A 60,948-nucleotide genomic window follows, 5' to 3' on the forward strand; every position below is an offset into this window, starting at 1 on the left:
CAAATCACCCATAACATAATTGATCATAATTTGGGTAACTACTAATCTTGATTCCTAGAGACAATGCTTTTTTCCTCATCCATATAAGGCACAGCTGCTAGCCTAGTCTTCTAGAATAGAGTTGCCCGAGAACTTATTTATCTAGCGTAGGGCTTTCACTTAATCTGTTGGAAAGCTACCCGACTAATTGGGTCCACCTATCCGTAGGATGGTGTCGTCAGGGCATTCCATCCTCCCACTTTCCACCCTACTCACGCATTAATTTATTTTCTAATTAATCCTACCACACTGTTTGACATAAATAAACATGTTCCTTAATTAGGGCCCTTTTACAAGGTTTGTTAAAATAGCCTCTTTCCACAGTATAATAATGCTAAACACAAGATATATATATATATAAATTTTATACAAGAATCATTTCCATACAAGCCAAACCGGCTCTCTTATTCTTTTCCTTTATACTGCCGATGATCTAGAATTCGGCCTTCCAACCTCTACATGCTGGGAAAAACCCTATGGGACCATACACCTCGTCCGTCGGTAGCTGGGCGAGGACTTAAGCCAGCCTATCACCCCCTTAAGCTCTGTCGCTTGATCCTACCAATTGTAAGGTTCTCCCCTTTCAAAATGGGGGAAACACTTAAGATAGTCTACTAAGTCTAAACTTAGAGAAAATTTCCTACTCGTAGATACCTTAACCATGTAGAGATTCAAGGATACGATTAGGTAAGATCTAGTCCTATCCCGCGCACAGGGGGAGCGTGGTCTTCTAAAAATCAAATCACCCATAGGGTAATTGATCATAATTTAGGCAACTACTAATCTTGATTCCTAGAGACAACGCCTTTTTCCTCATCCATGTAAGGCACAGCAGCCGCTTGCCTAGTCTTCTAGAATAGAGTTGCTCGAGAACTTATTTATCTAGCGTAGGGCTTTCACTTAATCTGTTAGAAAGCTACCCGACTAATCGGGTCCACCCGTCCGTAGGATGGTGCCGTCGGGGAATTCCATCCTCCCACTTTCCACCCTACTCATGTATCGATTTGTTTTCTAATTAATCCTACCACACTATTTGACATAAATAAACATGTCCCTTAATTAGGACCCTTTCACATCTTCTTTCTTAATTTATTGATACTAATACTAAAGAATAATTTAAAACTCTTTTTAAATGATAACCAAGCTAACCTGGCCATCGTTCCCTTGTGGAGCTTTCAACGGGAGGGTTGCAGCCGCATTAGGAGAATTTTCTCTAATCTCATTGTTGCGTGCTTCTCTCGAGGTGACATTTTGGCATTTTCGAGATGGGGCCACTTGATCACCGCCTCGTAGTGCTCGATGCTCCGATCACAATGCTTCAGATATGGATTCCAAAATCGTTTGCTCACTCTATGAGCAAAAAACCGCAACGTGTGAACCTCCTCTAAGCTCAAAAACCTCTTATTAAAGTCTATGGAAATGGGGGGGGGATTGTGAGATGTCTCAAAGGGCAAAAACGTTTTACTTCAAGGGGGTGAGGGATGTAAGTCTCTTCACACAGGACTTAAGCCTGCCCAATGAAAGCTCCTCCTACGGCATTTAATTTTTTCGCATAGCCTGGGTGTCCTACCAACAGCCGGACTATCATGAGCTTTATGGAGGATTAGTTTCTTTAAAGCATGATCCTTAAGGATACATAGCCTGTGATTGAAGTAGAGGTTTCCTTCATGAGTGGAGTATCCCTTGATTAGATTCTTCTCCTTTCTCTGAATTTCATCCTTCTTCTACTAACTTCACCATCCTCTAATAATCTAGATCATGAGATGAGACTTCTTTCACCTTGACCAGTATGGGATTATTTGGCATCGAAATTGTACTTAAGAAAGATTTGCGAGCTAAGTGCATTTGCTATCATATTATCTTTCCCAGGGCGGAATTTGATATCGAAGTCATATTCTTGTAGGATTTCAATCCATCTCATTTGTCGCATGTTGGGTGAAGATCCACTTCAGACTTTTTGGTCAGTTACAAGCTGGAATTTGCCCCCCCCCCCAAGAGATAATGTCTCCATAATTTGAGGCAATGAATAACTGCTAAGAGCTCCAAATCATGGGTGGCATAATTTGCTTCATATTTCCTCAGCTTGCAGAAGTATAAGCGACTGGTCTTCCTTCTTGGTCTAAGACACCACCAAGTGCTAGACTAACTGGCATCAGTAAAACCACTTCAAATTCCTTGGTGAAATCAAGAACTTTCAAGACTGGGACAGAAGTAATAATGGCCTTGAGCCGATCAAAACTGTTTTAATGGATTTGCAGCCACACTATTTTGCAATCCTTCTTAAGAAGATTCGTCAAGGGTGCAGCTACCAAGGCATAATCTTTGATGAAAATCCTATACCATCCCATGATTCCCAAAAACCCACGAACTTCACGAACTGATTTAGGAGGTGGCCACTCTAGTATATCTTTGACCTTGGCCGGATATACTGAGATACCATCTTCGGAGACTATGAATCCAAGATACTCAATTTAATGAGTAAAGTAGGTACATTTGCTCCTCTTAGCATAGAGTTTATGTATGTGCAGCAATTGCAGAACCCTATGCACATGCTCCTCATGCTCTTCCATTGACTTGGAGTAGACTAAGATGTCATCAAAAAAGACAAGCACAAATTCATCCAAGTAAGGACAGAATATATCTTACATTAGGCAGTTGAAGGTTGCACGAGCATTGGTTAACTCGAATGACATTACAGTAAACTCATAGTGGCCATAACGGGTATTGAAGGTTATCTTGGGTATATCTGCTTCCTTGACTCTGATCTGATAGTAACCAGACCTCAAATCTAACTTTGACAAAACTTTGGTCCCATGAGGCTTGTCAAGAAGCTCGTCAATGATGCGAGGGATAGGATACTTATTCTTGACAATGACTTGATTTAGCCCTCGATAGTCTATGCAGAGACGAAGACTGTCGTCCTTCTTCTTTTGGAAAAGAATAGGTGCTCCCCAAGGAGAGCTACTAGGGCATATAAATCCTTGCTCAATGAGTTGGGAAAGTTACGCCTTAAGTTCAATGGCTTCAGGGAGGGACATTTTGTAGGGTGTTTTGAGATGGGTTGAGCTTCAAGGATCACCCCGATTTCATGATCGACTTCTCGAGGAGGCGGTATCGCTCAGGAAAGATGTTAGAGAATTCATGGAGCCAAGAGGGTTCTGTCTCCTTACTAGGTTCAATGACTTTGTTAAGCTTGTCTAGGAAAACTTATTATCCCTTACGTGCTTCCTTGAGAAGATGTTTTTCCTTGACTACCCTAGATTTAGGTTTACCTGTTTTTCCCTGAACGGATACTACTTGGCCCCATGCTCATTTTCAAAGGTTATACTCCCTTGGTTAGAGTGAATAATAGCTTTGTTTTTTGCAATTAGCCAATCCATCCCAAGGATTCCATCATAAATTCCTAATGGCAAGTCTCTAAAGTGGCCATGAGTTTGCTCAAAATCAAGGTTTCCTACAGAGAGTGGCGAGATACTACTTCTTTTCCACTAGCTAACTCTACAATCATTATTCTAGCTGTTTTTTGACCCAAGTTTAATTTTTGCAACACCTAGGAGAGAAAGAAATGAATGGGCACTGCCACAATCAATCAAAAACTAGAATGGCTTACCACCGATGAGTGGCTGGGGTTTGGATTACACCAAATTGTTGATTTGGACCTTGATGTTCTACCATCACATGGACAGTGGCGCGCTCTTCTTCAGCCATTTCCAAGGTCGGTTCTTCACTTATAGAGCAAGGCGGTTCTACAAACTGCTCCTCCGTGGCCTTTGCCATGTCCACCGCCTCTTGTACCTTGGTGGATAGGGGTTCCTCGGCCTTGATTTGCTCTGCCACCTTGGGGAAACGATGTTGCTAACTTGGGACAGTTGGCCCTAAAGTGTCCCGACGCATTGCATTCAAAACATAGAGAGCCTTCTCTGGAAGAAACAGCATACGAGCGGGGACAAAAGAGTTGCTTTTCCGCCCTCGGTTGTAGTAGGGAAAATTCTATTGGGGTTTCTTATAGGGCTACTCTTTAAAGTTTTCCTTAGGGTAAGATCTCTTTTGAGGCTTATCTTTGTCGATTCGCAGTTCTTTCTTCACAAGAGGTTTTGCTCATATGAGAGCATCATGTAATGTACTTGGCGTCATTGCCTCAAGGCGGGAATCTAAGCATTCATTTAAACCTTGGCAGCAAAAACGAGCCACTTACTGGGAAGTAGTCATAGCTGGGGCATACTTCCAGAGAGTAATAAATTTGGAATAGTAGTCTTCGAGAGTTAAGCTGCACTGCTTGAGACTAAAAAACTCATTCATCTTTATGGATTCATGGGATGGAGGAAGATATATTTCCTTCACGGCTTGCTTGATATCTTCCCATGTTTGAGAATGCTCGATGATTCCCTTATCTCACGGCACCATTGTTTCCACTAGAGTTTTGCATCTTCAATGAGGCGAAACCGTACAAGCAAAGACTGGTTTACTCCTCCAGTACCGGCAATTGAGAAATAATCGTCCATTGCTTCAATCCAAATTTCGTCATCCTTCTCAATCTTTGAACCTTCCCCCCCTTTTAAAGGAGGGAGGTTGCATTTGCTTGAGCAAGAGCTTCTTCTCCTGGATATATCGGTGTATAGTGCATTGGGAAGTGGAGGCTGATCGTCCTGGCCAAGCATTGTAAGATTAGATTTTTAAGATTACAAGATTCATACTTTGCACAACGCTTAAGCTTTTTAAAAAGTAAAACATTGAAATCATTTTATTTCTCAAATATTTACAAGGACAAGTTTTATTATAAAGACTATTATAAATAGTCTTATTTGTCATGAAGGGAAATCCTTAGCTCAACTATGACATAAGGCTAGAGCGATCCACTAGGTGAAATATGGGAGTTCCGTTGTAGTTTTTAAGACTTAAAAAATTGATGGTTAGACTCTGGATTAGAGGTCCCAGCACGGCTACTCTGTCCGGCTGGTAAGACCTGCATCACTCAGACATACACCTAGCGGTCTTGTGGTATGCGAATCCCATCTATAGTCACAGAGGTGTCGAGCCTGGAAGTACCCACGACCAAAAATAAACAGACCATCTTCAACTTTTCAATACAACGAATCTGCTTTAGATCGGGTGGTAAGGTTCCCAACTCGATCCGCTCGGATGAAGAAACATCCCGGCCCATGACTCTAGAAATCTCTATCCCATCCTCTTTCGATACGAGAGAAATGGGGGAGGGACATCTTCTCTAGTATCTGCACCATGGTGTCACGGAACTCAAAATTTGAGGAGTGACAAGTAGTCTGGAAGATGCACTGGAAAACTAGAAGTCTCAAGTAGGCATCTCCCTCTTCCTACAATCATTCAAACATCAATTCAATTTGTTCTTAGTAAGGCATTTTTATTAATTAGCATTATGTTAGGTAAAAGATACATTACAAAACAGTCCTTAAATGGCAAGTCCTAGGAGTTAAAATCGGCTTTGATACCAATTGTAAGGTTCCCCCTTTCCAAAATGGGGGAAACACTTAAGATAGTCTACTAAGACTTAACTTGGAGAAAATTTTCTACTCATCCATACCTTGACCATGTAGAGATTCAAGGATACGATTTGTTAGGTAAGACCTAGTCCTATCCTGCAGGGGGAGCATGGTCTTCTAAAAATCAAATCACCCATAGGGTAATTGATCATAATTTAGGCAACTACTAATCTTGATTCCTAGAGACAACGCTTTTTTCCTCATCCATGCAAGGCACAGCCCCACTGGCTTAGTCTTCTAGAATAGAGTTGCCCGAGAACTTATTTATCTAGCGTAGGGCTTTCACTTAATCTATTGGAAAGCTACCCGAGACTAATCAGGTCCACTCGTTCGTAGGATGGTGCCGCCTCGAGGCATTCTATCCTCCCACTTTCCACCCTACACACGCCATCAATTTGTTTTCTAATTAATCCTACCACACTGTTGACATAAATAAACATGTTTCTTAATTGGGGTCCTTTCACAAGGCTAGTTAAAACAACCTCTTTTCATAATATAATAATGCTAAAGATATATAGACAAGATATATATATATAAAGTTTATACAAGAATCAATTCCATACAAGCCAAACCGGCTCTCTTATTCTTTTTCTTTATATTGCCGATGATCTAGAATTCAACTTTCTAGCCTCTACATGTTAGGCAAAACCCTATGGGACCATACACCTCGTCATCGGTAGCTAGCAAGGACTCAAGCCGGCCTATCGCCTCCTCAAGCTCTGTCGCTCGATCCTACCAATTGTAAGGTTCTCCCCTTTCAAAACGGGGGAAACACTTAAGATAGTCTACTAAGTCTTAACTTGGAGAAAATTTCCTGTCCTATCTTGCGTGCAGGGGGAGCGTGGTCTTTTATAAATCAAATCACCCACCATAGGGTAATTGATCATAATTTGGGCAATTACTAATCTTGATTCCTAGAGACAATGCTTTTTTCCTCATCTATGTAAGGCACAGCCCACTGGCCTAGTCTTCTAGAATAGAGTTACCCAAGAACTTATTTATCTAGTGCGTAGGGCTTTCACTTAATCTATTGGAAAGCTACCTGACTAATCGGGTCCACCCGTCCGTAGGATGGTGCCGTCGGGGCATTCCATCCTCCCACTTTCCACTTTACTCACGCATCAATTTGTTTTCTAATTAATCCTACCTCTTTGTCTGACATAATAAACATGTTCCTTAATTAAGGCCCTTTCACAAGGTTTGTTAAAAAAGCCTCTTTCCACAGTATAATAATGCTAAAGACAAGATATATATATATATATTTTATATAAGAATCAATTCCATACAAGCCAAACCAGCTCTCTTATTCTTTTCCTTTATACTGTCGATGATCTAGAATTCGGCCTTCCAGCCTCTACATGGCTACATGCTGTGCAAAACCCTACGGGACCATACACCTCGTCGTCTCCTAACCTGGCCACCATTCCCTTGTGGAGCTTTCAACGGGAGGGTTGGAGCCGCATTAGGAGAATTTTCTATAATCTTATTGTTGTTGCGTGCTTCTCCCGAGGTGACATTTTGGCATTTTTGAGATGGGGCCATCTTGATCACCGCCTCGTAGTGCTCGATGCTCCGATCACAATACTTTAGTCGGATCTCTATTCCAAGATCGTTTGCTCACTCTATGAGCAAAAAACTGCAACATCGTGTGAACCTCCTCTAAGCTCAAAAACTTCTTATTAAAGTCTATGCAAATGGGAGGGATTGTGAGATGTCCTAAAGGGCAAATACGTTTTGCTTCAAGGGGGTGAGGGCTGTAAGTCTCTTCACACATGGGGGGGGAGAAGAGTTAAGGACACTCTCTCCTCCACAAGGGTGGGGTGACTGAAAATGGTCTTATCTGAGAGATGGGTAATTAGGGGGTGTTGAGAGGAAGGCAGTGAGGGCTGTGAGGCACGTCTGCAGGTACCAGTATGCAGGCGCAAAGCAGCGGTACAGACTGGCGGTGCAGCCTTATGCAAGGTGCAGCCTAGGGGTGTACTCTACGCATTCAGGTAGTACTGGCCATAGAGTACCCGGGGGTTTATATAGGTGCAAGGTACGGTTGCGGGTACTGAGCAATGTACAATGAAGGGATAGTGTACCGTGTACCGGTCATTGGTTTGCATGAGCCTAGAGAAAGGTACGGTGGTGTGGTACGCATGTACCCTTTTGGTCAGAGGCAGCATGGATGTCCACATGGCGGTGGGCGGGATCCCCAAATTTGGGACGCCGGCTCGATTTGCATTTCGGAGTGCCGGGGGGCGTTTTTTCAGCAAAAATGTATGGGATGTTCCCCTGGTCATTGGGGTGCACACCATATATCAATCGGACACTCGGTCATGCATTCATTAAGGTTTAAATGTCATCATTTTTTTAAACTAAAAATAACTAAAATTCGCGTATAAGCTTGATCCAGTGTCTGTTTTGGATGTTGTAATATCCTATATTAGGGTAAAATCGTGTGCAGATTCCAAATTTGGACTCGAAATTTGAAGATTCTAAGTGAAAATTTCTCATTTAATAAAATCACTAATTTTTACACCATAAAAACTCATAAACTCATCTATTATAGGGATATTTTTTTAATTAATGAAGATGGGCATGTTATAATGAAGTAGTAACTTTGCCAAAGTTTTTGCCCTCTAGGATTTCAAGAAGATAAGATGAATGAGTTCTTGGAAATTTCCAAGGAAGAGAAGACTATAGAATAGTACCACTAAGCTTTTACCAATCTTCTCTAATTTACTCCTACTTGGATAAAATAACACTTCTTAAGCAATTTGATAAGAAACTTTTGGATCACTTGGTCAAGAATGCAAAGCCTTCTTCGATCTTTAAAGTTCTGACCATGGTGAAAATTTTTGCCAAGGCATTTCTAGTGGGAAAACCACTCAGAGGAATATGAACCCTTGTACTTTAGAAAAGAGGTTGAGCTACTCCAAACTTGAAAGATGAGGACATTTTGATTCTTCAAGAGGAGAAGAATGTAATATCCCTTCCTAAAGATTCCTCAAATGTGTAAGCATATGTGAAAATAATCATGTTTTTCGTTAAAAAGTTGTACAGAGAGAACATAAGTCTAGAGAGAGAAAGTTTGGGCTGGTTAAAATATTTGCTAGGAAAACTTATCCTCGGTTTAAGATACTTATATGTATGCCCAGTTTCAAATTTGGACTCTATTTGGCCCATATTTTCAAAAGTTTCAGACTTGAGGACAAACCATAAATGGAACTGAAATTGGACCAAACATGGAAAATAAGCATCCGAACATGGATTGAGGTTATGTAACTTCTCAAAATTCATCTTCTGGACAATTTGAATGTTTTTTCCATATATCCAAAACCCCCACCTCTTCAACCTAGGATGTATTCACATTATGTAAGTTAGTGGGCCAATGAAGTATCAAAAGCCAGCCATGCCACAAGCCTTATATATGTTGGTAAAGATAAGAATTGGGCACCCACTTAAGTTGGGCGGTCAAGCAAAACCCATTTGTATATATACAACTTTTGATAATGTGAATAGGGGAATCCAATCATTTCTTAAGTACAAAGCTTTCTTCTTCTCTTGAGATCTTACCTTCTTACTTTCTTGATTGTAGAATGCATTCTTATGTGTGTGGATGGAGTGTGTTGAGTGTGACTGGAGAAGAAGGTGGTTCAAGCTTTCTAGCTTAACCTTTGCCTTTTAGAAGGATTACTACTCAGTTGATTAGAGAGTAGAGTAAGGGCTCCAACAAGAGGGAATGACACACCTTTTGGCCTCTTTAACCTCTCTAATAGGGACTTCCATGATCCAAGACAAGTGGTCTAAACACTATCACTATGGTTCCTTGCTAGAAAAGAAAGAAGATTCTTGACATGAACAAATGACGCTGCTACTGGGGGGATCAAACTAGTCTTCGATGAGATAAGGAAGTACAGCTATTTTTCCTACTCTATCTTGCCCTTGGATGTAGATCCTTAGTAATAGAGTAGGCGTTGCTTCTAACCTCAACCTCTTATTTTATGTTGCTTAATTTGTTCAATTCTTTGTCTCATGGGAGTGGTGGAATGAAGAGCAAGCTCTCTGGGTGTGATTGAGGTGGGATATTCTACACTCCACTTGTATAATTTCATCATGACTACGAGAATTAGCCTAGATTAATTAGGACATTAGTGTACATAAACATTTTTTATATTTTTTGCTGAGATAAGCTTAATCAAGATATTAATCCTTGTAGTTATTTTTTTATTAAATTGGGTTAAAAATCATGACATTCGAGAGTTACTAAGTAATCCTATCATGTCAAAAAACCCAAAATTTTTTAAAAAAAACTTGAGAATAAAAAATCTACAAAAAATATGTTTTTTGTTATCTAAAAATTTTCGATTGTTGACCATGATCCAAATCGTCCCAATCCATATCATTAACTTTGCATCCAAATCATTAACTAGAGCTTGAAAAATGATTAAGAGACTATCTTCATAAATGGTCTTCATTTTACCAAACACTTGAGCAAAAGAAGGGGGGCTATCAAGGTACCAATTAAATATTCTCTTATAAGAGGGTATAAAGTTAGAGTGAAGACCCTTGTATTACCTAAAAAGTATACAAAATCAATTTCCCTACTGTTAATCTAATTCTAGGGTTAACAAGATCTACCACCATTATCTTACATCAAGGAGTCACGATAGATACACGAAAGGGTCATACATTCAAGATATGAAGTAATAGTGTCCAAAGCTACAACTTGGATGGGCGCCCGTAATGGTATGACAGAGTATTTATGGTGATTTTCGCTTCAAGAGCATGTGGTAGCAAGTTAGGATGAAGTCCTAAGTGATGTAATTCATGGATATATTATGAGAGTATTCATTGTAATAGCGCCTCTTATGAGCCTAAAGTGCTCGGTCGACCATAGTTTAAGTGAGTGTGAACACTTATGGCCATGTATATAAGTGAATATCTCTCATAATACAATAGACTCTCCCATTGTGCAATTGAGTCTTACTCTTGCTTATACTCTTGCTAATCTCTCTCCCTAATGCATGCTAGTGAGTGTGTGTGAGTGAAGTGAGGTGAGAGAAGGGATGAGTACCCGTAGTAGTGCAACGTGGCAGGAGACCTCAAGGGTTATAAGCTTGGCCACTGGAAAGATCCTCAACGACAGTTGCGGTTCACCAGGTAATCTCTTGTTGGATGTGTTTCAAGGAGGGTTAGGGTGAGCCATAACATTTTTTGCGCCACTGCCCGAGAGCCATCCCTTGGCTTTTTCTATCGTTTTTTCTCTAATCTACGCATTACCCACCATTGCCCATTATCTTGATTAATGGTTTCCCATGAAAAAGATGTGGATTTGATGATGATTTGTGTGAGTTTGGTGTAGAATAGCTCTCTTTTTTGTTTTTGTAAAGAATTATTTTTTCTTAATTTTTAGCTTAATTTGTTGTTTTTGTTGTTGTTATTGTGGTTTTTCATATTCTTAGGGCTTGCACATAGTTTTTATTAGGCTTAGTTTGAACCCATTGCATCAAACAATGTAATAGAATGCAATTTTTAGTGAATGTTAGCTCTCTTTAGGGTTAAAGTGAATGTTAGCTCTCTTTAGGGTTAAACATAAAATTAAAATCATTAATTTTAGCTTAATTGTGTGTTTTTTATTTGAATTGTTTGCATTAGAGTGTTAGAAAGCATTTGGAGTAGCTTAATCCTTTAAAAATTTTCTTAAAATCATCAAAAAATCCTTGAATTCAACTAATTTCTCTTAATGGACTGGTTTTTGTCATTAAGAGTGATTAATCTTGTTTAAGAGGCCTAAAAATTAGAAAATGTGTTAATTGGGGTCTAAATTGATCATGTAAGTAGTCGAAATTAGTGTTTTTGGATGTTTTGAAAACATCTAGATGCATTAAAATACCTAATTACATCAATTTCTTCATCAATTGGAAGAATTTGACTCTCTTTGCTTAATTTTGCGGAGAAAGAGGAGACCACAATTAAGAGTCTAATTAATCTCCTATTTTAGATTAATTTACATATTTGTTGATGCACATAGATTAGCATTAGTGTAAAAGAGGGAAAGATTAGTGAAAGGATTAATCTTTGATTAATTTTTAATCTCTTTTTTTGCATAACTCATTAAGGCTAATGAGTATTCAATGAGTAAATGCCCATGAGTTGTCAAATTGCCCATTTAGAGGGGTCATTTATAAAGGGTGTAAGGGGTGTCATAAGAGGTTAACTTTTTTTATTCCCACTTACCTTTTTGGAAAAATGCCAATATCTCCTTAAATTTAAATTCAAAAAATATACCCCCCAAACAAGGAAATTTGTACTTTCCACTAGACTCTCTAAAAAAATTTGAAAAATTTCAAAAAAAACAAAAATTTCAAAATTTCAAAATTTCAAAATTTCAAAATTTCAAAAAAAATACATGAGACAAGCCTTTCAGGGCCAAGAGTTTCATGGTTCCAAGCCATTTCACGAAATTACCCTTCTCACACGGAATTCCATTTCACAAAATTACCCTTCTACGGAATTATACTTCACAGAATTCTATTTCACGGAATTAACCCATTTTACGAAAAGCATTTCACGCGGCCAAGAGTTTCACAGCCAAACCTTTCACGGATTAAGGGTATCATGCCTTAAGACCTCACGCCATTTAAAAAAAAACAAACACCCTTGTTTGGAGGCTCGTATCTCCTAAACCGTATATCCGATGAAGGTGCTCTAGGGCTCATCGGAAAGTTGACAACATCGAGCTCTTCAACTTTGTTCTTGGTCGTCCGAAGCCTTTCACAGATTAAGGGTCTCACGTCTTAAGACCTCACACCATTTTTAAAAAAACACACCCTTGTTTAGAGGCTCAAACCATATATCCAATGAAGGCGCTCTAGGGCTTATTGGAAAGCCGACATTGAGCTCTTCGAAATTGGCCTTGAGCGTCCGAGTGCAGAATCTATCACTTTGGCCTCCGATCAACAGCCTCAAAATTCGACCCGAAAATCGAGACAAAAAACCATCTGAAAAACACAAAAAATCGTATTTAGAAAAACAACACAAAAACGACGACGAACCATATTCGGGCTACTTTTTTAGGGTCTAAACGATAAAATCACGAACGACTCAAGGAAACAAAGTTATAGTACTTCAAAAAGACTATAACTCTCTCATACAGAGTTTTTCAAAATTCCTTTTGGAACGCCCTCAAAAACGTGCTGCAAAACATGGAAAATTTCTCGAAATTGTGATAGAAAATAGGTTTTAGGACCTCCTCTTTTATCTGGAAAGTTACTAGCATGCACTTTTTCTGAAAAAAATATCTCTAAGAGGTCGTTCATGTTCGTATAGCACCTAAGCTGATTAGGGCGAATGGACACTCATGAGAAAATATAAAAAGTAAATAAAAAGTGTGCTTGCTCGTTAAGGAGCATTTAGGCAATCAGACATGGCAAACGTTAGAGGGATTGCCAAGGATCACATAAGGAATGAACCCAATGGCTGACATCTTTGAGCCATTGAGAACTATGTTCCAAATGCACCTCCCAATACCATTGGCCATGCCTATAACAAGCGTGTCATCGGGTTTTACACCCACTGTCACTTCGATCCCACCGAGCTTTGGTTCCTTACCTAACATTCCCACCAATCCTATAGATACCAACCCTTTTAAACCCCTGGAAGCCCACACCTTAGACATACTGACTAGTCTAGGAAGGGGGGTAGCCTAAGGACTCAATGAGTCTCTCCCAAACAAGAGCACTCACATAAGGCCTCAGTGACTCATACAGAAATACGATTGTACAGATTTTCAAAATCACAGGCAAATACGACTGAACAATAGATCGTGTTCAATTCATACAAATGTTTGAACAGCGATGTGAAGCCTTTGGAAATCCCAATTGTCCCACCAAGGTATATGCGTTGAACCTATGCTTAGAGGAAAAAGCTAGTTGATGGTTCATCACATTAATGCCTGTGATCAAGACCAACTTCAGAACCTTGAAATCGGCCTTTATACATGGCTTTTCCAGACAAGGTGATTGGTGGATTGTAGTAAAAGAACTCTATTCAATTGAGCGTAAACCAAATGAATCCATTAGAGACTTTATCCTATAGATAAAACTCTTGGACTCATGATGTGAGTCATGGGAAAAATTAAATGGATAGGCTTAAAGAATAACAGCTTACACAACTTGATGACTAATTGGAGTGGCATTCGTGTCCTAAACACTTGCATTGACCTAAATCCATGCTTAGACCACTCCCATTAGGTCCCAATTGGTGAGAATTAGCACTAATTAGGTCTCATTTGTCTAAATTTTTCTCTTTTTAGTGGCTTAATTAGAGACTTAATTAGAAGGTTTAATTGGTAATGATCACATCATTAGATTAGCCTTGACATTGCTACTCTAGATTAGTTGAAAACCACTCATTTGGAGTTAACCTCTAACTTTAGCCTCTTTCCACCTACAACCATTCACACTTAACATGCAATCGTTCACTCCTAAGCATATGACTGTATACTCCTAAGCATAGACATACGCTTCAAAAAAAAAACTTGCCACGGCCGTTCACTCCTAAGCATAGACCATACACTCCTAAGCGTAGACCGTTCACTCCTAAGCGTAGACCATACACTCCTAAGCATACAAATGTACACTTCCAAAAAAACTTACCACGGTCGTTCACTCCTAAAGCCACGACCGTTCACTCTTAAGCATACGACTGTACACTCCTAAGTGTACGGATGTATGCTTGTTGTTCATACTTAACCTACCGATCGTTCACTCCTAAAGCAACGGCCATTCACTCTTAAGCATACGGCTGTCCATTCCTAAGCGTATGGATGTACACTTCAAAAAAAAAGTTTTTTTAATAAAAATAAAAATTGCCACAGCCATTTACACCTAACTCATGGCCATTCACTCTTAAGCATACGGACATACACTTAGGAGTGAAAAACCCCCCCCAAAAAAATCAAATCTTTAGAGGTGCTTAAGGTCTACCTCCCTGACTCACTAGGGTGGTTTTTACATGCACGAAACACCTAAAAGGCCTTATTTCACCTTAATGGGGACGAGGTGTTTATACGCAAGGTAAAAGAGAGCCAAATCTTATATTTTTGATTTGCACGCGCACTGTTGAAGCTTTTCTAAGCTTCAACGCACACCATGGACACCTTTCAGTCATGGTTGCATGCCATGCATGCCCCCATTTCATTGGGCGGTACCCCGTCCATTATACATTCCCATATGGTCGACATGCCAAAAGCACATTTGGCCGTGAGGGCAAAATGATTTATGTAGAGCCCTTATCTAATGGTGCACCTCCATATATGCACCATGGATCTATTCCAATCCCCACCTGCGTACTACCTCCCTTAATCCCCAAATTGACATTGTGCACCTAGCACAAGCTATAGGAAGGGGAGTGGCACACCAATTTCACCCACTGACATCACATACACAACCAATGTGGGTGAAAATCTTCAAACTCATGCTGAAATTCTACAACGTTGGAGACCCCGTATCCCACCTTGAGGTCTTTAACCAAATCTCCCAGGCATTTGAAATTTTTGATGATACAACAAAGGTCCATGTCTTTGGACTAAGCCTTGAAGGTAAGGTGGTGCAATGGTTCTAATCCTTGGACCCTCGGCACAAAGGCATTTTCAAAGCAGTGAAAGAGGCCTTCACTCTTGGATTTGCACCATACGGGCCCAAATGGAGCCCCGTTATCCAATTGTTTCAACTGGAACAAAAACCAAAGGAAACCTTACACGACTACATTGCACACCTTAAGTACCTCGATTCACATTGCAAAGAAAGGAAAAAATTGAGTAACAAGCAATTAATGGACCGTTTCCTCTTGGGCTTGCAAAATTATAAGCTTCGCGATCATCTGTTAGTGTGAAGGACCCCTTAACCTTTGTTCAAGCCTGTAATAAATGGGCACTCTTTCTTGATGATAATATGCGAGAAAGCCATTCTACGCAATTGGCTACCGAGCTAATGACTTTGCAAAGCTCGTTTATAACATGACCATCATCTCTCCCCGGCACCATGAATTAATGGCTACACTGCCCCCAACCCCCCACTCGCAAATAGCGCCACCACGACCTTCTACAATGCCCATCTTTCCATTGCAACCATTTCCATTGCCTCTCATAGCAAACCCCATTGATCATGGAAAGACCAAAACCTGGTCCATTGCCAAGCCAATGGAGCCCATGTGCTCCGACACCCCTGAGGCACCTATTACACATCATCTTCCTTTGCTTGTGCCTCACATGGACCCTAAACCAATGGCACATACCATAGGTACGCCCATAGGGAAACCACCTCTTTAGTGCTTCCTCTACCAACAAGGACTCCATAGAGTGGCTGAATGCCCTTAGAAGAAAAGCCTACCACAATGTCATGGCTATGGGATCGACCATTACTTCAAAGATCTCCATTTGCAATTAATTTTTTCACTCCACGGTCAAAGGCATGCCATCCCTCAACATGTTAAGCGTTCAACATGGGAGGATATCCACTGTCCCATTGAATGTCATCAGACGGTTTGCAGGCCAAACTCAAGAAGTCCAAAGAACCAAAGCAATCCAACCCTTAGCTACCAAATGTGCCACATCCAAAAAGAAACAACGCTCTAAGCACATTGCCAAAGGTGAAGATCAGGTTACTATCCAAAGTGGCTCAACAAAGACCGCATCCACCTCCTCCGGAAGTGATGATCATGCCAAAATGCCACTCCCTGAAGCAGCCACGCGAAATTAAGCCAAACTACAAAAGCGCCTCGCCACATATCCCAATCCCATCATCGAGAAGCAACATCTTCAACAAGCCCAAGCATTGGTATAGGACTGCCAGGCTCAACTCAAAGAACCACCCTTACACGTGTCCTATGCACTAACACTTGAGGAAATACAATTCCCTACAGAATTACTTACTCGATGTCTGGGAAAAGAGCTTGAACTTCCACACTAGGTAAGGTAAGAGCCCAAGCTTATGCGCAAGGCTAAGTAAGATCCGTTCACCAACACGATGTTAACAAATGAAGATCTTGCCCCACCTGTGCCTCCTAACCCTCCATTGCCTATTCCACATGTGGCCAAGACCAAATCCCACGTTCACATCGAACAATTTGATATACGGATAGTGACACAAAGTCCAACAAAGACTCACAAGGTGCCCACACAAAATTTGCTGAGGTATTTTACCCTCCTATGGCACCCAATTCTCAACCTCAACACCAGTCAAATAATGACCACATTGAACTTCCATATACCATTGCTAGTCGAACATATGAACCAGGCCCTAAAAGTGAGGAAGCTCCTCAATCAATGCGACCTTGCCAGCCTATCAGCCTTTCTGTCCTCCCAAATCCAAATGCCCATTGGAATCTTGTATAAGGCAATCCAGATTTATAGAATGATCTCAAGGATTGGATGGAACCAAAACTACAAGCTCCCAGAGCGAAGATGGATAAATCAGATTCCTCAGATGAATCTAAGCCACATTGTCATGAATTACTTCATGAGAAAAACCCACAACCCAAAGGCGCACCAACAATTCAAGTAAATGCACTTGGCTACTACTTTGAAAGTGATACACAAACACAACCCTACCCATTTCCTATGAAGGACTTGCGATCGCAGTAGCAGCCATCCTAGATGGGGGTGCTAGCGTAAGCATCATCACAAGGACATGCTGGGAAAACTAGGGACAACCACCCCTAGATCACACCAAATTGAGGATAAGGCTTGCAGACGGGACATGTGCAACACCCTTGGGACTATTGAAGGACCTCAAGATTAAATTCATTGATATGAGCTTCAAACACACATTTGTAGTCATGGACTTTCGTCTCACGATGGCAATGACATCTTGGGAAGGCCCTTCATGGGACTGACACAACTGGTCTTGATGACTGAAATCAAACGCTCAAAGTGAACTTATGTACATGGAAGACACATCCCATGATGAGAGGTCCCTTTGCTGCTGAAGATTATGTGACCAACAGCTAGGACTAATGATCTCTTTGTTTGTGAAGCTTGTCACATACATACGGGAGAAATACACATTCGCTTTTGTCATTCAATGATGACAAAGCTAACCACGACTAGATGAAAATCCTAGCTGCACTTGATACACTCCCAAATCGCAAACTAGAAATGTAGTTTGTGGTCCCTACCTCCTAGTACCTTCATGAACCCTACAAGGCCTTTGCTTTGCTTAACACCCTGAGTGTAAGCACAGCTCCCCAGCATCAAACCGTAACCCTTTGGGTATGGTTAGATTTCCCCTTTGGCAGAAATATGCACATAAAGCGTGCCTTGCTATCTCTAATAGCAAACTAGAAATGTAGTTTGTGGTCCCTACCTCCTAGTACCTTCATGAACCCTACAAGGCCTTTGCTTTGCTTAACACCCTGAGTGTAAGCACAGCTCCCCAGCATCAAACCGTAACCCTTTGGGTATGGTTAGATTTCCCCTTTGGCAGAAATATGCACATAAAGCGTGCCTTGCTATCTCTAATAGCTAGCCACAATTTTTTACCATGGGAATCATGGGTCTCCCTAGGCAAACCATCCCTTCACAGTGCTCATGCCAAAATTTAGCTGCCTAGTGGAAAACAAATACGTAGCCTTGGGTCTTTTACACAAACAATACATATTGTCTCTAACCCATTGGCTTGTAAGTTTTATGAGGTTCCCACATGTGAGACCAAAGAACCAGTCATCCTTGGAAGGAGTTGGGTCAAAAACACCCAATCAACTCAACAAACAACATAGTTACCCTTGTGTTTCCCAAGGGAAAGGTGATCCTCTGGGAAGGGGAGTCCATCGTCTCCGATCTGATGCAAGCACCAACTGCTTCCACAAAGGGTACTCTTTTACCCCCACAAACTAGTAAGTCTTCCACCGTCCCCGAACTGCAACAACAACCTAACCCACCAAGAATCTCGATTGGATTCTTGAGTGAGGATGGTCTACAAAGGTGGCAAGCCCACATATATCCTATGGTCCACACCAATCTCATATTCTTGGAAGTGTGGAAAACTCTTGGAAACCCCACACTTACGCCTGAAAACAATTACATTCAAATTTCACATAAAATGCATCTAAAGAGTGTTGGGCATTTCATTCCTCAAATATCTATTGGAAATAACCAATTAGAGAGAGTGAAAATTTCATGTCATAGATGTAGGAGCACTCCAAGGCCGGATTATAATAGGGAAAGAATGGCTTGATGCCACTCACTCTGCCAAATCAATTGGTGAGACGAAACAGCCACCATGGAAGTCAATGGCAAAAAAGCCACCGTCCTCTGGTGTCCAAAAGAGGAAATCATGCACATAGCCTCACCCTCGACTGCCCTAAACCTTCAAGTCCCATCCTCTCATCACCGGCAATCTCCCCTATTATCACACCCCATGCCTCACCAAAGCTAGTCGAAACATTTCAACATTTCCAATCAACAAGCCTTGTCACATTGACAGTCACCCTTAACTTTATATCCTCGACCATCCACACCACAAGCACCCCGATCTCTTACCACTAGCATGTCTATCAATGGTGGCTGCCCAAGAATATCCTTAAAGCTCAAGGATTCTACAATGGTAGTAGCTGAATACTAGTGAGGATTCTACAATGGTAGCTGAATACTAGTGAGGATAGTCATGTCTTCCCTGCAATAAACTTCAACCTTATCTTTGTATTCTACAGGCTGGAAAAAAGTTCAGTGTAACCACTTTTCACAGTCCAAAATTCAAGCAATAAGACAGTACCTAGCATGCTCTTGTTTTGGCTCGTGTTTCAGCAGTACTGGGTATATCATGGTTAGGCTTGGAAAATCTCTTTTCTCCACGATCACAAGAACCCCATCCATCAGAGTACATGCCAGATCTGTTGATCACATGCATTAAGAACCTTCCCACAAGTTCTTGCAACACTTACATGGTCAAATACAAGAATTTATGGTTATAAATCAACACTTACTGCATATTTGCTCAGACAACAAACTCTGCTCTCTGTACATTATTGCTTTGATCAAACTGTATTGTTTTGTCCTTTATTTCAAATGATATATTGAAGAAAAATGCAATTTTCCTCCACCCTATACAGCATTGAAAACCTTCAACGTTGGCTTGTCCCTGGTCACCTGCTAAGAGCACAAGGCTGCTATACCACAGCATCTCCCCGAGGAGCTATGACACAAGGCCCAATGGTTGAAAGTTAGGCAACCCCAAGCACAACAAAGCCAACAATGATGGATGCCTACCAACGTGCTCAAAGCTCAAGGCTTCCATGAAGGAAACACACGCATATGGCTCCCAAAGCCACAATCAAAAGCTTGTCCTCAGCGACAACCTACTCATAGCTCAAATCCATGTCGACAAAAAACCAAGAAGCCTTGTCAACCATGGGCCCTCGTCACTCAGCAACGTTGGGTGCCAAAACATCTCTTAGACGCCCAACGCTTCAATGAGGGCAACTCCATCATTTGGGTCCCACAGAAAAACCCTTAAAAGTTGGCTCAATCCACAAAAGTTGAGCAAGTACCTATCCACTCCATGCAATTGGTTTGGCGGCCAACGAGGTAGCAAGTCTCCTCTTCATCAACAACCACATCCCACGGACTTGCCCACACACAAAGTATGGGCACTCACAAGGTCAATCTGCCTAGTCCTTCCCATGAAAAGAGCCTTGTCCATGACACTCCACCCTGCCCCTCCACTTCATCACAAAACCCAGAAGCAGTGCCACAAATGCGAGAGCTTATACAACCACTCAAAGACAACCTCAAGGCTTTGGGGTGCTGACCAATAAACCACCTTCATGTCCTCACTTGGGAGGACCCAAAAGAAGAATAAGAAAAAGAAGAAGAAGAAGAGAAGAAAAAAGAAGTCTCTAGGTGATTAGACATGTCTAGGTGATTAGGACCACGGGTCCTTTTGCCCTCGCCCATGCACGCCACCTAAAATTCTCACTGGGCTCTATCATTTATGCACCCACCGCACAAAGCTTGATCATCAACGGCCATCTAGGTACATCTCTAAACAGGGGGACCATGGAGGGCACAAGCCTGGTCAATGGTACAACCCATCAGTTGGATCTTCTTAATCACCCCCGCTTCACCCAAATAACTATGCTTCATGCCTTATATCAATCCTACCCACAACTTCTTCTTATGCTACCATTGGCTTTGGATGCCAAATAATCCAAAATAGCTTCTACTTCTATACCCAAAAGCTGCTACCCCTATGGATCCTCTCCGTCAACTACCTTCTCTCATTAACACAGGATCCTAGTCCTATGAGCTACGACGACAAAAGAAGACAAACCACTAAATCAAAAGAGAGAACACTAACCACCAAAAGGTCAACATCTAAGGAAGCCAAGATACCCATTAAGGTATCTTGCTCATGATGCTAATTCCCCCCTCGTCGCCACTTGCTTACTAACACCATTGTTTTACTAACCCCTCATCAACACCACCTACCACTTGGATACTGGTCATTAAGTATTCTATGCTAGTCGACTCATTCAAGTACCCTGACTCCCAAAAAAAAAAAGAGAGGATAAAACAATAAAAACAAAATAAAGAGTACTACTGGGCATATACAAGAAAACAATATTCATAAGAGCCCATAACGACTATCCAGTTACTTAATCGCCAGTACTTCTTTCCATCCTACTAACTTCCCCATCCCCTCACATTTCTGGAGAGACAAGAGGACCGATCAAGTGCGACACTTCCCAGCATGCCTCCACAACTTCTTACCGATCGCAAGGACATGATCAAGTTTAGGAAGGGGAGTATGTTAACCACATATGGTTAACACATTTCTATAACAACTATGTCCATAGACTTATGTAATGGGTGCTTGTACTATATTGTAAATCCTGTCATTTGATGAGGGAAGCACCCTAAAGATGCTCCCAAGTCGTCAGCTTCAAAGGACAGACAAGAGGATCTCGGTTAGTTGGCCAAACCATAAAGAAAAGCCTTGTAACTATGTTTTGGACGCCTCAGGTCACTTACTCCTGGGTGGCCTAGTGGGAAAAGGCTTGAAACTATAAAAGCCAATTTCTCTTGTTTGTAACTCATTCTCCCATTTATGCAATAGAAGTGGAGATGTACCTTGGGTAGACAAACCAACTTAAGTTGGGGATTAATTCTCAAATAGATTTCTGTACTTGTTCTTGGAGTATAGAGAGGATATTTAAGTGTTGGTGGGGTGAGTGGGGTGTTTTCTCGTAACTAGATGGTAGCACTTGGTGTGAGGGTTGATTAATATCATCAATCACTCTTGTGATTATGCCTCTTAATGCTAAAAGGCCTCTGGAAGTGTTTTTGGTACTTCAGCATATGAGATGGAGGTAGAGTCCTCGAGATTTGTTCAATGTGATCTTTCTGATGATTTTTAGTTAGAATTGACCAAGATGAACCTGCATAAATTTTACCATATTTCGCTCCCTGTCCTAAGGGTAAATTTCAATACATTTTTTAAGTAATATCACTTAAATCTAACCACACCAAGCATGTAATAGTGTTGAGTATCATGTTTCCTCAAGAGTAATATCATTTAAACCTAGCCACACCAAGCATGTATTAGTGTTGAGTATCATGTAGAGTACCTCTTTAAATACCAAAGTCAAGCTAAGTTGCTTGAGATATTTCCTGTTTAATGCAAGACTCAAGCTAGGGTGCTTGAGACATGTAATTTATCACATATGCCTGTTTAAATGCAAGACTCAAGCTAGGGTGCTTGAGACTCAAGCTAAGGTGCTTGAAGTGCGTCTTGTTTAAATGCAAGACTCAAGATAGGGTGCTCAAGGTATTTCCTGTTTAAATTCAAGACTCAAACTAGGGTGCGTGAGGCACCACTCCATTGCAAGGAATTAGTGCAAGAGATTTTTGTGCTTGTTCTTTGAGTATGGAGAGGATCTTTAAGTGTCGGTGGTGGGTGAGTGGGGTGAGAACCTTTTTCTCGTAACCAGATGGTAGCACTGGTGGGTGTGAGGGTTGATTATATATCATCAATCACTCTTGTGATTATGCCTCTTAATGCTAAAAGGCCTTCGGAAGTGTTTTTGGTTCTTCGACATATGAGATGGAGGTAGAGTCCTGAAGATGTGTTGAGTGTGCTCTTTGTTATGATTTTTAGTTGGGATTGACCAAGATGAATCCGCATAAATTTTACCAATTTTCTTTGTTTAGTTTATTAAAAAATGTCAATAAAAACTTACATACATTATCAAGATGGCTGGTCTTCTTGTTTTTCATCACTGAGCTTGTATAAATAATAGCTCCCAAGGGTGATTTTAAAACATTTTTAAAGAAATATCACTTAAATCTAACCACACCAAGCATGTATTAGTGTTGAGTATCATGTTTCCTCAAGGGTAATATCATTTGAATCTAACCACACCAAGCATTTATTAGTGTTGAGTATCGTGTTTCCTCAAGAGTACATCTTTAAATACCAAAGTCAAACTAAGGTGCTTAAGGTATTGCCTGTTTAAATGCAAGACTCAAGCTAGGGTCTTGAGGCATAAGTAATTTATCAATAAATACTCTCTTATCTCTTTCAATAGAGCTTGAAAATTGATTCATAAATGCTCCAAGAACTAAAATCCTAAGTTTGGGAATACTAAAAGTAAAAGTGAATGTTGCTTTTACTAATGTGCACACCAAGTGTGTTCTGTGTAAAATGTAGTGTGTAACATGGATAACAATCATACTATACATATTTTCATGTAACATATAACAATCATAAATAACAATCATACTATACATATTTTCATGTAACATATAACAATCATACTATACATATTTTCATGTAACAATCATAAATAAGTAAGAGTTCAAATTTTGCATACTCAGGATACAAGGTTTAAGCTCAGTACAAAAGAAAAAGCTATGATAAAAGATGTACACAACAAGGATTTATTATATTACACTATCATGGGGTGCATGTTCTGATATTAATAAATGATGGATGCATGCATATTTCATGTGTGGGTTGAGCTTGTGAATCTACCACCATGGTTATTGCCCTTCCTTAGAGCACTTGTAAGTTCTTCTCTTACTTGAAATATCCTTGTTTATCCCCACTAATTCCTCGTTAGGCAAAGGATGAAATAAACACTTGCAAGTTATCTTACTTGAAAGACCCTTGTTTATCTTCACTAATTCCTCATTACGCAAATGATGAAATAAACACTTGGGAAAAAAAAAGAAACATGTCATCCCATTCTATTCTCAGGTTGTTGACAACTATAATCTCACGAGTACTCTTAGTCAACACACACATGGTAGAAAACACCTTCAAAGGATATCGATCATTTTTCACCACTTAAAGCGAGGCCAAGAGGGACCTAGATTCAAAGTTATCAGATTGTAATGACATTGACGTGCAAAGACATTTAGGGTAAGGAAAGACATGCATAAAAAATTGGCCCAAAAATGTGGGAGGAGTTGTATAGAAAGGCTAGTGATTGAGAGCTTGTTCTCATAAGAATGGGGCCCAACAAATTCTAGCCTTTGATTGGGGTCCCTCCTAGTTTTTTTTTTGGCCAAAATTTGATGTATAACCTCTCCCAGATTATAAGAGAGTATGCATCAATTTTTGACCATAAAAAAGCTAGGAGAGGCCCCATCCAAAGGTTGGCATTTGGGGTCCTCTTCTCACGAGAACAGGGCCCTAAATGACAACCTTCAACTTGGGTCTCTCTTAGCATTTTTTGGGCCCAAAATTTAATGTATGGTATCTCCTATCTTATAAGAGGCTATGCATCAATTTTTGGCCAAAAAATGTCAAGAAGGGTCCCAACCGAAGAGACTGGTGTTGGGGCTCCACTCTCATGAAAAGAGGGCCCCTAATGCAAGTTTTAAGAGGGCCCTTGCTAGCAAATTTTTTGCATGGCTTCTTGTACTCTCTAAATGACTCCACATATCAAACTTTCGTAAAATCCGATAAGTGCGGTCTGGATCCCTCTCATCCTTAATTTGCATGTTGAAATATGTTTGAAATGTCCTCTAAAAGAGTCTATGCCTTTATCAATACCGAATGTTCTTACATGTCAAATTTTGTACTAGTGTTTTTTTCTTAATTTGTGTGTCAATGGGGGTAATGTGCGTCTATTAATATTCTATAGAGTTTCAATTTGCTAAGGAGCATGTTACTTATGCTTGCCATTCTAGTTATTTCATGTAGACACTCATGCATAACAAGTTATTTTTTAAATTTCACATGATCATTTTTTATGGCAACAATTAAATCTCCATTAGTTACAAATTCCATCCGAGTGATGGCTTTCAACTTACTGTGTGCTGGTAGTATACGGTCCTTGGTATTAAAACTTATGGCTTCCAACCTATTGTGTGGTGGTAGTATATGGTCCTTCATTATAGCTTATGGTCAGAGTGAATGTGGTTTTTGTGATATACTCATTGTTTGTTCTTGTTTGTGCTAACTTAATTTAATAGAATGCCATAAATAAAAGAAGAAACAAAAATAACATTTAACATCTATACACACATAAACATTTTCATACCAAAGAGAAAGCTATAAGAAAATAAATAAGGACATCAACCTTTGGCATCCATATAAATTAAATTGTAGACAAAACCCTTATACTAATTGAGAACAAAACCCTCAACCTATACTAATTGAGATTTAGTTCAAAAAACATAAATTATTAATGAGCATTCTTTCTTTCTCAATGATGTAAAAAGGGCAAGACATTGTCGTTGTTGAAAGAGTTATAAAGTATGCCAGTGATCCTTAAGATCTTTCCACGTGCTCATAATTTCTAAAACCATAGGAACTTCTTAGAAAAGACTACAATAATAAGAAAGGCTACCCCTTTTTTGAGTCTAGTAAGTGTCTAGTGGTATGTGAACACTTTAGGTGTGAAAACCAAGATAGGGCCTTGGTGCCTATATATAGCATTGTACATGGTGGAAGTATTGTCACAATAAAATTATTCTTGTGTTGTGCACAACTCTCTCTCTCGCATACCCTCCTCGCCCTTGCCTCTCGCCTCTGCTCATTCACGCCAGGCCTGGTGCAGGGCACCGCCAGGCCATGGCGGTTACCTCAAATAGGGGGCCCGCCTTGTCATAGCTTATGATACAGATGCAGGTGGTACAGACGACCTAGCCCTACCAGTGATCCACGATGCCAAAGAAGTCGTACGCTCGTGCCCTGGCAACACCGACCAAAACCCTAACCAGTCAAAGCTCGAGCTCATAGGAGGTGTTCCTCCTAACAGAAATCGATAAGCTGCGAGAGGAGAATGGCAATTGAAGATCATCTCACTGAAATTGAAACCCGTCTGGCCTCCCTTGAGGGCAAGCCCAGGCAGTTCAGGAGCAGATTCATGCAGCCAAAGCAGAGTTCATTGAAGCTACAGAAGGTATGAAGCAGCATATTACCGCAGAAAGGAGAATGGCAATTGAAGATCATCTCACTGAAATTGAAACCCGTCTGGCCTCCCTTGAGGGCAAGCCCAGGCAGTTCAGGAGCAGATTCATGCAGCCAAAGCAGAGTTCATTGAAGCTACAGAAGGTATGAAGCAGCATATTACCGCAGAAATCATGTCAACCATCAAGGAAGAAGAACTCCGAGAAAGCATTGCTAAGCATCTCCGAGTAGGTGGACTCCCGAAGGGTTGGGACGAGCAAGAAGTCAGAGAGCAAATGGAAATTGATGAAGATGAATGCATCTCAGACACGGAGATTATGAGGAGGCGACTCAATAAGGCCCTCCCCCTCACGAAAGGGAAGCATGCCATTGCAAAATATCACAATAAACAGGACAAGATCCAAGTTCTCCCCCGACAGTCCAAATCATTACAGGGCACCAGGCTCTGGTTAGCTGATGAACTCACTCCCTTACAGCTTAAAAACAAAAGTGCGGAACTCACCAAAGTCCGAGTAGCCCACGAAGCTGGAAAGTGGGCAGTCTACCATGACGAAAGGGCAATAATCGAGGACTTCCGTAAGCCTAAACCCAATTGACTAGCATTCTAATGTGCCATCGGCATTTTTTGTATCACAGATAGTATCATCCTAGGGTTTTCATTAATCTTTTGCTTGTGCCTAAGTGTACCCTGAAGTGGATTGTAATGACTGTGAGGTACCGGTTTTTGGTCCCATATATGCCTTCAAGGCATATTAACATCCACGGATGTTAATATGACTTTCTTTCTTTCTTTCTTTCTTTTCTCTCTCTCGCGTGTTATCACATCTCTCTTTCTCTCTCTCTTCCACCCATCCATTTCTATGCTCTAGACGTGTTGCCATAGGATCATCAAAAAGGAGGGTAGAAGCAAGCACCAAGTACACACCCTTAGTATGAGGTGTCCCAAAGGATGATCCGATAGTGGTGGCCTAAGGTATACGGATTGCATCCGCGCACATGAGGTGTCCCCAAGACCGAGGACCATTAGTGGGGCACAAATTTTTATTGTCACATGACTGAAAACCAGATCATTTGCAAAATGCACGAGAGAGACACTGCACCCAACTTCCAAGCTCCAATAGGAGGGCTAGGAAAAGATGAGGCAGGGATACGGCTAGCAGATCCAAGGTGCCCAAATTTTGCACGGGTCTTTATTCAAATGTATGTGCCTGAGTTTCTCGGATTGTCAAGCTTGGGAGTTGGTATTCTCCAGCAGTGGAGTTACGTGTAGGGTAGAGAGAGCGAGCGAGAGAGAGAGAGAGGGTATCGATCCTGCCCCTTTGGGAGCCTGTTGCCCGCCCGGGGGTTTTGTAGTTTGTTGGGGAAGGGCTATTTCGCTCTGTCGCCCAGGCGTCCTCTTTGGATGTGGGCGCTCTGCCCTCCCCTCCCCCTCTTCTTTCTGATCTTGTTCAGTTTCAGCAGAAGTCCTACCTATTGGGCGATCCTCATATCTGTGGTTGTTTCCTTGACTAGTGTTGGGTGATCCTCCATTTCCTGCGTTTTGTACATCTGTGTTCTGGGAAAGCCCCATTTGTGGAAAAGAAAGCATCTTCTTCGTGGGCGAACCTGTACCTGCGGAGCTTCTCCCTTTCTCCTAGCAGGTTTGGTCTTTGCATTGTGCATTTTCAGCTGCTTTGCGTATGACTGCCTGTGCATCTTTCTAACCTCATATTACACTTAAGATTTAGTTTTAACGACTTTCAACGCAGGTGGGCAGGCTGCCCTAAGTACCTTGTAAGGTTAACCCAGGTGCTCACCACTACATTGGAAGATGGAATTGAAGAGCAGGGACTACTTCCCTTTCTTTACAGACAAGTCATCTTCTCTACTGGAGACACTGCTGGATTGCTCTGCAAGTTTGGTGCCCTTGTGGGTGGCTGTGCTGGTGGGCCTCTTGGTGGGCTGGGTTTGGAAGCCAAGATGGGTAAGCCTGCTATTTTTGGGGATCAGAGGCAGACCCAGACTGGTTTGGACCAGCCCCCCTGGATTAGGTGTTCGGCGCTTTTGGTTTGCCTTGACTGCCTCGGTTACTGTGTTTCAAATGTTGAAAGAATGTTGGCTGAAATTCAAAACGTGGAGATGGCCTCAGACTCAGCTTGAGCACACACACGAGGAAAGGTAGGTTCTTCTCATGTTGCCATATTACTTACTTTACATGAACAATTGAACTTCAGCAACTTTTGATTGCTACATCTGGTGAACTGTATGAGCTGTTTTGTAGCTGTAGAGACATGAGTGAGTTAATGCTTGTGTTGTGCAACCAAACTTTATTGGAGATCTTTGCCTTCCAGTCACAGGGATGCTCGCTGGTGCAGGGGTGCAGCTCCATCACCTCAAGCGCTAGAGAATGGAAACTCCAAAGGGGCTGATTTGGCTCGGTCTGCGGTTGGAGACGAGGATCTGAGGGAACTTTACCGCAAGTTTTACTACAAGGATGGGGGGCTCCCTTGGGAGTTGATGATGGAACGTTCGGTTCCTGGAATGATCTATCAAGCCTGGCGTAGAGATCCACAGGCATGTATCTTGCTCTCTGATTCAGTGTTACTTTTTTTGGAGTCCAGAAGTGATCATAACTCATTTGATTTAGGTTTAGTTTTAGGCACTCTGTTATTGGTTTAGATTGCCATTATGCTGCAGGCTCTTGAAGATACTGTATAGTAAGTGAATCTAAAATGTGTGTGTGTTGTTTGGGGTTGGGGGGAGTTCTGAGAATTCTGAAAAACACGGACATCCACTTTGCTCATGCAGGCATGCTTAAGTTTCCTGTGTTATTGGCTTCATCCTAATGGGTCATCTCATGGACTCTGTCTTGGTCTGCATACTTGTAAACTATGTTTTCTTGTCTCATCTCTCGTGTTGGTGGGTATGACTCTCCTCCATGTTCCAAAGTTAGCTCATATGCATCATCTCTAGCATGGATGCATGCATATTACTACTAGAAACTGAATGAGTAATCAGGTGGCTGTTGGCCATTTGCAAGCTCTAATTGAAAAAGAGACAAAGGCTGCAGTGGCTGTAAGGTTTTGGGAACCTGACAGGAAGTCTAAGAGTATGCCTATGACTGGAAACAGAGATCTAAGACGCTGACATAGATGGAGCAGGTCATGGGATACTGGATTTGGGCAGATATGAGCATGCACTAATTACAGGTTTGGGGCCTGATTTAAGGGTTTATTCTAGACCTCAAGCAGCCTAGAATAGCCCCAGATAGATGTCCAATGCCCCTGCCAGAGTTGGGCATTTGAAAAGGGTCAGCAGCGCTCACAATAGTGGACTTTTGTCCCTCGTCACCTATAGCAGACCGACAGACTGACCAGCTCTGGGGGGTGGGGGGGTTACCATGTAAGGGGACTGCGGCAGATCCCCCTTATAGCATTCAGCCTCACTCTAGCCCCTCTCTCTCAAAGCAGATTTCCTGCCCAGAAATTTGCTACAAAAGTTTCCTGGCCTGGTATTGTATAAAAAGAAATGTGCCTTCTCAGATTTTGACCAATTCCTAGGTAAGTAAAGACTTGACAAGAGAGGGGGACTCCTGACCGCTGAGACTCAGTACCGTGTTTTGGGTGGATGTTCCTGAAGTGCATTATTGCTGTTTGAATGATTTCAAGCAACAAATCCCTATCAAAAACGAAACTGCTTTTGTCAGAGTTTCCGACTACAAATCCCTATCAAAAACTTAACTGCTTTTGCTAGAGTTTCCGACATGTCAGCACATTTCTGGACTCCTTGGAGGGTCTGCAGTTGAACAATACAACTAGAATTGAAAACCTATGGTTAAATTGCAGTCCCTCTCACTTGATTAATGCATCCAGTAGTCAAGCCCTAAGAGCTTGATGCTTGTTTGGGGCGAGAGAGAGAGAGAGAGAGAGAGAGAGAGAGAGAGAGAGAGATGCTTGAAAACATGGGGGTAGGGAAGATCAAAGCAAGTGCCAAAATCCATTGCTAACAATCAAACTAATTAAGAAGTGGTTCAAGCTTGTTGCTTGTTTGGGGGGAGAGAGAGAGAGAGAGAGAGAGAGAGAGAGAGAGAGAGAGAGAGAGATGCTTGAGAACATAGGGGCAGGGAAGATCAAAGCAAGTGCCAAAATTCATTGCTAATTAAGAAGTGGTTCAAGCTAGAAAAGTATGATAATGAACTCCAAAATTACAGCAAATCTGTTCATAAACATCTCTGCACCTTACACATTCTCAAATTATTCAACCTTTTCACACATTTGCAGACTCTTGGTGCACACACACATATGCTGCTCCTATTGGAGCTTACGTTTCAACAACCTCCCATAAGTGACGATAGGACACACGCACGGTCTCTCGCACTTATAACAATGGTGAAGTCATGCCACCCATAATAGTGAACCCTTGCCACTCTCAAATACTGTGAACCTTGTAGGCTGTCACACCTCTCTTCTCAGTCAGCGCCTGTCACTCCAACCTAGGAGAACACTAGCCACCTTCGCGCACACAATCAGTTATACGTGTCTGGTGGACACAACTGGCCACATCCAATATGTAGAACTCAAGGGCACTCACATGCCTCATCTTGGGCATCACACTTGGGCTCATCTTGGCCCATTAAGAAAGTCGTTTCGATCTGAATGTGGGTTCTCCATTGTTGATGTCGATGCTTCTTTCTTACGGTCTCTTTCCCGTGGTACCTCATTTTGAGGTGAGGATGTGATGTGCATGTGTGTATACTTTGAAGAGAACTTGCCAGAGCAGAGAACCCAATGGTTGATGATTTCCATATGCAGGCTGTTGTAGATTTGCATAAGGCAAGTGTTCGAGCACAAGGGTTTACTGAAAATGCTACTACACATGCTGCTGGGGAGGTCATTCAGGCTCCATTCGACGAAGATGATGAGAAGGGTGTCACAAATCTTCTAATTGACAACATGCGTGCATATTGAGTCTTTTCATGGACAGTGTCCTTGAGACTTTGGCTTGGGCATTTGTATGGATCATATGGGTGGTGTCCATATGGAGTAGTTCAAGGACATGACAAGATTGCGAGATGTATATATGAAGCCTAATGACATGAAACTCATTGAATGGTGACTCTTTTGAGTGTCTTAGGATTTATGGGCGGTACTTGTATGGGATTGGGCGGTCCTCATATGAACATGTGCAGTGCCTGTATGGATGTTGGCATGTACATGTTGTGTATTGTGAAGGCTGGACATGATTTGGCGGGAAACATTTATTGCATTTGTACACACTACATTAAAACCAGGCTGGACAAGTTATAAGTTCACACAAGTTGGACTACATTTTAAAAATATGTTCGACACTTGATGGATGGGCTCCTGGAACTTGGCTGAATTACGTGTCCAATTAGACAGCTCGTTTTTGCAGGAGCTGCTTTTAGCATGAGTAACTTAGGGAAGCACACCTATTCTTGTAGGAGGCCCGTTTGGGCTGGGCATTAGCAGTCTGGGGGCTGGTTTTTGTTGGTTAACATCATCTGTGGGCATAACCGAGCAGACCAACCTGATCTGAGGCTGCTACAGGGCTGGGTTGGAAGAGCATCTACAGGCTGATTTCTCTGCTCAATCGACTCTCTGGAGGGCTAGTCGATGAGTTTAGGGTTGATTTGGACTGATCTATGCTGGTTGACCTGATCTATGGGCATGTCTGAGCAAGTTTACTTCTTTCAGGGCTGTTTTTTTACTGGTCAAGTTCATCTGGGCTGATTCAGGGCTGGTTGTCATCATCTGGGAGCACCTCTCTGCTGGTCGACTGGTCTTGTAGTATTTGGGCTGCTGTTTGGCCTGTTTTCAGCATACCAGGTGGTGGAGATTGTTGTCTTGGCTGTGGTACAACTGCAGGACACAAGATTGGACACATACCGAGGTTACCTAGTAGGATGTGCTGCATGGGAACTTACATGTGATAGGTTGTCTAGTGTGGAACACTAGGCAAGGCTCCTGTGTGATTGAAGCAAGACTGAAGCTTGTAAAGGTTTTGGAGTTTCTGGAGAAACTTGATGATGGGATGCCATATTTAGGCCTCGTTGGCCACGCAAACAGTGGCGGGATGCTGCATGTTTGTGAGTGTCTTTGGCATGGTATTGCTTTCCTCATTTGGTCCTGACCCCCTTTCCTATATGGTGTCCATTGAGATTGGACGCACATCTAGCCAGGAACAAGCAGTTTTTGTGTGTTGGCTGAGATGCCAGTTTTTGCGTGTTGGCTGAGATGCCATGTAAATCCCAGCAGTTTCATGGATGACTGCCTGCTGGCATGTGAGAATGGTTTTGACTGTTGCCAAGTGGTTGACGTTCTGCAGGGCTCTATATTGAGGCCATAATTGAGTTTTGAAGCCTTGTTGCACACAGTGTGCGAACACTATTAATGTGGGCACCGGGAGCTTGTGAAGTTTGGGCATCCTGTACCTCCTTTTGGACCATGCGTCCTTCTTTGGCCTTGTACATAGCAAGTGTGGGCTGCCCCCAACACTTGGCAGTGGTTTTCCTACATGGCCACTTACCCAACCTACCACCTCTCCAAACCACTCCCTGGAGGAAGGCGCCTACCATTCAATCTCTCCAGTTCTCTCCACTTCTGTACGACCAGATCTGCACCCTAAAGGACATGTACAATGTGTACGGACTGCCACGTTATCTGATAAACTGCTGTATTATGGGAGAGCTGTTGTGTGTGCATAGTTGCCATGAAACGCGTTTCAAAACATATGAAACGTGTTTGAAACGAGTTTCAAAGCTGTCATTTTTTTTAATGAATAAAAAACGTGCCCTACATTAAAATTGTACCTGCGAAGTACAATATCTTTTTGTTTGCTGCGCCGTCTTCATCTGTACCCTCAGTCTTGGGTTTTCCTCGAGAGTTGTGCCCTGGTTCAGCCTTGGGACTTGTGTGGCCCGCTATTCTCTAATTTTTATGATTTTGTGCAATTTCTTTGTAAATTTCAGATTCTGAAATTTGGGCTTTTTGCATCAGCTTGCCCCAAATCTCTCCCCTCTTTTGGCAAAATGCCGAGGGCAAGGGATACTGTGTGGACCCATGTAACCCCTGTTGGCAGATACGGGGGTTCAAGCACAAAAAAATGGAAATGCAAGCATTGTGACAAAGTATGAGGTGGTTCTAGAGTCAGGATAAAGGCCTATTTCTCAGGATTGAAGGGGAAAGGGATCGGTCTGTGTCCTAGAGTCCCTATAGATTTGAAAGCCTCTCTTTAGCCATGGAAGAGAGAACAGGAGGCTATGCAAGGAATTGGGGGTGGTGGTGATGATACCCAGGATGAAAGCAAAAGGGCTAGGATGGAAGAGGTTCTCGATATGCAGAGTTAGGTTGATTTGCCTAGTTCCAACACCATTGGTGTTGGGTCTAGCTTTGCCCCTTGAGTCCACAGGTCTTCCTTACCTACCAAGCCTACTTTGAAGAGGGCAAGCCTCAAAGCAGGGTTTTAGAAGCAAGTTGTCGTTGAGGCTACTTGTGAGATAACAAAGTTGTTTATTCAATGCGCTTTGTCATTTCACATTTTGCGTACCCCATGCTGGAAGGCCATGAGAGCTATTAGCCGCATTGGGTATGAGTGGGAGGGCCCATCTTACGAGTCTTTATGCTCCACACACTAAAAAAATGAGAAAACCAGTGTGAAATTAGAGATGGAGCCTCTCAAGGAAACTTGGCAAAAGTATGGCTGTATAATATTATGTGATGGTTGGACAGATATGCGCAAGAGGAATGTCTACAACATCTTAGTGTCCTCTTGTAAGGGCATAATGTTCTTGCGTGCCATTGATGCTTCGGTTCCAGGGCCAGTTGTGACAAGCACTTTCAATTGGGGACATTTGCGCCAGGCTTTATTAGAGATTGGCCCTCAATATGACAATGAATCAAATCGTGTGTCTATGGACAGAATGTTGGAGGATAAGTTCCCACAGATTGTGTGGACACCATGTGCAACCCATAGCTTAGACCTCTTGATAGAGGATGTCGCCAAGGTGGGGTGGATTTTCGACATCTTCAACACATCTCGGAGCTTGGTAAAGTTTGTCACCAAGAGATCAAAGGTCCTTGCTATGTATCGTGCCCATAGTGATTTGGAACTGTTGAAGTGTCACATGTACTCTCCACTGTAGTGCATGGTAACAAGATGGCTTATCATCATTAGCGCAACAGTGTATAGTATTAGAACCCTTTAGGATTGATATTTGTTGTATGCCGTGACCCCATTGTAATCCTCAGTCCAGGATATGTCAGGCACGAGCTATGTAGGTCATTCCTCAGCCATAGTGAGTGAGTGAGTCAGTTAAGTCCCTTAACCCACTAGGAGAGATGTACGCCGTGACCCCATTGTAATCCTCATTCCAGGATATGTCAAGCACGAGTTACGTAGGTCATTTTTTAGCCATAGTGAGTGAGTGAGTTAGTTAGTCAAGTCCCTTAACCCACTTGGAGAGAATCATTCATGCATGTAGTGTCAGTATAAACGTTAGGGTTTGCATTAGAAAGCATTCGGCATATTGCATATCATTCATCCCATATGCACGTAGATCACATAGACCATTGCAGAAGCCTTGAAATATCATGTGGTATTTTTAGGATATTTATTAGCATTTATCTGGCATTTTTTTTCATATTTTTCAACATTATTTCAACATTTAATATCATTATTTATCATGAACAAGTCGTGTAGCAAAATAAGCTACAGTTGGCCAGCTTCTCAGCCAACCAACCAGCACTTGGGAGCATATAAATAGGTTTGCTTTTGCACTATTCCATCCATCATCTCATAATTCAGCCATCAAGCATCAAGCGTTGGAGCCCTCATACTTCCTAATTTCTCGGGATTCATATTGTAAATTCTCTATTATCCATGGACATGGGTGTTGGACATTACATGTAGCCAGGGAATGTTTATGGTTAAGCTTCCCATGTATGTGTATGCTAGCTGTATCTACGAGATTCTGGCTGCATAGAAGCATGTTAAGTATTTGATGGATCTTGGAGAACCAAATGCAATACATAATGCCATGGATATTTGATGGATCTTGGAGAGCCAAATACCATAGCCCTTGTAAATACCAAGTATATATAAATAGATGGGGTTTCTTCCAAAATATGTGTTTAAATGCATACATTTGTGTGCATGGCTTATTTTTATTTGCGTGTATTGTTTTGTTTGCCTAGACAATGCTTGTATTTTATTGCATGAGAAGCTCATGGATCTGGGGACACCTGGATTGCACCCTTGGGTTAGTATAAGTTTCCTATGCCAAGGAATGAGTACATTTTGGAGCGTTTATACGATGCAAAATTTTTCACTAAGATCGACCTCAAGAGTGGTTACCATCAAGTCCGCATTTTCGAGGTTGACATTCCAAAAATAGCTTTCTGGACAGAGCGTGGTTACTACGAGTTCGTAGTCATGCCTTTTGGGCATTACCAATGCACCGCAACCTTCATATTAATGATATCTAGGATTTTTGCAGTCCTCATTGGTAAGTGTGTTTTCATATTTCTTGATGACATACTTGTCTTCTTAACCATTGGGGAGCAACATGAGAAAGACGTGGGAGAAAATCTTGCTACTTTTGCGAGATAAATGGGCTCTACATAAACGCCAAAAAGTCTATCTTTGGCGTTATAGAGGTTCAATACTTGGGCTATATCATTGGTTCCGATGGGATTTGATTGGACACCCCAAAGGTTCAAGAGATCTTGGATTGGGAGTCGGGATATCCCTCAGACCGCCTAAGAGATCCGTTCTTTCGTAGGTCTTTGCCAAGCCTACAGCACGCATGTTCACCAGTTTTCCAACCTTGCAGCACCTCTCATCGACATGCTCAAGGGGGTGAAGACTATTAGCACGTTCATCCCCAGTTTTTGCCCATATTTGGTGTCCCTTTTGGCCCCTTTTCATGGCCCTTGATTGTGGGCTGGCCACCCCTTTTTTGTATATTTTTTTTGGGATTTTTTCCATGCTGGATGCATTTTTCCCAGTCGGCTAGCTTCACCTTGTCTAGTCAGCTAGTTCATCTTGTCCAGTCGGCCAGCCCCTCTTACCTATAAATAGGTGGGCTGGCCTCTCACTTTTTCACCTTGCCTAGTCTTTCTTTTGCTCCCTCACTTATGAGACACTTTCTGTCTCTTGCTTGGGACTGTATCATTTCAGTATATTCAGCATAGTTGCTCCATAACTCTCTCTCTCTCTCTTGCACTCTCTGCTTAGCACACTCTAGTGCTTATTTGCTTCTGCTCTGTGCACTCATTCATGGTATCATTGCTCCCGGTTCCAACGATTCTCTGCGCTGCCCCAGATCAAGGTTGTTAGAGGCGTCAGATGCGTTTGGTACGAGGCGGGTATGGTACGCGCCTCGAAAGACTCGTATTTTTTAGAGACGTTAGAGGCGTGTTAGAGGCGTATGTATATATATATATATATATATATATATATATATATATATATATATATATATATATATATATATATATATATATATATGCCTTTGCCGCACGCGGCCTTCCACAGTCCATGCTCATGAAACGGCTCCATCGGCCCGTCGAGCGCGTCTCGCGCGTTTTCCTTGCGGGTCTCACCAATCACTTGCGTTCATGCCCGGCTCGGCTCCCTCGGCCTCGTCTCGGGTCTTGCCTTCCATCCATGATCCGTCGGCCCGGCCGCGTCTCGGCCCGTTGGCACGCACGGCTCGCCGGTCCGCTGGTCGACCGTTTTTCCACCCGATCACCGTCAAGGCGGGGAGGGCAACCCCCGGGGCACTCGGCACCCACGGAACCTCGCCGGCACCCGGGAAGGCCTAACGTGCCTACCCGGTGCGTGAGTGCGTTCCTAGGGTGCCTACCATGGGTCTGTGCTTTGCCTCTCCTTGCACCTCCTCCCCATATAGATGCATTATATTCGGGGCGGGCTAGCATACCCTCAAGGCACCAAGTCCCTTCGGATAGAAATCCCACCTCATATATATATATATATGTGTGTGTGTGTGTATAGTGATAGATAGATATAATATATATAGTGAAAGTTGAGAGAGAGAGAGAGAGAGAGAGAGAGAGAGAGAGAGAGAGAGACTAGAGTGTGTGTATGAGCCTTGAGGGAGGGAGGGAGAGAGAGGGTGTGTATGAGAGAGGGAGAGTGTCACCAGTCTGGACATTTCCCAGTATGAAAGGGGTCTGGTGGACTCCAGGATGTCTAAATATTTGGAAAGTATAAGCTTTGGGAATGGGGGATTATCCTAGAATACAAAGGACCACACTCCTAAAATTTAGGAGAGTTGCTATTTTTGGCCCGACTCCGATGGAAATTTTGTTCGTGTCATTACATCTGGAATTGAGCAGATACCAAGAGTGCTCTCTTGTTACACACTAGCCTCTACCACCGTTACAGGCTGCCCATGAAGAATACCGACTGTTGGGGACTGTTTTGGAGGCTTCCATCGTGAAGAAATACTGAAGGCAAGGGTATTTAATCATTTATTATGATTTCTAGCCATTGTACTTGTTGTACCAGCCTTTGTACCTGTTGTACCAGCCATTGTATTGGTTGTACCAGTCCTTGTACTTGTACATGCTGCACCACCCATTGTATCGATTGTACCAGCTTTTGTACTTACTGTACCTGCCATTGTACTTGCTGTACTAGTCACTGTACATGCTATACCAGCCACTGTACCTGTTGTACCATCCACTGTACTGTCTGTACCAGCCATTGTACCTACTGTACCAGCTGAATGGAGAGTTGTACTTGTTGTACTAGCTCTATTGCATAAAGACCCGTGGTTTTTGGGGAAGAATCAGTACCCACACGGAGGTATATGGATTATATTGTTCGCTCGGTATTTCTACAGCCTATGTTCCGGCTTAGTAGCCTCGTGTTGGGCTGTGTTATGGCATTTGTATATGGATAATCCGGCATCTCCCGTGGGGAGAGTAAGGCCCTCAAAGCTTGTACATGATATTATTCTCCTTGGGTAATAAAATACTCCAAGGGGGGGGTCGGCCCATTCTGGCCTCTATGCGATGTCACACGTGCAAGCTCCATTATCAGCATTTGTGGATGTTTTGTCTAGCTTTTATGTTTTATGCAAAGTGATGATGGATATGTGTTAAGGTTGTGGCCATGTTTAAATGTTTTAATATGCATTGATGGTATCAACAAGTGTGTCAAAGGCCCTAGTCCCCCGGGCACCCGCCGCGAGTTTCATTGGTCACCAGCCTGGACATTTCCCAGTATGAAAGAAGTCTGGTGGACCCCAGGATGTCTAAATATTTGGAAAGTACAAGCTTTGGGAATGGGAGATTATCCTAGAATACAAAGGACCACACTTCTAAAATTTAGGAGAGTTGCTATTTTTGGCCCGACTCCGATGGAAATTCTGTTCGCGTCATTACATCTGGAATTGAGCAGATACCAAGAGTTGGCAAAGTGCCTATGATAGAATGTCTACGAGTTGGGATATTTTTAGAGATAAAGTTTATGGAAGGACCCATCTCTTAGATTGGGACATGTGGCAAGAAAGTGGACCAAAGTGAGACAAGTGGCCTGACACTTGTTAGAAAGTGGATCAAAGTGAGACAAGTGGCCTCACACTTGTCACTTCAGCTATTGTGTGGCTCTCCACTTGTCATTGTAGCCTTCTCTTGCCATTTTAGCTCATGGGAGGCCCAAATCTATAAATTGGAGTCCTCTCTCTTCATTAATAGAGGCTCTCTTGTTACACACTAGCCTCTACCATCGTTACAGGCTGCCCATAAAGAATACCGGCTGTTGGGGACTGTTTTGGAGGCTTCCATCGCGAAGAAATACTGAGGGTATTTAATCATTTATTATGATTTCTAGCCATTGTACTTGTTGTACCAGTCTTTGTACTTGTTGTTCCAGCCATTATACTGGCTGTACTAGTCCTTGTACTTGTTGTACTTGCTGTACCATCCATTGTACCGACTGTACTAGCTTTTGTACTTGATGTACTAGCCACTGCACATGCTATACCAACCATTGTACTTGCTGTACCATCCACTATACATGTTGTACCAGCCATTGTACTTGCTGTATCGGCTGAATGGAGAGTTGTACTTGCTGTACCAGCTCTATTGCATGAAGACCCGTGGTTTTTGGGGAAGAATCATTACCCACACGGAGGTATATGGATTATGTTGTTAGCTCGGCATTTCTACAGCCTATGTTCTGGCTTGGTTGCCTCGTGTTGGGCTGTGTTATTGCATTTGTATATGGATAATCCGGCATCTCCCGTGGGGAGAGTAAGGCCCTCAAAGCTTGTACATGATATTATTCTCCTTGGGTTATAAAATACTCCGGGGGGGGGGGGTGGGGGGGCATTCCGGCCTCCATGCGGTGTCACACGTGCAAGCTCCATTTTCAGCATTTGTGGATGTTTTGTCTAGCTTTTATGTTTCATGCAAAGTGATGATGATGGATATATGTTAAGGCTGTGGCCATATTTTAATATGCATTGATGGTATCAACAAGTGTGTCAAAGGCCCTAGTCCCCCGGGCACCCGCCGCGAGTTTCAGAGAGAGTGTGTGAAAGAAAGAAAGCTGTATTAAATGTCTGCAAGAGGCCAAAATGACCTATGAGACCAAAATAGTCCATCCTCATCATCTGGATACATCATCAAGATTCAAGGGTCTTGAGAAAGGCTTAAGGGAGGGAGGGAGAGAATGAGGGAGAGAGAGTGTGTGTGAGAGGGGTTGCCTTGGGCCCTTAAAGCCTTTGCCCCTCTTTGGCTGCGTTTTCTTCTCCAGTGGACATTCCCTTTTGCAGAGGGGCTCTTGTGGTGGTTTTGGCTTTGGTGGCAACCTTGGTACCTATGGTGGACACTCCTTTCGAGATTGTGCATATTTCTAAGATTAAGCCCAAGCTCTTGTGATGGCTGCTCCGACTACACTTCATATGGTCTCTGAGTCTGCAAAGTTGGATGGTTCCAACCACACTTTGTGGAAGGTGAAGGTGAAATCAGCCTTGCGTGGCGTGGATCTCTGGGATTGGCTTGTTACACTTGCCAATGCCACCCCTCCCACCCTTGCTTTCGGTGGTGTGACTTAGGCATAGATTGATATTTGGCAGGCGAATGATCGTCGTGTTTTCTCCTTTTTGATGTTGAATTGTCAGGATTCTGTTCTCTCTCATGTGCGTACAACAGATGCTGCACATGAAGTTTGGAAGGCATTTGCAGATCTCTACAAGATTAAGTCTCCGGGTCGGATTTTGGCGTTGGAAAAGCAGCTTATGAACTTGTCAGTTTCTACCTTTCCATCTGTATCTGCTTTCATCTCGAAGATGAAAGATCTTCGGGACAAGCTTGCTGTTTGTGGCAAGGATACCTCCATAGAGGGTATGGCTATTCGGCTTCTCTCTAAGCTTCCAGAGAGGTTTGATGCTTATTTTCAGTCTCTTGTTTCTTCTCCTCGTCCTGTTCCAGTTCCTTGGGAGAAAGTTCTCCCCTCCATTATGCAGATTGAGTCTTGCTTTGAGGAGTGGATTGGTACCTCTGGTGGTTCTGATGGAGCTTTGGCTGCACGAGATAAAGGGAAGAATCAACAGAAGAAAGAGAAAGGGGGTTCTAACAAGAACTCCAGAAAAGGACAAAGACAAAGACAAAAGCAGATCTTCTAAAAACAAGGACATTGAGTGTCATTATTGTGGCAAGAAGGGTCATAACAATGTCACAAGAAGAAGTGGGATGAAGAAGCAAAGAACACTTTCTCTACAGCGGTATCTCAGACCAAGAAGGATGATGGTATTCTTCTATAGCAGGTACTCGTCGTGTACTTGCTCTTGTGACTTCTTAGTTGCGGTCGTGGATTGTGGATAGCGGTGCTGCTGCTCACATGACACCCCATCGAGATTGGTTTGAGGACTTCACTGCCAAGACATGCGAGATCACTTTGGGTGATTCTTCTTCCGTGCCAGTGCATGGACATGGTACCATCCCCATCTTCCGCTCCTTCGAGGACAAGAGGTTCTTCTTTGACGTTCTGTACATTCTAGATTTGGCATTTGACCTTTTGTCAGTGAGTGCTCTTACAGCTCAGGGTGCGGAGGTGATCTTCTCTCGTTATGAGATTACCATTCGTGATAAGGAGACTGGTAGCATCTTTGCTCAAGGAGTCCAAGATAGTGGTGGTTTGTACAAGTTGACCGCTTTGCTTTCTTCTGGTTCTTCTTCTGCTCTTTGGCATGCTCGGTTGGCCATTTGAGCTATCAGCTTCTACAGCGAGCTTCGAAGGATGGGTTGGTTGAGGGTTTACTGACCATCAAGGCTCCATCTTCTGTTTGTTCCTCTTGTTTACAAGGGAAGCAACACCGAGCCGTCTTTCCGAAGGAGGCGACACACAGATCTTCGACATCACTTGCTCTTGTTCATGCAGACTTATGTGGTTCTATGAGTACCGCGTCTTTGAGTAAGGCGTTGTACATGCTCGTGATGGTGGATGACTTCTCCAGATATACTTGGGTCTTCTTTCTGAAGTCCAAGGATGAGACTTTTCAGCACTTTTGTGATTGGAGAGTTGAGGTGGAAAAAGAGACAGGTTCCTCGGTCAAGGCTCTCAGGCCCGACAGGGGGGGGTGAGTTTACATCCCAGGAGTTTCAACAATATTGTAGGAATCATGGCATTCGGAGACATCTTACTACAGCATATACTCCATCACAGAATGGAGTTGCAGAGAGGAAGAATAAAAGCATTATGCTTGAGCATTCTTCATTACCTCGACGTTTCTAGGTTGAGGCGGCTTCTACTGTTGTATACATTCAGAATAGGTCTCCTACTGTTGCTCTTCCAGATAAAACTCCATATGAGGCTTTCCATGATGAGAAGCCCTCTGTTGTTCATTTCCGGATATTTGGTTGTTCGGCGTATGTACATGTGCCTAAGGAGCATCGCTCCATGTTGGACTCGAAGTCTCAGCGCATGACTTTTCTCGGATACAGCACTATGTCCAAGGCATACCATGTTTATGATCAGCAGGCCGGCAAAGTTGTTGTGAGCCGTGATGTGGTGTTCGAAGAGACTTCTACATCTTCAGAGGGAGGTGGTGAGCTTCTTCCTCCTCCTCCTCCTCCCTCTACTTCTGTTACACCTATACCTGTGGATTCTCAGTCAGATGATGATGACTCTGCTCCTCCTCGAGCGAGTTCGAGGAGATCTTTGTCTGGATGGCATTTTCAGACAGTTCGTGATTCTAGGTTATGTGAGCTTCCTTCTGCTCCTCCGCCTGGTTCTCTCAGGCGATCTTCTAGAGTTTCAGGGAAACAAATTCATGAGGGCAACATGTTTGTTAACTATGCTCTTATGTCCTCTATCATTCATGGTCCTTCTGATCCCACTTCTGTGGATGAGGCTCTTTCACATGGGCCTTGGCGTCGTGCTATCCAGGCAGAGCTGGATGCTATTGAACGGAATGGCACTTGGATTTTGGTGCCTAGGTCACTGCAGCGTAAGGTGATTGGTGTGCGTTGGATCTTCAAATCAAAGTTTCGAGCTGATGGCAGCTTGGACAAGCACAAGGTGAGGTTGGTTGCCAAGGGTTGTGCTCAGTGCCTTGGAGTCGCCTTCAATGAGACCTTCGCTTCGACGGCCCGGATGACTACCATTCGCACCGTTCTTACTCTTGCAGGATATCATAGATGGCCCGTATTCCACATGGACGTCAAGTCGGCTTTCTTGAATGGAGAGCTTACACAGGAGGTTTATGTTGATCAGCCGTCAAGATTTGTTGTTCCAGGCAAACAGGATCAGGTATACCGACTGAAGAAAGCTTTATACCGTCTGAAGCAGGCTCCGCGGGCTTGGTACCAACGGATTGATGAGTTCTTTCAGAAGCTCGACCTACGCCGTTCTCATGCAGATTCGAACCTTTATATCCTCCTTGAGAGGGGGTTGATTGTTATTATTGTGGTCTATGTTGATGACCTCATCTTTACAGGTTCTTATTCTATGAGGATCAGTTCAGTCATGGATGCTTTGGAGACAGAGTTTGAGATGACGGATCTTGGCCTTCTGCATTATTTTCTTGGCTTTGAGATTTGGTAGACCGTGAAGGGCATTTTCTTCTCTCAGTAGAAGTACACACGGGAGATACTTGACAGATTTCAGATGACTAGATGTAAACCAGTATCTTCTCCCATGGATACTGGTGAGAAGCTTTCTCTTCTTGATGCTTCTCCAGGGATTGATCACTCAGGGACAGTATCGTCCAAACCCCGTCAGCAGCATTGGCGGTGTGCTCTGAGAGTTCTTCGATACTGGCGTGGCACTCTGGACTTTGGTATCTTCTATGGCCAAGGATGCACTCTTCTTGGTGGTTTGATTCACATTGGGCTGGAGATCCAGATACTCGGCGTTTGACCACTAGTTGTGTTTTTTCACTTGGGTCTGGAGCCATTTCATGGAGCAGTAAAAAGCAGGCTACTGTGGCGCTTTCCTCTACAAAGGTGGAGTATTGTGCGGTTTGTTATGCTGCATGTGAGGCGATTTGGTTGCGGAGATTATTGGAGAAGCTTGGCTGTCCTCCTACTAGATCTACTCTTCTTTGGTGTGACAATCAAAGTTGCATCGCCAAGAACCGTGTTTCATGCTCATACGAAACACATTGAGATACAGTATCACTATGTTCGTGAACGGGTTCTTGCTGGAGATTTATTTGGAGTATTGTCCTTAAGCGGAGAATGCTGTAGATTTGTTCAGCAAGTCGGTTTCTCATGCTTCCTTGGCTCCTCATCTTCTGTTTCTCGGAGTATGTTCAGCATTTGGTGCTGAGAGGGGGTGTTAGCACATTAATCCCCAGTTTCTGCCCATATTTGGTGTCCCTTTTGGTCCCTTTTCATGGCCATTGATTGTGGGCTGGTCACCCCTTTTTTGTATATTTTTCTGGGATTTTTCCCATGGTGTATGCATTTTTCCCAGTCGGCAAGCTTCACCTTGTCCAGTCGGCCAGTACATCTTGTCCAGTCGGCCAGCCCCTTTTACCTATAAATAGGTGGGCTGGCCTCTCACTTTTTCATCTTGCCTAGTCTTTCTTTTGCTCCCTCACTTATGAGACACTTTCTGTCTCTTGCTAGGGACTGTATCATTTCATATATTCAGCATAGTTGCTCCATATCTCTCTCTCTCTCTCTCTCTCTCTCTCTCTCTCTCTCTCTTGCACTCTCTGCTCAGCATACTCTAGTGCTTATTTGCTTCCGCTCTGTGCACTCATTCAAAGACTCGTAGACAAAAAGTCTCGGTCACAGACAAGGCGCTTGATGCATTCCGTGCACTCCAGAAAGCAGCCTCAGAACCGCTTGTTTTGAAGTTAGCATCTTGGGATGAACCTTTTGAGGTCATTACCGATGCCAGCAATGTAGCCATAGGTGCAGTTCTCCAGTAGGACAATAGACCTGTGGCCTACTACAGCCTGTGGAGCTCTTGCTCCTCTAGCCCCTCAAAGACCAGGTTTGCTTACATGTTTATTGTGGTTGAGAGGCTAGTGAGAGTCCAACTGGGACTACTCTGCACAGTTGTGTCACAAGAGTGGATGGCATGGGAGGATCGGGAGCAACCCAAGGCATTGGCTTTTGTGCGCACAGTCATGCGAGAGAGTTGGTGGGATGAAGCCAAGGCACTTGTGAAGGCAACTCAGCCCATTTATAGTGTTCTCCGCATAACAAATACGGAGGGCAGCATCGTTGGACTCTTATACAAGTTCATGGACCGCATTGGAGAGGCACTTGACCACAACACTGTGCTACTTGCTATGAGGTATAGATCTGCTGCTTGCTTTGTTCAATTTATTTCATACATGGTGCCATGTGGTGCTCATTGCTACTTATAATTGACTTTGATAGGGTCTAGGACATCAGAGAGGTTTGGAACCGTAGATGGGATTGGTTTCACAAACCAATCCATGCGGTTGCCCTATAATGCACCCTCTTTGGCGGAATGGGGGCAGTATAACAATGAGGAGTTGGAAGAGGGTTGGCAGGAGTACATCCAGAGATGGACAGGAGGTGACCTTGCACTCTTGAGGCAACTTGAGGACGAGCTTCTAGTGTTTCGCAATGGGAGCTTTACTTTTGGGAGAGAAACTGCAAAACTTTGAGAGAGAGAGCTTCGGCCAGCCTCCTGGTGGGAGAAATATGTGACACACACTCCTACTCTGGTAAGTACTTTACTACTTTGTGAACACTGAAGCGGAAGTTCCAAAGTAGGCTATCTAAAGTTTCTAAATACTACTTGGTAACTTACACAGTTTTATGTCCTCTTCATGATAGAAATGCCTTGCATTGCGGATTCTCTCACAGGATTGTAGGTCCGGTCCTTGTGAGAGGAATTGGAGCACATGGGCCCTCTTCCATACAAAGAAGAGGAATAGATTGTGCATTGCTAAGCTAGAACGCTTGGTCTTTTGCCATTGCAACCTCCGTCTACTTGAGCAGCGAGGCAATACCATCGAGCCGCGCCAGGTGAATGTCGACAAGATCGACATTGAGAAAGTGAAGGACATTCCAGACATTCGTGCAAAGAAGCGCGACATCTATGCCATGCTTTACGAGGAGTTGTTGGCACCAACTCGTGTGACACGAGCTGAAACCGGCCTCTGATAGAAACCAGAGTGCGGTAGACTAGCAGTCACCCGTCCACTTGTAGTCTAGATGTGAAAACAAAATAGATTGGAGCTAGAGTGCCCAAATCTGAAAACAAAGCGACACCTGTTGGCCCCAAAGCTTGGCGCCCCTTGCGGTATTTCTTTATTAAATTCCAAAAATATGAATGGCTGAGTACAACACAAAAATCAGCCAAGAGATTACACCTGTATGTCCAATCTGACGGTCCACAATTCCCTCTTAGCACAGAGGATCTATGCACACAGATCTGTGTTTCACAATAACACACTGTGCCTCCCTCTGATCAGCCAAGAGCACTAAGCAGGGCAGCCATGAGCATACATCTGGCATAACTCAAGTGCTTGATACAACATCTCAGCTCATACATACATATGCTGTCCAAACTCTGTCTCAACCCTTGTCAATCTGCCATACCCCTCCTCTCACAAGGGGCCAGATAACTCATATCTGCAACAGACATCAAGCAGTAGAAAGAGAGATAGATGAACAGAAACGGAGCTTACCAAATTCAGCTCGTGAAACAGCACTGGAGGAAGCAACGGTACCAATCTGTACTTGCAGGCACTTGTTTCCACAACCCTGCTTCACACATGTGTTTGTACTTGCCTGTACCCTCCTCCTTGTGTTCACTTCTATGCTGTCTTTGAAAGTACAGATCTGAAAAACAGCCCCGTACCCGTCTGTACTACCTCGGGATACGTGCCAGGAGTTGTACTTGCACAAGCAGCCTGCTGTCCACACTTGTACTCGCCTGAATCTGCGTAATCAGGCCTGTCCAACACCGCCTGCAGCTGCACTTGCTGTACCTGACTGTCCGTACACTGTACGGCAGTCGTACAGTGTTGTACTGCTGTTGTACCTGCTGGTACAGCCTGACCAGAACCTGTATGCAGCAGAAATCCTTGCAGCAACTCCTATGCGCAGCCAGCAACAGAAGAGAAAGAGGGTACTTGCAGCAGATCTGGCCGTACAGTGCTGTACGGCTGGTTTGCACTCAGAAAATCAGCAGCAGCAGCACGACTTCTCCAACGACCCTTCTCTTCCTCTTTTCCACGCTTGAGAACATGCGCATGAAGGCTCCACGACTCTCTTCCCCAAAAGCTAGAGAGAGGGGGAGGAGAGAGAAGCACTCACTCCAAAAGTAGAGTGGCCCTCCTCCCCAAAATAATCCCTAGGGCCCCAAACTGTAAAAGTCCCTAGGGGCCACTAAGGCCTAGGGGCAAACTTTAATAAACATTAAAGTTTAATGTTCTAGTTCCCCCCTTCACACCTAGGGATGTCCACACATCTTAAACTCTGTCTGGGCACCCCCCATGTGAATCATAAAAAATTCTGACTCTGCAACCACCATGCCCACACTTGTGCTGTTCCATTTTCACAGGGCCATGACATACCCCCCTCTTGAAAAATGGCAAGCGTCCTCGATTGCATTCTGGTGATGCATCAAAATATCGAAAGTGAAATATACAATATGGCAAGATCAGCGTCCCAATCTCTCTAAGCCATACACATGTATCAACATTCACTGCAAACCAATGGCATAGTAATAGTCCAAGTTGTATACCACTGTGAACCATACATATCCACAAAAATCTCATGTGACTAGTACACATATATCATAGAAGTCCCATAAACAGATGTACTGTCAGCCTCAGTACCTTCGGGTTAGATAAAAACTGCACCAAGCGACCTCTAGATGTCATCTGAGCCTGTCTGTATCAAGGGAGCGGAGGTGCTACCCCCCTCTTGAGCATCAGGTAATGCTCCAGACCCATGCTCTGCTGAACCTGAATGAGCCACAATAAGAGTCGGCTCTAACTCAAAGGCATCGAGATAAAGCTGCAAAACCTGAGGTGAATCTGTTAAGTCACCTTCCTCCATCCACTTCGCATCCATCGGTGAATAGTTCTTGAACTTCACAAGATAGCGACGGGAAACTTTACCTCGTACCTTCCTTTCTTTATGTGCCAGTATCTGCTCTGGAATCAGAACCTCATCAAGTTCCTCAACTTCCGGCTGAGCCTCATCTGATACATCCTCAGGCACATCCCCACGGAAAGGTCTAAGAAGACTCACGTGAAAAGCATTGTGAATCCTCCAGTGATCTGGTAACTTCAAACGATAGGTTACCTCACCAATCTTTTCCAAAACCTGAAAAGGCCCATAATATCGCATGCTCAACTTAGGGAATAAGCGTTCTTTACCCTTCATCTTCTTGAGTCTAGCCTTTTCAAAGCGCAAAAGAACCCAATCACCCAATGCAAACTGTAATTCACGTTTGTGACGGTCTGCGGCTTTCTTTTGCTTCTGCTGAGTTTTCTGGAGGGCCAACTTAACTCTCCGATAAGCTTCATCCAAGCTCTCCACATACTGATCAGCCTCAAAGATCTTATCCTTTGTATGCAAAATGGGTGGTACCTTCTTCCCTCCTTCTACAATCTCAAAAGGCGCCTTGCCTGTCGAGCTATGTACAGTGTTGTTATATGCAAACTCCACCAAAGGAAGATACTTTTCCCATTGTTGCTTGTGCTCTGACACATAACACTTGAGAAGATCCAAGACTGTAGAGTTAGCCTCTTCTGACTGACCATCTGTCTGTGGATGAAATGACGATGAAAACTTGAGAGTTGTACCCATGTTGTCAAACAACCCTCTCCAGAACAAACTCGTCATCCGTGGATCACGGTCACTAATGATAGACGTAGGCAAGCCATGATACTTGAAGATGTTTGCCATGAACAACTTCACCATATGATCCACTTTGATTGTCTTCCGCACGGGAATGAAATGAGCCTGCTTACTGAACCTGCATATGATAGTCCAGATGCCATCATTTCCCGTTTGTGTCCGTGGAAGATCAAATACAAAATCCATGGCAATGCTCTCCCAAGGTCTATCCGGAATAGGTAAAGGCTGTAATAACCCTGGTGTCTTTTGACTGTCAAACTTTACCTTCTGACATACGATGCATTGCCTCACAAAGGCATCAACATCTCTTCTCAAGGTTGGCCAATAAAAGAAAGTCTCCACTGCTTTGACCGTGGCGTCAATACCTCTATGACCTGCATACGGTAGAGCATGACTTTCAATCATAACCTTGAGTCGCAATGGCCTGGTAACACACAGTCTGCCATGCATCAATAAAAACCCATCTCTGAGAGTATAGTACTCATGCCGCTGACCCTCAGACATCTGATCATACAACCTTTCAAAGTCCTCATCATGGGCATACTGCTCTTTCATTTCATCAAGCTCATGATGATAAGCAAGTGAAACTGCAGAGACCTGTGGCTTGCGTGACAAAGCATCTGCCACTACATTCTTTTTGCCTTCTACATGCACAATCTGGAAGTGAAACATTGACAAAAAGTTTGCCCAACGCATATGCTTCTCTGAAAGCTTAGTCTGCGTGAGGAAATAACGCAAGGTCTGATGATCTGTCTGCACAGTGAAATCAGCCCCAAGCAAGTAGTGTTTCCATGTAGAAAGAGCGTGAATTACAGCCAACATCTCTTTCTCATACACCTGTAAATGCTTCTCAGCATCTTGCAAAACTCTACTCTCATAGGCTATCACATGTCCCTCTTGCATGAGAACTGCACCAATGCTACTTCCACATGCATCACACTGGACAACAAAAGCCTTTCGGAGGTCCGGTAACACCAATACTGGGTCCGAAGTAAGCTTTTCTTTGAGCTTTTTGAATGCTGTAATTTCCCGATCAGCCCATCTAAACGGAGTTGCCTTCTTCGTCAAAGCATGAAGAGGCGAAGCAATTTCAGCAAAGTGCCGTATGTTCCGCCTGTAATAGGAACACAATCCTAGAAAACTGTGTACATCATGCACGGTCCTCAAAGCTAGCCAATTAAGTATTGCTTCTACCTTGGCTGGATCCATACGGACTCCATGACCAGACACAATATGCTCCAATAAATGTATCTCCTGCAAAAAGAACTCACTCTTCTTGCCATTAACTACCAACCTATGGTTTCTGAGTTCTGCAAACACAATGGCCAAATGCCTTCTATGCTCTTCCTCAGTTTGTGAATGCACAATCATATCATCAAAGAATGTGCCCACAAACTCTCTATGAGGCTTGAAAATCCTGTCCATCATTCTGTTAAATGTGGCAGGCTCATTCGTCAAACCGAAGGGCATAACCAAGAACTCATACAACCCAAATGTGGTTCGGAATGTTGTCTTATGCACATCCTCGGGTCTAATGCGTATCTGATGATACCCGCTTTTCAAGTCAATACGACTAAAAACTTTGGAGCTCTGTAAGCGGTCCAAAATGTCATCGATCCTCGGTATGGGGAATCGATTCTTGATGGTATTCTTGTTCAGCGCCCTGTAATCAATACACATACGCCAAGAACCATCCTTCTTCTGCACCAAGAGCACAGGTGAGCAAAAGGGTGATGAGCTAGACTGTATCAACCCTTTATTCAAAAGCTCTTGTACCTGACTCATAATCTCTTCTTGTTGGGCTGCACTAACACGGTACGGCGGTCTATTCGGTGGAGTACTACCAGGAATCAGATCTATGGCATGATCTTCTGGCCTCTCAGGAGGTAATTCTCCTGGCAATGACTCGGAAAAACAATCTTGAAACCCACATAAGAAATCAGTCCTGTCTTTATCTAACATTGACAAATTAGACTTAGACTCATCATCCTGTGCATCCTTTACATAAATCAAGTACGCGGAAAGATGCTTTTTCATTATTGAAGAAATCGCCGAAGCGGATACAATAGGAACATATTCCCCTTTGAGTTTTACATCCAATACATGGTCTTTCCCTCTATGAGTCAGAGTGATTTTCCTATTGTAAGTATCCACCACCGCATGTACCCTGTGGCACCATGGCATCCCCAACAAAACATCACAGCCATCCAAAGGCATGATGAAAAACTCTTCGCTGTCCACATAACCGTGCAAATGAAGCCGAAGCTTCCCAATGATAGGAGTAACGGGTTCTGCATACCCTGGACAAGCCATATTAGCCTCATGTAACGGCCCCATCTTCTCTGCGCGAATCCCCAATCGGCCAGCCAAATCTGGTGAAATGAAGTTGGCTCTAGCACCTGTGTCAAAGAAGATCAAAGCATTCTGATCTGTCACTTTGCCCCATGCCCTGCACAACTCTGTAGCTTCACCACCTGGCTGTTCCCCCACAAGATCAGGAACTAAGCCTGCAGAAGGTTTTTGTTTCTTTGGCTTGGGCTCTCCTTTATTGTCAGAGTCCTTTTGGGACTTTCTTTTGGGACAATTGAATGACATATGCCCCTCTTCAGTACAGTAAAAACACTTTTGAGCAATTCTCAAAGCCCGTCTTTCCTAAGAAGTCCTCTTGGGCATTGGCAACTTCTTATACTTTGTCTCTGAAGACCCTTTAGTATCACGAGAAGCATGCCCAAATTTTTCAGCTTTCTTGCTCAATTTCTTACTGCCTTTAAACCCAGATGAACCACCTGTGAGTAACGCATTAGCTGTCATAGCATTTTCAATCATCTGTGACATGTTCGTTACTCTAGTCTTTATACAATAATCTCGTACCTCCTTGGGCAGCCCACAACAATACTTCTCTACCTGCTCAACTAATGGCACGGCACGATAAGAAGTCACTGGGAGTAGAGCTTCCCAAAACTTCTTGTTATAATCCTCCAAACTATCACACTTTGAAGCATCCAGCTTGTGCCATGCGGTCATAACATCCACCTCAAATGTAGATGTGAGCCATACGGAAGAGAAAACCTGTTTGAATTGGACCCATGTAGTGGGTGCTATGCCCTGCAAAAGAAGAGTAGACCACCACTGCAAAGCATTGCCCTTGAGAAAAGTGGCAGCTTTCCTCACCTTAGAGGACTCTATGTAATTCCCACCAGAAAAAGCAGCATCAAACTGCTGTAAAAAGGTAAGTGCTTTCAATTTATCCTTGGTCCCACTGAAAGTGTCAAACTTCATTGCAGCTCCCCCTTCCTTGTAATCCTTCGCCTTTCCCAAAGGCGTTAGATTATCATATGGAAGTGGTTTCGTAAGATTGCTGCCCCCAACATTCATACCCATCATTGGGTCAACATTTCCCATTCCCATGCTAGGCATACCATACATTCCAGCCATGTTTCCAAACATTCCATTATGCATACCTGGCTGCATACCACCAAACATATTGCCTTGCATCCCAGGTTGCATGCCTCCAAACATATTTCCTTGCATACCGGACTGCATACCACCATACATATTCCCTTGCATGCCAGGCTGAAAAATGGCTCCAAAAGGCCCATACACACCCATGCCTCCCTGAGGGTAACCCCCAGTCATGGATTGGAACACCGAGCCACCACCAAAATAACCTGGATGCATATTCTGCTGAGGAATAGGTGGCTGTCCATAGAAGGAACTCTGTGGGTTAGCACCAAAAGCATGCTGCATGTTCGGAAACTGTGCAGGAGATGGATCCTGTGGAGTGGTACCACTATGACCCTGAGGAAGATTCTTTGAACGAACCTTCTTCTTCTTTTTCTCGGGCTCTGTGCAGGGCTTTGTGCGAGATCTCAAAAATTCAGCAAATCTCTCACTCTGTGTGAGCTGCATAAAAGTATCCATAACACTAGCCAAGCGATCTTTGAACCGAGCATCATCATCCTCTTTACCATGCACATCTTCTGGCTGTGTTACATCCTCATAAGGCTCAACACCTGCAGCTTGTTCTCCTGCAAAAATATCCTCGGATACATCTCTCTCAGGAGAAGTCTCTTGCTCTTCTTCTTCATGATAGAAGTACTCATCCTCTGTATCAGACATGATTGCTGAATTTTTCAACGATGGCTTTCTTCAAAGCAACCACGAGCTCACCCCCTTCAGAAAGTTGATGATTGGTCCCGGGGACGGAACCTTGAAACCGGCCTCTGATAGAAACCAGAGTGCGGTAGACTAGCAGTCACCCGTCCACTTGTAGTCTAGATGTGAAAACAAAACAGATTGGAGCTAGAGTGCCCAAATCTGAAAACAAAGCGACACCTGTTGGCCCCAAAGCTTGGCGCCCCTTGCGGTATTTCTTTATTAAATTCCAAAAATATGAATGGCTGAGTACAACAAAAATCAGCCAAGAGAACCTGTATGTCCAATTTGACGGCCCACAATTCCCTCTTAGCACAGAGGATCTATGCACACAGATCTGTGTTTCACAATAACACACTGTGCCTCCCTCTGATCAGCCAAGAGCACTAAGCAGGGCAGCCATGAGCATACATCTGGCATAACTCAAGTGCTTGATACAACATCTCAGCTCATACATACATATGCTGTCCAAACTCTGTCTCAACCCTTGTCAATCTGCCATACCCCTCCTCTCACAAGGGGCCAGATAACTCATATCTGCAACAGACATCAATGTTAGAAAAAGTGATCTATGTCATATCATAGACAAGGTCAAAGGGATGTGGATGAATGTGGTGAAGGCTAGGAGTTATCCCACATGCAAAGGCAAAGCCCATATGGTACTTGGACCTATATAAAGGGTCATTTCAATGTAATGTAACACAACAACTCATTCTCAAGTACACAATCTCTTGGTCAAGTAAGTGCATCTTGTGTTGCTTTGTATTGCTTTTGTCATTTGTTTATAATCATGTTTAGCATTATGTTTGAGCCTCCATAGGCTAGCCTAGTCCTAGATCCATGATTTCCAACATGGTATCAGAGCCTGGCAGGCTATGGCTTAGCTTAGTTTAGTTGTTTTGCCATTTCTCTTCAATATGGTACCCGCAAAAGGAAGTGCCATTGAGAAGAAGGAATAGCAAAATTATTGCATTTAGTCTTTGCATCATTAGGGTTTCATTAGGAGTTAGCATTGCATTAGGGTTTCTCTCCTCCTTTACATGTTTTATTAGGATCTCATTTTAGGAGCTATAGATTTGGTCTAGGAGATCCTTAGTCTTCATTAGGGCATTGAGACAGAGTTTTCTTTTTGAGAGAGAGATAGTAGAGTAGCCTTCATTCATCTCATCAAGAGAAGAGTTTGAGAGTTTCGTGAAGCAGTAGAAGAAGGCAGTTGACCAGATCCTTATCCAGCATCAGAGGTACCAGTGTCCCCATGTTCAAACCTGGCATAAGCTAAGCTTGGCAAAACTGAAAGGCAGAGAGCTGCTACGGGTTCCGCCAGTGCATTCAGGCACATGCTCAGAAGCAAATCTGCGCTTCGTAGTACATGCTCCTTCTCAAACATGCCCTGAGGCACAAGCTGAGGTGACGCACGCATGCTTGCCACCTCTCCCACCATCTGTGTCTCTCAGCGCCTCCAGACGTCTCCGAGAGCACCAGGACCTGCACAAAACCAAGAAACGAGGCAAAACAGGGAGATTTTGGCCATAACCTTGGCGACCTTCGCAGTTCTTGTAGTCCGGTCAGGCACTTGAAGATTACGGGCCATTAACCGCGAACACGAAGGGCTTCTCGCAGCTGACAAATCCGAAATCAGCGTAGCTGACAGATCCGAAATCAGCGCAGCGAATCTGGCCGTTTTTTGGCATTTGAAATAAAAGCTCTCTTTATTATTTAATGAGACTAAGGTTTAAAAACCTTAAAGTAATTTAAGAGGCCATTCACATGGGAGTGGAAATGAAGGCAGTCGTACATTTTACTCATTCTCATTTTACTCATTCTCATTGCACTTCACCGAATGCGTCCACGACACCGGCAAGGTTATATGCACTGGAACGAGATTTTGCATCGAGCTTTTTATTGGTGATTCTCTTGCGCGAGACCCAAGTCTCGGAGCCATGGAAACGCCGTCGAAAAAAGAGCGGCATCTTGCACCCATGATGAGTCGGAGTCCTCCAAAACCACTTTTCATGTTTATGTGTATGTTTTTTTCGTTATATGTTTGTTTTCATGTTCGGGATCTCGTTAAGTTTACGCTCCCTAGTATGTATGCCATGTATGTGTTGTTCTTCCCAAACTATGTGAAATCTCCCTTCTATGCATGTATGGATGTATGATGATGTTTATGGCAGCCTCGGAGTCGGGCAACCCTTGGCTAAGATGTGCCCATATGTGGATGTGATGATGTCTATGTTCCATGTTTATGTTGATGTATGTCACCTCTAGCCACCCATGATGTAGGCTAAGTGACTATGTGAGTGTCATGTGCATGTGCACTTATCTCTTGGGATGAGATCCAATTGGGCACCAAGGGGGGGTGTTGAAATATGTGGTGCCCGGCATGTCATGTATGGGGCACATGTATGTGGGAGTATGTGTACTCTAGGAAAGATGCAGATGAAGACGCAAGAATGGATGAAGACAAAGACAAAGATGTCAATGAAGATGAACAAGATGCTGTCTATGATTGATTCTTATGTCATGGCTCACATGTCATAATGACGAATGAATTATGCCCTCTCTTACCCAAATGTTTATGTATGGACACCTCTAACCACCGATGATGTAGGTTATGTGTTGTTATGATGCCCACAATATCTCTCAGTAGGCCATGTAGCCCACAAGGGGGGATTGATGGGAGTTGGGTTTCCATGCTCAACACATGATGGTGCACATGAGGCACAATGTTCATGGATATGATGATGATGATGCTATGATGATGATGGGGTATGGGAGAGGAATGTTTTCATGTAGGAATGTTTTCATGTCATGTCATTTTCTTTTCGCAATGTAGAAGCTATGCTCCCTATGAGCGATGCTAATTTCTTTTATGTACTGTAGAGCTATACTCCTTATGAGTTAAGCTTTTTCTTTCATGTAATGTTAGAAGCAAGGAAGGGCATTATGATATGCCATGATCAAGGAAGGGTGTTAGAAAAAGTGATCTATGTCATATCATAGACAAGGTCAAAGGGATGTGGATGAATGTGGTGAAGGCTAGGAGTTATCCCACATGCAAAGGCAAAGCCCATATGGTACTTGGACCTATATAAAGGGTCATTTCAATGTAATGTAACACAACAACTCATTCTCAAGTACACAATCTCTTGGTCAAGTAAGTGCATCTTGTGTTGCTTTGTATTGCTTTTGTCATTTGTTTATAATCATGTTTAGCATTATGTTTGAGCCTCCATAGGCTAGCCTAGTCCTAGATCCATGATTTCCAACAATCAAGCAGTAGAAAGAGAGATAGATGAACAGAAACGGAGCTTACCAAATTCAGCTCGTGAAACAGCACTGGAGGAAGCAACGGTACCAATCTGTACTTGCAGGCACTTGTTTCCACAACCCTTCTTCACACATGTGTTTGTACTTGCTTGTACCCTCCTCCTTGTGTTCACTTCTATGCTGTCTTTGAAAGTACAGATCTGAAAAACAGCCCCGTACCCGTATGTGCTACCTCGGGATACGTGCCAAGAGTTGTACTTGCACAAGCAGCCTGCTGTCCACACTTGTACTCGCCTGAATCTGCGTAATCAGGCCTGTCCAGCAACCTGTCCAACGCCGCCTGCAGCTGTACTTGCTGTACCTGACTGTCCGTACACTGTACGGCAGTCGTACAGTGTTGTACTGCTGTTGTACCTGCTGGTACAGCCTGACCAGAACCTGTGTGCAGCAGAAATCCTTGCAGCAACTCCCATGCGCAGCCAGCAACAGAAGAGAAAGAGGGTACTTGCAGCAGATCTGGCCGTACAGTGCTGTACGGCTGGTTTGCACTCAGAAAATCAGCAGCAGCAGCACGACTTCTCCAACGACCCTTCTCTTCCTCTTTTCCACGCTTGAGAACATGCGCATGAAGGCTCCACGACTCTCTTCCCCAAAAGCTAGAGAGAGGGGGAGGAGAGAGAAGCACTCACTCCAAAAGTGGAGTGGCCCTCCTCCCCAAAATAATCCCTAGGGCCCCAAACTTTAAAAGTCCCTAGGGGCCACTAAGGCCTAGGGGCAAACTTTAATAAACATTAAAGTTTAATGTTCTAGTTCCCCCCTTCACACCTAGGGATGTCCATACATCTTAAACTCTGTCGGGCACCCCCCATGTGAATCATAAAATATTCTGACTCTGCAACCACCATGCCCACACTTGTGCTGTTCCATTTTCACAGGGCCATGACGTGAGCACAATCATTGGTGGATGTAGCTTCTACGAGTGCTGCAGCTTTAGAGACTGATATTGAGGCATCATCTCCTTTTGATACAGATGCACAGTCATCAGAGGAGGGAGATGATATTGATGATGATGATGATGATGAGTCTTGACTATTGAGGCTTTTTACTATTTTTTGCCTCTAGTCTAGACTCTAGACTTCACTCTTTTGACTCTTTTTACACTCCATGGTTTTTGTATTGGTCTTTTCAGTTTTTGTTGACAGTTGCCAGTTGGACATCTTACTTATCACGATTCATGAGACATTTGTAATGGAGTCTTTTGGACTTAGTGCCATTTGAGTATTGAGAGCACTTTTGCAAAATTGCATGGTAGGTCTTATGATATATGATCTATGTCATCTACCATCTATCCTTTTAATTGATTTTCTCTCTTCTCAAGTTTCAACAATTGTTGGTCACTCAATGTTCACTTGCAGCTTGCAAGCAACAAGCAATAGTAAGTACTAAGTAGGCTGTAGAAATCAGGATACATGATGATGATACATCATACTGTTTTTGTTTTAAACATTTATCCATACTTTGTTGATTGCTTGGGTTTTTTTTATGCATAAAACTTTCATATCTCCTATTTTTTGCAACACGTACCCCCCCTTCATGAAATGTTTCAAACGCGTTTCATCAAACGCTTGACAACTATGTGTGTGTCTGCTGGGAAGAGGTTGCCCTTCTTCTTGGTGCTGATTGTTTTGAGTGCCCAGAAGTTGTAAAGATTGAACGTGAACTGCTGTAGGTACTTCTCTTGGTATACAAGACCAAGGAAACTTCCTTGGATGCATCCTTGCTGCATGTGAAACTGGGCTTGACCTGAGGGATCCACGTAGGAGTCCATGTGGGTCCTGCTTTAGAGATCCACATGAGCTTGGTGAGAAGCTGGACTCTTACCTTGTTGAGTGGCTTAGGCGGTGGATGGTTCTTGCCCTTGCCTTGGGTTAGGGTTTGTAACTTCTGTTTGATTTGTTTTCATGCTATACTTGCAAATCTGGTACAAGGCACCCTCATAGTTGTATTTGTAAAATACTCTTTCTAGAATAAATAATTTATAAGGGGGGGCTGCCCCGTGCGGCCCGAGTGTGTGTTCTTTCTTGTTTCTTGCTAAGGTTTTGATTTTTACCAATTAAAAAAATATCATTAGTTTTTCATCATATTTTTAGGGACTATTTAATCTCAAAGCCACTTTAATAACAAACTCCCTTGTCGATAAGGTAAGGTTCATATAATTGAGGTTAACATGAAATTATGTTTTCAAATTTTGGTGTTTATAAGGCTAGATTGGAGTATTTTGTTGTTCTTAAATGTCTTATATAAAGATTAGAAGACCAATCATAAGCTTCATAATCTGTGTAGCAAGGTCCTTATATAGTAGTAACGTCCTTGTATGCATTTGGACCAAGATTGACTTGATAGTTATCGAGGATGGTAAACACGATACTTCTATGAATGGTTGGAATACAAAACCACTACTACGAGGGCAATTTCCAACTTTTATAGTTAATCATTTAGTTTTGTATTGTGAAAGACAAAGCACATGTAGTTACCCTTCAAAGAAGCTAATCAAGTTGTAGATCTTGGGATATTGGCTTTTTGACAGTTTGCATGTATCAAGGCACTTGACATTATTAAATGAGTCCTTATTTTACATGTGAAAGCTAAACTTTAAAGACTTCATGATCATAGGAAAAAACAGGCTGCGTGATCACTTAGTTTTTTAGCAATTTCTCCATAGAAACAAAAAAAGTGACAATTCCTATCAGGCAATGCAATGAAACAAATTTCATAATTTGAAAATGCCTTACAAAGTGCTATTTGTATTAGTAAGGATTCATAAGAAAGTAAAAATTCTTCTTTGCGTTTTGGGTTTTACTTCTCGATGGCAAACATGTAGTGCATTACATTTTCATTCACAACCACTCACATATGAAGGGGTGTAAGGATGGATTAAAGCTATTAATTTTAATCACTTTTATTCTTCCCATACTTAGTCAGGAAAAACACATATTTAAGTGGGAATTCACATCAGTTCAATACATTCATTTCAAATGATTATTTCATCTAACCCCTGAAAAAGACACTTTTATGTCTAGTAAGTAACTGTACTAAACTAGTGTTAATTGCATTTCTTAGGTGGTTGACAAATTTCTACATGAGTAGATGTGCTGCATTGAGTAAACGTGTGGGGGTGTAGTGATATTTGTGCTCTTTGATTGGCTCACCGGAAGTTTGTTTCACAGGGAGGCCCCACAGAGTATAGGAGCCGCACAGTCTTCGAGGATGCTACTCCGGAAATGGTGAGAGACTTTTATTGGGATGATGAGTTTCGGCATGAATGGGATGATATGATAATATATGCGAAGTCATTGGAAGGATGTACTGAGACGGGGGCAGAAATTGCCCATTGGGTGAGGAAGGTGATATCTTACTGCCTGTAAAAATCCTTATTTCCTTCTCTTTTTTGTACCACATTGGGATTTATCGTGGTGCCGTGGCAGTTTCCCTTTTTTTGTAGTGATCGAGAATACTTGATTGGCCGCCGAATTTATGAGTCTGAAGGCACCTTCTTTTGTATTACGAAGGTGAACCTTTGGAGACACGTCTCGAAGCTCCACATTGTTTTTGTCTTTTTTGTGGAAGAATGTGGCTCTCTTTTTCTTATGCATCATCTAGTGTATTTATCGGTGCAAATGCAGGGTGTACCTTATTCTGCAGTTCCTCGTCAAAAGAAGCCAAGAAGAGTTGACGTTTACTCCTCAAGTTGGTGTGTCCGGCCAGGTTTTTCCTTTTCTTCTTGCTAATGGGGGCTGCAAGTTGTCTACTAGGCATGTTTGTCTGTGAAAATTCTTGGTTTGGCTGAAGGTTTTTTTTTGCTTGTAGTTGAGTCCCCACAGACAGGTCAAATGACAGCATGTGAGGTGACATTTTTGCATGCTGAAGATATGGGCATTCAAAGGGACATTGCAAAGCTTGGGGTGCGACAAGGGATGTGGAATTGTGTGAAGAAGATGGAACCGGGTCTTCGAAAGTATCAAGCGCATCGCAAGTCCTCAAGGACTCTTTCTGACAGTGCTTCTATGGCACAGCTCGTCACTAGTGTACCTGCTACCTTTTTCGAGGATTCTGATGTGCCTGCTGCAACTGTGTGGAGAGGTGAAGCGAATGAAGATACGGGAAGGCACCAGCACGTCAAAGGTTGGAAGTGGCTCGTACTTGGTGGAGCTGTTGTCCTTGCTTGTGGGTTGGACAGGGGAGTCGTGGGGAGAGTCATAGTCTTTGGTGTGGTGAAAAGGCTTACCAAACTTGGTAGAAGACTGTGACTACCCGAAATGTTTGGAGGTTTACCTTGTCCAAGCTTTTGGGCCACAGGTGAATTGAAATGCTTATATTTGCCAGTGGGTAGGTCTCTGAGCTGGTGCACATGTTGGCTTGGGTAACTCCTGTGATGCCTTGCCTGGAGTTCTTCTTATTTGATCACTTTGTGCACTGGATCAGTATGAAGGGTCTTTCCTTGAGTATCATATGTATTTTGTTCAGTGCAAGCAGGTTACCTGCTTTTGGACTCATTGGCATGTAGGAAAGGGGTGTGGAGCATGTTTTTGTATTTCAACTTTCATTCCCCTTAATGGATAGTACTTTACCCTGTTGTGGTTTTTGTGCAGTTTATGATCTGATACCTGCTATGCAGGTAGTATTCTTGCCTATATTATGTGCAAGACATATTTCTCTAATGGCATGTGATGTGGTGGAGGATATGGGAGGATGGTAAAGCAAGAGCAGATTCTAGTGCGACTTTCCTCCTCCATGAGAGTAAAAATGATAAAATGATCCATTATAATGATTTGTAAGACTGACCAAAAAGTAGTGCTGTCAATGTCTAGTGTTTCACATTACTTTAGAAATGTTTGAAGTGTGCATGCAATTAAATGCAATGTGGGTTTAGAGGCATGAGTGGCTCACTTTGTATGCTGGAAGAACTTACCTTGGGTTGGTGCATCTGCTATAGTGGAAGTAAATGTAGGCTACAATGCTTTGAGGGGAGGTCGGACATCTTGTTGGGGTTGATTGTAGTGCCCCATAGACGAGTACTTGCAATCAAAGACGCCTTGCTAAATTTTAAGGTGGATGAAGGTCAAGTAAGTGATTGAATGGTTGGGAGATTCATGTGTACAAAGGGAAGAGATGCAAGAACTAATGGATATCTTGGCAAGGCACTACGAGGTAATGAAAATGCAT

At 43.0% G+C, this 60,948-nt stretch overlaps 1 protein-coding gene across 3 annotated transcripts; it reads left to right on the forward strand.

Annotated features, from left to right (window-relative positions):
• The first annotated feature begins 27,032 nt into the window (after positions 1 to 27,032).
• On the forward strand, positions 27,033 to 60,553 carry LOC147612793 (uncharacterized). 3 transcript variants are annotated; one of them, XM_086783410.1, is made up of 7 exons: positions 27,033 to 27,603; positions 27,712 to 28,120; positions 28,318 to 28,520; positions 58,957 to 59,129; positions 59,211 to 59,294; positions 59,409 to 59,490; positions 59,593 to 60,553. In XM_086783410.1, exons 2-7 carry the CDS (start codon positions 27,774 to 27,776, stop codon positions 60,030 to 60,032), a joined length of 1,329 nt encoding a protein of 442 aa, XP_086639536.1. In that variant the 5' UTR covers positions 27,033 to 27,603; positions 27,712 to 27,773; the 3' UTR covers positions 60,033 to 60,553. The 3 variants fall into 3 exon arrangements, with proteins under 3 accessions (XP_086639536.1, XP_086639534.1, XP_086639535.1); XM_086783408.1 differs by having other exon boundaries at positions 27,034 to 27,603; positions 28,294 to 28,520; XM_086783409.1 differs by having other exon boundaries at positions 27,034 to 27,603; positions 28,300 to 28,520.
• The last annotated feature ends 395 nt before the right edge of the window (positions 60,554 to 60,948 follow it).

Source organism: Cibotium barometz, chromosome 45, assembly GCF_041138505.1.
Source record: "Cibotium barometz isolate CiBa-2024 chromosome 45, ASM4113850v1, whole genome shotgun sequence".
In the NCBI taxonomy this organism is placed as follows: domain Eukaryota; kingdom Viridiplantae; phylum Streptophyta; class Polypodiopsida; order Cyatheales; family Cibotiaceae; genus Cibotium; species Cibotium barometz.

What these genes read in the sequence shown, in the direction of transcription:
- LOC147612793 (XM_086783408.1), top strand. Translation starts at nt 27,774, where the DNA reads ATGGAATTGAAGAGCAGGGACTACTTCCCTTTCTTTACAGACAAGTCA. An exon ending in GAGCACACACACGAGGAAAG is followed by an intron (nt 28,121 to 28,293) that starts GTAGGTTCTTCT and finishes TTTGCCTTCCAG; the next exon opens with TCACAGGGATGCTCGCTGGT. An exon ending in GCGTAGAGATCCACAGGCAT is followed by an intron (nt 28,521 to 58,956) that starts GTATCTTGCTCT and finishes TTTCACAGGGAG; the next exon opens with GCCCCACAGAGTATAGGAGC.